At 34.5% G+C, this 72089-nt stretch overlaps 3 protein-coding genes across 9 annotated transcripts; 2 read left to right on the top strand and 1 right to left on the bottom strand.

The window, feature by feature from the left end:
- Positions 1 to 13587: 13587 nt before the first annotated feature.
- On the bottom strand, positions 13588 to 32458 carry LOC141659377 (uncharacterized). Of its 7 annotated transcripts, XR_012549754.1 has the most exons (5): positions 32273 to 32458; positions 31861 to 31950; positions 14929 to 14997; positions 14640 to 14692; positions 13588 to 14542 (listed from the first exon to the last, which is right to left on the bottom strand). XR_012549754.1 is itself a non-coding variant. In XM_074466221.1 (3 exons), exons 1-2 carry the CDS (start codon positions 32372 to 32374, stop codon positions 31867 to 31869), a joined length of 186 nt encoding a protein of 61 aa, XP_074322322.1. In that variant the 5' UTR covers positions 32375 to 32458; the 3' UTR covers positions 15004 to 17795; positions 31861 to 31866. The 7 variants fall into 7 exon arrangements, 5 of the variants coding, with proteins under 5 accessions (XP_074322322.1, XP_074322319.1, XP_074322321.1 ...); XR_012549753.1 differs by having other exon boundaries at positions 14640 to 14997; XM_074466221.1 differs by lacking the exons at positions 13588 to 14542; positions 14640 to 14692; positions 14929 to 14997 and adding an exon at positions 15004 to 17795.
- On the top strand, positions 13670 to 15001 carry LOC141661226 (F-box protein At3g56470-like). The gene has a single exon (XM_074468211.1). The coding sequence runs from the start codon at positions 13670 to 13672 to the stop codon at positions 14999 to 15001; it is 1332 nt and encodes a 443-aa protein (XP_074324312.1).
- Positions 32459 to 65588: 33130 nt separating the features above from the next.
- On the top strand, positions 65589 to 66920 carry LOC141661224 (F-box protein At3g56470-like). The gene has a single exon (XM_074468210.1). The coding sequence runs from the start codon at positions 65589 to 65591 to the stop codon at positions 66918 to 66920; it is 1332 nt and encodes a 443-aa protein (XP_074324311.1).
- Positions 66921 to 72089: the final 5169 nt, after the last annotated feature.

The raw sequence follows: 72089 nt of genomic DNA, 5'->3' as shown, positions 1-72089 counted from the left end.
TTTTGAAAGCGTACGGTAACGATTCAATTCCCATTCAAGTCTTTGGGATTGTCAAGAATTTGATGTCAATAGACAATGTTTTTAACGAAAAAGACTTGTTTGTACAGGTTCTTACAATGGATTTTCGCCCAAACCATTATCTTATATTTTGTCAAAAAGGTTGATGTCATGACTCAATGGTTTCCTAAAAAAAGTCTTGTTTGTACACTTTCGTACAATGGTTTAATTTTAAAATTGTTGTCTTATATTTTAGGAAATCATTCTTCCAAATTTTAAACACTTATATCGAATTAAATTAAGAAAAAATGAAATATTCAAATGGATCGACATTAAATGACTCGTTTCACTTTTCTTTACTCATACGGTGTCTCTATGTAATATTGTAAACTTAACAAGTCCTAAATCATTCATATGTATAGTCATCGACTATATTTCGAAAGTAATGACGGGATTTACGTACGTATATGATTACGATACAATATATTATAACGAAAAAATATAAGTTACTTATTTCATATAACCTTAGTAATATTTAAACATGTGTTTGATAATGTGAGTTTTTACATGACAATCACTTCTCTTGTAGCACATTTTGAAAGCGTACAGTAAAGATTCAAGTCCCATTCAAGTCTTTGGGATTGTCAAGAAATTTGATATCAATAGACAATGGTTTGAACTAAAAAGACTTGTTTGTACAGGTTCTTACGATGGATTTTCACCCAAACCGTTGTGTTATATTTTGTCAAAAAGGTTGATGTCATGACACAATAATTTCCTAAAAAAAGTCTTGTTTCTACACTTTCGTATAATGGCTTAATTTTAAAATTGTTGTCTTATATTTTAGGAAATCATTCTTCCAAATTTTAAACCCCAATATCGAATTAAATTAAAAAAAATGAAATATTCAAATGGATCGACATTTAATGGCTCGTTTCACTTTTCTTTACTCATACGGTATCTTTATGTAATATTGTAAACTTAAGAAGTCCCGAATCTTTCATATGTATAGTTATCGACTATATTTCGAAAGTAATGACGGGATCTACGTACGTATATGATTATGATACAACATATTATAACGAAAAAATATAAGTTATTTATTTCGTATAACCTTAGTGATATTTAAATATGTGTTTGATAATGTGAGTTTTTACATGCAAATTACTTCTCTTGTAGCACATTTTGAAAGTGTACGGTAACGATTCAAGTCCCATTCAAGTCTTTGGGATCGTCAAGAATTTGATGTCAATAGACAATGGTTTTAACGAAAAAGACTTGTTTGTACAGGTTCTTATAATGGATTTTCGCCCAAACCGTTATCTTATATTTTGTCAAAAAGGTTGATGTCATGACACAATGATTTCCTAAAAAAAGTTTTGTTTCTACACTTTCGTATAATGGCTTAATTTTAAAATTGTTGTCTTATATTTTAGGAAATCATTCTTCCAAATTTTAAACCCCTATATCGAATTAAATTAAGAAAAAAATTAAATATTCAAATGGATCGACATTGAATGGCTCGTTTCACTTTTCTTTACTCATACGGTGTCTCTATGTAATATTGTAAACTTAACAAGTCCTGAATCTTTTATATGTATAGTTATCGACTATATTTCGAAAGTAATGACGGGATCTACGTACGTATATGATTACGATACAACATATTATAACGAAAAAATATAAGTTATTTATTTCGTATAAACTTAGTGATATTTAAACATGTGTTTGATAATGTGAGTTTTTACATGCTAATCACTTATCTTGTAGCACATTTTGAAAGCGTACGGTAACGATTCAAGTCCCATTCAAGTCTTTGGGATTGTCAAGAAATTTGATATCAATAGACAATGGTTTGAACTAAAAAGACTTGTTTGTACAGGTTCTTACAATGGATTTTTGCCCAAACCGTTGTCTTGTATTTTGTCAAAAAGGTTGATGTCATGACACAATGGTTTCCTAAAAATAGTCTTGTTTGTACACTTTCGTACAATGGTTTAATTTTAAAACTGTTATCTTATATTTTAGAAAATCATTCTTCCAAACCTAAATCACCTTCAAAAAATTTTCAATTTTTTTTAAAAATTCAGGCGGGAATCCAAATAAAATAAAGAGGGAAACGAAAATTTTAATTTTTTATAAATCAACGGCTCATAATAGTCTATTCATAATCTGACGATAAAGAAATTGTGACTTTTTCTAGTTTTATATAAATAAAATTTACAGTAAAAATAATTTAAAAAGAAACGTAATTAATTTAAATTGAGACATAAATTCAGACAACGGTTTTGGTGAGCTATGTTGTGTGATAAAATGCATACACCGTTTATTAGCGGAAACCATTGTCAGATGTGTCATGAATTAGTTTTCTTAGAATTAATAATTCAGAATCTTTGTCTGAAGTATCTATGTGAAGGATTTTTTTAAAAAAAACTCTCAGGTAATCACACAATGGTTTTACAAGAAAACTGTTGTCACCTATATTCTAATGGAGGTGATTCAGACAACAGGTAATACACTATTGTGTGACACTCATTTACTCAACAGAGGTGATAAACAATTGTCTACATGTTTTGCTTCTAACAATGGTTTTTCAGCACCATTGTCTAAAATACATGAACATATGTGTTCTGAGCCACCATTGTCTAACTTGCACAACAGTCATGACAATTAGTTGTCTAAATTCAAAGTGAGCACAATGGTTTATTATGACCTAAAAACAACTTGTGTAAGAGAAGTCACACAATAAGCTGAACTATAACCATTGTCTCATTGGAGCACACTGGTACCATGTAGACAACACTTTGGAAAAAGTTGAATCACCATTGTGTAAAGGGAAGTCGCACAATGCTTTTCAGTCAACGAATCGTTCACCGTTGTCTGATGATTTGGGACAACAGTTTTTTGATCAACCATTGTGTAAGTAGTGTTGTCTGATTCAGTTTCTGGCGTAGTGCAAGGTGATTCAGGGTTTGATTGGAGGTTTAAGACAAGGAATAGACAAAGCTGGAAAATTTATTTCCAAAATATCATTCTTTTTAAAAGAACTTCCCATTTTTATCGTTTAACTTTGAAAATCCAATTTGCTTCCTTAAAAAAAAGTAGTTCTGTAACACGAGTATGACTTTTCTTTGAAAATTTTAATGTTTTTTGATTGGAGTGTATAACAATACATAATTAAATAATACGGGTGATCAACCCGTACTGACCTCCATTTGGTCATTAAAGGTACCTAAAGCACTATATTGACCTTTATACATATACCGGTCTATCTCCGGATACTATTATTCACCGATCAATCTCCGGCTCCAGACACTTGGCTGGACCATTGTTACATGGCCACTTACGCCTCCAATCTTTAGGATTTCAATGAAAACCTTTATATTGAAAAATAATTTAGAAATTATAAACACTTTTCTTTTTAAAAGATTTACCAGGCTATGAAATCATTCAGACTCTTTCGAGTCGAAAATCATTCTTAGTTTCAAAGGATCGAGAACTAGGATATATTCAACAAGCTAGTAGATGTATTATCAATAAAAGGGTATCCACAAGGCATAGGTATTATTAACGCAAGGGTATCAGCAAAGCATATGCATTATTAACGCAAGGGTATCATCAAAGCATAAGTATTATTAACGCAAGGGTATCAACAAAACATATGTATTATTAACGCAAGGGTATCAACAAAGCATATGTATTAATAATAGAATAAGTTATAGACAGGTTTAATACTATCTGAAAGGAACTGAAAGGAAAATTAGGTTAAACAGAGGTGTATCATTATCATTCAAACCATCTTTCTTTATCAAAATCACATTCTTTTTCATTCATAAGACAGGACAGAGTTGCTTGCCTCACAAGCTTTCCTTTTTAACAGAAGTCGGGATTCTGTCACCTAGAATTGTCTTTCCCTTCCTAATTCGTGCGTCTTCGCTTTCCAAATCTATAATAAATAAAAACCCTAATCAGGATTGTAACACATGGTTGACGATCCCCTGACCATCTAGATAATCTACCCTTTCATTGACTCATACACATAAATGAATATAAATCTATCCATATCGATCATATAACACATAATCACATCAATTCATATTTATCTTATACTTCTAATCCTCTTATAATAACTCATGACATATATCAAGTATTCACTTTTACGTATATGCTTTTACCACACAAACATATATACTCATTTTCGAATATTTAAATAGCATTATATCACCGTATCATTGCTTCGAGAATATCTAAAGTCCTGTCGAAAATTCGGCATGACCTAATCGTAAGTATACTAGCCAAACAATTAACTAATTCAATAACAAATCCAAATACCAATTTAATACTTGGTAAATCTGAAAATTTACAATATAACATATGTAATCCATTTTCGATAATATAAATGTAACATGAATCATATTATTGATAATAAACTAAAATTTGATGCATAAATCTAAGAACTCGACTCATACTTCGAAAAATTAACGAAACAATTCTGAAAATTTTACAATTTCAACATGTAAATTTGAATCCAACACCTAACTTAATATCACAAACTAAAAACCCACAATTAATCACATTATCAAATCAAAATTTGAAATTAAGAAATATAAAATTTTAAAATTTCTTTCAACACTACATGAAAGCATCCAAATAGGTTTATATGTATTACTAAGGCTCAGTATTCACATCATAGCCTACCACCGGTTCATTGGAGTTCATCACCGGTGACAGCGGTTTTCCAGCGGTGCCCCAATCGGGATTTTCAGCCCTAAAAAACCACCAATTCGATTAATTACTGGTGTAAACATGCTTAACATCACTAAGTTAATCACAAAACCACATCATCCGATTAAAATTCCGAAAAACGAACCAAACTCGAATTGGGGTTTCGAAACAAACTCAGAGAAACACACATGTAAACACAGAGAGCTATAGAGGAGGCAAAACTAAACACATACATGGTCTCGAATTAAAATTTGGTGAAGAAATGCGTGAGAAATCGAAGAGAGAGAGCCGAGAGTGCGAGAGAGATGAGAGAGTTTCACAATCAATTTCTGAATTTTCTTTTCTTTTTCCTTTTTCTTTTTTATACGAATTGTTATAAACAAAATAGAATAAGATATTGAGAGTCTAAAATGGGTAAAACTATTCTAAAACATATTTTTAAAATAAAAATCACGAAATTAGCTCTCCTACCATATTTTAAAAATAAGTTTTTTGAGCGTATGGTTTATTTTTTTTAATTTTACAAAATAATGCTAAAAATCGAAAATAACCTTTATAAAATCATTTTAAAATATCCGATCACCAAAATAAATTCAACTATCATTTTTAAATTTTTTTAGGACTATTCCAGAAATAATAAAACAAGATTCACAATTTAATCATATTTCTTTTATTTTACTTGAATATTTTAAAGTCAAATACTCACCACTTTTCACAAAATAAATCCTTTAAATTATTAAAATACACCGACCACACCACAAGCATATACAATTCATATAAAATATATTCACACATATCAATCCCATAAATCTCACACTTTACCAATTTTATTATTTAATATTATTTAAAACTCATCAAACTGGAATAAAACATTTTTAAATATTAACTCACTAGTTCACATAAATAGCACAAAAGCATATAAATATTATTTTATCCATTTATTTTAATTCACGAAAATTCTGGATATTACAATATTAATGTCAAATTCCTTATATTTTTTAAGGGATTGATGGGGATGGGACCCCAAGAGGGTAAAAGAAAATTAGTGTAGCGTATGGGTATTTTGTAAATTTAGGGGGTTATATTTATATTTACAAATTTGCCTTTTAAATTTTATATGAAAAGGGTCTTAACCTCAGATAATTTTCCAGAGGACATCGGCTCAGTTTTTTCTATTTTTAATTTAAGGGTTCATTTAGATAGTCTTTTAGAGATACTTTAAATCATTAGATGACACCACACCTACATTCTCTTCTTCTCTCTGCTTTTTCTTTTCTCCCAAACATTATTTTGAGCTGCTGATTTTTCCGGCGACTGAGGTGCTAGTCGAAGTTGGATTTGTTGTTGCTGTGAACATCAAGTCCGGAGCTGTTTTATCCTGGAGGAGGCATTGCAAGCATCCCAACGCAGCAGGTGGGGGCAATTATCTCTTCAAGAGCAGTCAGGGCATCGAGCAAGGCCTGGCGACTCAGCTGATCATTTTTCTTGTTGCATTGTACCTGTTTGCTACCACTGCTTTTTCAGTTTCTTTTCACTGTGTTAAAGCTATGGTTACTGGTATGCTTTCTGGTCTTTCTGTGTTCTTACAGTTACTGATATGCATGTTGTTTACCTACATGTTTTATTTCGTTAATTGTTATCTTGGCCTTGGCTTGCTAAATATGTTATATAATTGCCTCGATGTTGCTGTAATAGTTAATAATTCCAACATTCTTGAAGAGATAATTAGTTATATATTATTTAGCATAATGGTTAACGAAACTGAGATTCCCGTTCGTGGTGGTAGTTCTGGTACAACTATTGGGGTCATTGATTGAACCACTTATAGTTTTCCGCAAGCCGTTGAATTAACTGGTTTACCGGAGAAATTCAATAGTGGCATCTGCTTTTCTTGCTGGTGGAAAATGATGAAATTGTGGTTGACTATAAAGGGTTTGTGGTCAGTTTTGGAGTATGAGAAACCGGTTGTAGATCAAGAAAAGGCTGACACAGTGAAGGCTTTTGCGAAGTGGGATGAGAAGGATGGGGTGGCTACGGCGGCCATTTTGGCTGCTCAAATAATTTGTTTGATGTTTATTCTTTAGATGCCTACTCTGCAAAACTCTTATGGGATAAGCTGGACCAGACACATAATACTGACTCACAAGGTTTGAAAACGTATTATGTGGCTAGATTCCTTGAATTCAAGCTGGTGGACAATAAGTCCATGGCTGAGCAAGTGCATGAGTTCCAGATGATAGTGCATGCTTTGAAGGAGTCTGGAATGGACCTCCCTGAGAAGTTCAAGATTATGAGCATGATTGAAAAGCTCCCGAAGTCTTGGGAAGAGTTCTCTTTCTCCCTGAAAACACAGAAGGAGAGATCACCTGGACCAACCTTATGCTGGACATCTCGGTCCAAGAACAACACAAGTCCAAACAAGGACATGTGATGCCAACTGAGCACGATACCTCGAAGGTAAACGTAGTAACTATAGGACTGAAAAGGAAGGTTGTTTCTAATAAAGTTAATTGTAATAAACCTAAAAGTGACAAGGAAAATGTTAAGAAACCAAAGGCAAACAAACCGTGTTGGTCTTGTGGGCAGGTTGGGCACTGGAGTAAGGACTTCCCTAAAAAGAAAGCGAAGAAAATCGAGGTGGTAGCACAAGCGGATGTTGTGCTTGGAACCGCAAGTGGGCCCGTAGCGAACATGGTTGTTGGTGAAGCTAAAGCTTCTGAAACCGAAGTTGACCGGTATGTATTCTAAAACCCTGTAATATTTTCTACCTACCTGTCAAATGAATGGTTGATAGATCCTGGAGCTAATGTGCATATTTGTGCTGATATTAGTTTATTTATATCTTACCAACAGAGTCATAGCTTGACTGTGAAGATGGGGAATGCTAGTGCTGCTCAAGTACTTGGAGTAGAAAACGTGGATGTGAAGTTCCCTTGAGGACGTATACTATCTCTGAATAGAGTGTATCATGTTCCCGACATGCGTAGAAATATAATAAGTGGAAGCTGTTTAGTTTCTAGTGGTTTTGAAATTTCTTTCAAGTGTAATAAAGTAGTTCTTATTCATAGTGGTACATGTTTTGGCAAGGGTTACTTGTCAAATGGTTTATTTGTTAATAATGCTGAACCTGCTTTGGAGAATTTGAATAATAATATTATTCCTTCTGTTAACTGTATTGAATCCTCGAATATATATGGCATGCTAGACTAGGTCACTTAAACTTTGGTGCTCTTAAGAATATGATGAACTTAGAGTTGATTCCAAAACATACCTTAGAAAAGAATTCTAAATGTCAAGTATGTGTGGTCTGCTAAACAAATAAGGAAACCTTTTCATAACATTATTAGGGATTCAGACTTGCTAGATTTAGTACACACCGACATTTGTGAATTTGGTGGTGCATTGACCAAGGACCAGTTTAGATACTTCGTTACTTTTATAGATGATAATAGTAGATATTGTTATGTTTATTTACCTAGACATAAGGATGAAGCACTTAGTAAATTCATTATATATAAAACTGAAGTTGAAAAATAAACTAGTAAGGTACTTAAATGATTGAGATCTGACAGAGGTGGTGAGTATACGAGTAACACTTTTAATGAATTTTGTGTAAACAATGTTATAGTTCATGAAGTTACTCCACCATACACACCTGAGTCTAATGAGGTTGCTGAGCGAAAGAATAGAACATTTAAAGATATGATTAATAGTATGCTTATTAACTATGGGCTGCCTAAATACATGTGGGGAGAGGCTCTAAATACGGCGTGCCATATTTTGAATAGAGTCCCCCTGAAACACATGGATAAAACACTCTTGGAGTTATGGAAAGGCAGGATGACTAGTCTTAACTATCTTCGTGTGTGGGGGTGCCTTGCTAAGGTGCTTATACCTGAACACAAGAGAAAGAAACTAGGTCCGAAAACTGTTGACTGTATCTTTCTGGGCTATCTTGAAACCACTACAGCTATGAGATTTTTGGTATTAAAATCTGACATAGATGGTATAGTGGCAAACACGAAAAGTTGAATTCCGAGATGCTACATTCTTTGAGGATGTCTACCCTATGAAGATTGGAATACCTGAAACGACTTCTGAGGAAGATCCTACTCACACATCGAGTTCTATTCCTGATCATGTGGAAAAGATGATAAATGTGGGGGCGGAACCTAATAGTAGCTCTATTCCTAAGGAAGTAGAGGAACCAAGGAGAAGTAAGCGGGCAAAAATAGTTAAGGACTTTGGAGGTGATTTTATCACTTACAATGTCGAGGACGAACCTTTAACTTTCCGACAAGCTATAAATTCTTCGAAGTCTAGGCATTGGAAGGCGCTGTGAAGAGTAAAATTGACTCTATTGTTTCTAATGGAACATGAGAGTTGGTTGATCTCCCTCCTAAGTGTTCTACTAACGGGTACAAATGGGTCTTTAAAAGGAAGTTGAACCGTGGCAGCTCAAAAGATAAGTACAAAGCTAGACTGATAGCTAAAGGTTTTAAGCAGAATGAAGGAATTGATTACTTTGATTCATACTCTCCGGTTGTAAGGATGGTAACAATCTGAATGCTTATAGCATTGGCTTCTTTCATGGTGAACTTGAAGAAGAGATTTATATGGACCAGCCTGAGGGATTTGTTGCATCTAGCAATAATAGGAAAGTATGTAAGTTGATCAAGTCCACCTATGGCTTGAAACTAGCTTCCAGGTATTAGTATAAAAAGTTTGATGAAACTGTATTGTCATTCAGTTATATGATTAATGAAAGTGACAAGTGTGTCTACACCAAAGTTAAAGGTAGTGAGTGTGTTATCTTGTGCATATATGTGGATGACATCTTATTATTTGGAACCAATATTGAGATTATTAACGAAACAAAAGAATTCTTAAAAAGGCATTTTAAACTGAAGGATATGGGTGAGGCTAGTGTGATTCTTGGAATCAAACTGATTCAGTCGGGTGAGGGAATAACCTTGACTCAATCTCATTATATAGAGAAATCTATACGTGAGAAATATGGTTATTCACAGTGTAGAATCGCTAGTACACCCAATGATCCTAAAGTTGCCCTTGTCAAGAATACTTCAAGAGTGCATGTGTCTCCGTTAAGGTATTCTCAGATTATTGGGAGCTTGCAATATCTTGTTAACTGTACTAGACCATATATATCATATTATGTGTCTAAGTTGGCTAGATATACAAGCTGTCCAAACAGAACTCATTCAGATGCTCTTGATAGAGTACTTAGATATCTAAAAGGCACAATGTATCTTAGTTTACATTATAGGAGATTTCCTGGTGTGCTTGAAGGGTACAGTGATGCAAGGTGGATAGCTAAGAAGTCTGGTTCCAATGGAGTGATTGGATATGTGTTCACCTTGGCAGGTGGAGCAATATCCTGGAAGTCAAGCAGGCATACTATAGTGACTCGGTCTAAATTTGAGGTTGAGTTGTGTGTACTTGATGCCACGGGGACGGAGGCTGAATGGTTACACGGACTTATGTCTGCGATACCTGTAGTAAGCAGACCGCTTTCTGTTATTGTTATTCATTGTGATAGTCGAACAACTATTGACATGATTAGCAGTAAAAAGTCTAATGCTAAAATAAAGAGACACATCCAAGTTAGAATCAAGTCTATAAGGGGTTTAGTGTCTGATAGGATTATAGCTATAGAATTCATAGGAACTCGGAATAATATAGCTGATCATTTGACTAAGGGGCTGGAACCTGCAGTGGTCCTCAAGTCAAGGTTGGGGATGGGACTATCAACCTATCATAATTCATTAACAGTGGGAACCCAATACACATGAGAGGAGATCTCTCGAAGTGTATTCAATGTGGTAATAACAAGTTGTAAGGATGAATTGATAGTACCTTTGCTGCATAGATGATACTATTGTATCTGAGTCTATCCCCTGTAAACCTAGAAGGTACCGGCACTGCTAGAAAAGCAAGAGTGTTAAAACTCTGAATGGGATCAAGTCATTTGACGAGATAAAAGCAGTATATCTCTGGAGATGCCCAGCTAAGCGCATGTAATTGTGTGGTCGCAATTAGAGGAAAAGGTTATTCCTTGAAGCATTCGACGAACAGGATCGAGACAAGACCATTAATGTCTCAAAGCCGTAGATTGGCACCATAGTCGTTGACTTGTCGTCGTCTATAGAATATGGTTATACTAAACAGATTAATATTCCAAGTAAAACATTTCATCTGAATCCGGTAGCCAATGAAGTAGAGGACTTAGGAAGGTTAAAACCTGAAAGGGTACCGACTCTAAAAAATAAGTCATGATGAAAAACCTGATCACATTTCTGTATGGATTTGTGGGGGATTGTTAGAAAAAATGGATTTTAGATCATAATTTTTAATATGTTCTTGATGATAATCCTAAAATTTAATGATTGTAAGTTGTTCCATGATATGTGAACTTAAACTTTCATGTATGGTTTTAAGAATTTTTTTTAATGAAATCTATAGAGAATTAGAGTTGAAGTTAGCTTGAAAGAGCTTGAAAAAAATGAGAATGTATTTTGTCCCACATTGAAAATAAATAAAGGGGGTGTTGGCTTTATATAGTATCACACACATGGGTAGTGTACAACTGCTAAGGTGTGTGATGGTGCATTGTGTTCTTGTGTACTTCACGCACGCACACACGCACGCCGCTGCCCCTCCCCGGCCCGCTACGCACCGCACCGGACTGGGTCGAAGGGCGAATGTTTATTTATTTGTGATTTAATATTTTAGTTAGAATTTATTTATCAGTTTGGGCTGGGTTATTACTGTTGGGCTAGGTTCGGTTTAAGAATTGGGTTCGGTTTCTGAATTGGGCTGAGTCACTTTGTAAGTGGGCTTAGTCAGATTCATTGAACCTGGACATTTGATATATAACTTGTAACTGATAATATATTCAAATTAAAAATTAAAGCTGATATAATGTGTGAGATAAATGCAAAGCTGTTACATTTTATTTACATTCAAAATTCATCAGTTTTGATTTATTTAATAAATGTGCAGTTTAATTCTGAAATTAATTCAGGGTGACCAGTTACACTTAGCCTCTAGTATAAATAGAGAACTAAGTTGCTGAGTTTTTTACACCACACCTACATTCTCTTCTCTCCCAAACACTATTCTGAGTTGTTTATTTTTCTGGCGACTGAGGTGCTAGTCGAAGTTGGATTTGTTGTTGTTGTGAACATCAAGTATAGAACTGTTTTATCCTGGAGGAGGCATTACAAGCATCTCAACACAGCAGGTGGGGGCAATTATCTCTTCAAGAGCAGTCAGGGATTCGAGCAAGGCGTGGAGACTCAGCTGATCATTTTTCTTGTTGCATTGTATATGTTTGCTACCACTACTTTTTCTGTTTCTTTTCACTGTGTTAAATATATGTTTAATGGTACGCTTTCTAGTCTTTCTTTGTTTTTACAATTACTGATATATATGTTGTTTAACTACATATTTTATTTCGTAATTGTTATCTTGGCATTGGCTTGCTAAATATGTTATATAATTGCCTCTATCTTGTTGTATAGTTAATAATTCCTAACATGAAAAATGAAAAAAAAATGTATAAATATAGACATATTTACAATATACTCTATATAATTTTATTATTGAATAAAAGAACAAAATAATAAAAAAATGAAATATTACCTAATTGACTAGGCTAATTTTTACTATAAAATAATAATAAAAAATTGCATAAATATGTTTCGTAAAAGTAGCATATGTTTTCTAAATTATAAATTTTTGGAACATAAATATCTTTAATTTGTACTAGATAAGTAAACACACGTAAATGAATAAATGAAACTTTTTTTAAAAATTTAATATTTTAATTTGGATACTTTATTATTTTACAAAAATTATAGATGAGGTTTTAGGGTTGTAAATCACAAAAATGTATAATTTCATTAGTACATATAATATAAACTAAATTAATAAAAATTAACACTAATGAGTTTAGTTAATATTATAAAGTTGAGATTTCTTATCATAGCGGCTGCGGCTTACCTACGATAAAAAAAAATTGATGTTAAAGTAAATAAAATTATTTATAAATCATTTAATGCATCGCACAAATATAAAGTTGGTTCATAAAAATGAAATAAAGGATGAATTACGATTTCATAAAAATAAAGGAGAAGATGAGCATGTAAATTTTTTAAGTAATGGATAGCTTATCTTTTCGAGTGATATTAATGTCAAATTTCTTATCTATATTATTATATTAAAGACGAAATATTAAAAATTTGGTTGTTGGTCCTATGATCACTCAATCCAGAGCCATTAGATATTTCAGATCAAATTGTTGGGAACCGTTAGATCAAATCATAAAAATTATTAAATAAGAAGATGAAAGGTTCAAATTTCACAAATAACATATTAAAATTATAATTCATAATATATAATATAAAACCAATCATGCATTGCACGGGTTATATACTAGTATTTTTAATTTAAGGATCTGTTTGGATAATCTCTTGGACATGCACTAAATCATTAAAATCCATTTTTTTAGTAATATTTCTAATGATTATGTTAAGACTATCTTGGAGTTGCTTTTGGGACATTGTTGAAACTTGAAACTATTTTTTTTTACCAATTATCCTAAATTTTAATTCATAACATCCTATAACATATTTCTCTATAATATTTCTTGAACTTGCTCAAAGCCACCTAAGTAGAAACAACCCTTCCTACAATTTTATTTAGGCTAAATTGTACTAACATAATAGAAAAATTACATAAATATGTTTCGTAAAAGTAGCGTATGTTTTCTAAATTATAAATATTTGCAACATAGGTAGAAACAAACCCTTCCAACAATTAGGGTTAGGGTTTACAAAAGAGTTCTTAGCTGACAAAATTGCCTGGTTTTTATTCATCCTCTCGGTTCCTATCTTTCTGCAATCATTATAACCAGTGAATACCAATGTTTACTAGTTACCTAAACATTATCATGCAGAAACTGAGAGGAGCTACAAAGAGAGTTATTAAATTGTTATCCCATCATAAGAGGGAACGTGAACAAGCAGCAGAAGAAGAAAAACAACAAACTGATGATATCAACTTGTGGTCAGAACTTGACGGAAATCTTTTGGGTGAAATTCTTAGCAGACTCTGTTTTGCTGATCAGTTTCGTTTCCGTGTTGTTTGCAAGAACTGGCTGGCCGCTCGTCCCATCAATACTAAAACACTATTACCATGGTATTTATGTATTAATCGTTCGGCTGTATATGAGTTCAGGCGGTTTGATTTCCAACTTTATGACCCATCATCTCCGAACCCAGTTTCGGTTCTCAATATATCACTGACTAAATTAGGTATTCCATTTTCTTCTTATATGACTTATGCAGCTACTGTCAAGCACAACTGGTTATTTATCTGCATCGAAAGAGGAAAATGGTTTACCTGCCTGAGTCATGTATACTTCAGACTGTTCTCTCCTTTCGCTAGAAAAATCAGCACTCTCCCAAAATTAACCCATCCACGAGCCCATCCACTTCATTTTACAATGACGTGGTCCACCCAACCTGATTCACCAGACTGTGTCTTCTATCTTTTAGACACTTGCAATATTCCCAAGATTGCTCTTTTCACATATCGCAATGGTGATAAAAACTGGACTGCTACACAATTTGATGAAGTTCAAAATTTTTGGCCTCATCTTTGCAGTCTTGTGTACCTTCATGGAGTGTTGTACATTGTCTCTCCTACCGGAAAAATAGTTTCCTATGATATTGTTGGCAGGGAATTCAAGTTTGAATGTTTGCTTATAGATGAGCTTCTTGCTCTGCATTTCAGCCTGTCGAGAAAACAAAGGGTGTTAGAGTTGGATGGAGAGGTGATGATAGTATGTTTGGGCTCATATGTAGATAACAATGTCACTTTAACCCACAAACCGTGTATAAAAAGATATAATCGGTCAAGTAAGGCTTGGATTCCTGTAAGCACCCTGGGCAACAGAGCATTATTCGTGAGCGACAAAACCTATGAAGTGGCAAAAATCGATACAATAGATATGAGAAATAGTGGAGTATTATCAAACAAGATCTTTCATTTTTTTGATGGCAGGTGCCTTGTTTACTCCATAGAGGATGGTGAATTAGTTGAATTCAAGCCTGCTGATTCAAATTTGTTGGAAGATAATGGCAGCGATTTATCTGAATACAAAAATAGGTTTTTTGGTACATTTTCAGATGCCAACAGCAACAAGTCAGTATTTTGGTTGGAACCTCCCTGTGTCCATGTTTGCTCCACCTGAAATACACAAGGAAAGATTACAGAGTTCTTATGCATCAAGTTAATTATGATAATATTTCATTATCTAAAGTTATAGTATTCATGTTATGTCGCAAAAACCGGAGGGCTGTTCTAGCTCCTTTTATGTTACAAAATATGCTATTATTTTGACAGCAGTTCTAGTACCAGTCCAGATAATCAAAACTTTGGAGCCTACATATATAGGATCCGAGCAAGGCATTGCCGAACCTCCGCAGATCATAAAACATCAAACTCCCTCAAATTTGAGGTTTACAACACCTAAATGCACCATTATGTTAATATTCTGAGATCATAAACCATCAACCTCCCTCAATTTCGAGGATTATAACACCGAAATGCGCCTTACTAATTTGGATGAAAAGCCAGGATGTAAGAGCATGAACTTATGCTAGCAACCTTCAAGTATGCTTAAATGTAAAAAAAATATAGTAATATCTTCAATTTTTATCATACAATTTCTCAATTGCTAAAGCAACTCTACAGGTTCCGAAAGTATTCTATTATATTATCATGTAATATGTGTGTTTGGCAACAATAAAAAGTAAATATAGTTGCATTAATAAGCACTTGTTGGCAACAAACATCAAGCAACTGCAGGAGAGCTCCAATGCTTGGGAAATCATTAACATTTCAGTTATCAATCAAGAAAACAACTCCCACCAGAGTTACTTAATACTCCATGTCCCAATTATATGTGTAATGTTTTTCATACCATGCCAACCTTGGCAACAAACCACAAAAACTTGCTGGAGAGTACCGGTTCTTGGGATATTATCGGCATTTAGGCAACAGCCATGTCAGCTAGCAATCAAGAAAACAAATTCCACTGGAGCTGCTCTCCCAAGTTTAGGTGTCATATTTTACACTACAAAACTAATGTGAAAATGGATAGCGACAGATCACAAGGACTTCTAACACAAATTAAGCAAATCAATCCAAATATTCTCGCCCTCATACGGTCATACCTGAGAATTGTTAAAGGCACGATTAATTCTGTGATAAATGGCGCTTTGCGCTTAGGCACAAGGTGTGCGATTTAGAGCGATTTTGAAATTGTCCAAAAGGCTCTCGTGAAGCGCTAAAAGGCGCTGAAAAGCTCAAAGAAGGCACTAAAGAGCGCTAAATACAGTAATACTCTAAAAAAGAAGGGTAAACGGAAAAAAAAACTAAAGTGTTTCACTAAAATGTTAAAAATTGTTAAAAGATGTTATACTCTTAAATTTTTAACTTTTTTGCCTTCTTATTACAAACAAAGATTTAAGAATATCTTCAGAATTTTTTCATATCTAAAAAATATTAAAAAGTCTCAAAAAGTCTAAAAATATCATTTCTTTTCTCCTCCTTTTTGAAGGCAGAACAAACTCTGGCCTTTTTGCATAAATATTCAAGGTGCAAATGCCCTACCCGTAAATAAATTGAACAAGACACAATCAGGATTCTGAAAAGAGTTCTCGGCTAACAAAAATGTATGGTTTCTTCATCCTCTCCTCTCAATATCGTTTTTTCTCCGGTCACTACACAGATTAGTGGATAGTAATTTTTACTTGGCAAACAAGATCATGGAACGGGAATTGTAGCAGAAAAAAGAAAAACAAATTGATTTCAACTTATGGTCGAAACTTGATGGCAGCCTATTGGGTGAAATTTTAAGTAAACTCTGTCTTCCTGACCAGGCTCGTTTTCGTGTTGTTTGCAAGAACAGGCTGGCTGCTCATCCCATTATTACTAAAACACCATTACCATGGTATGTAAGTTTTGATCATTCACTTTCACCTATGACCAGGCAGTTTGAATTACAACTGTATGACACTTCATCTCCGAATCACGCTCCGGTTTACACTATAGCGTTGAGTAAATTAGGTTTTCGATCTTCTTCTCATATGAATATAGCATTCCAGCATAATTGGTTATTTATTTGCACCCATAAAAGAAGGTTGCTTCTTCGGGATCGTAGATACTTCATATTGTTCTCTCCTTTCACTAGAAATATCATCACCCTCCCTAAATTTAACTATCCGCTTCATTCTAAATTTATCATCGATTTCCACCCAACCTGATTTGCCCGATTGTATCTTCTTTCTTTTAGACACTTGGAATGCTAAAAAGATTGTTCTATTAACATATAGCATTGGTGATAGGGAATGGACTGTTAAAAAAATTAAGACATTTGTTAATTTTGTGCCTTGTTTTTGCCGTCTTATCTACCTTTGTGGAATGTTGTACATTGTATCTCCATATGGACCGCTAATTTCACATAATATTGTTGGCGGGAAATTCAAGTTTGAACGTTATCGTGTAGATGAGCTTCTTGCTCTAAATTTTCGTCCGCTGAGAGCAGAGAGAGTGTTCGAGTTGAATGGAGAACGGATGGTACTATATTTGGGATCACATGGAAAAGAAAATGTCACTTTACCCGGCAAACAGTGTATAAGAAAATATGATTGGTCAAACAAGGCTTGGATTCCGGTAAGCACCTTGGGCAGTAAAGCTTTATTTGTTAGCGACAAAACTTATGACATGGCAGCAACTGATAAAATGGATACCAGGAATGATAGAGTATTATCAAACAAGATATATCATTTTTTTGATGGAGGGTCCCGGCTTTACACCGGAGAGGATGGTGAATTAGTTGAATTCGAGTCTACTAATTCAAACTTGTTGGAGGATGGTGGTAACGGTTTATCTGAATACAAGAATAATTATAGTATTACATTTTCAGATACCAAGAAGTCAATTTATTAGTTGGAACCTCCCTGTGTTCGTGTTTGCTCCTCCTGAAACAGTCGAGGTAGACTATTAAGCCTTTGATTTTAAGTGACTATTAAGTATTCTTATGCATTATTATTCTTGTTGTTTTTCAAATATATGTTGGTAAGCTATATTATATTAGATCGCAAACACCAGGGGTTCGTCTAGCTCCTTCCTCTGTCGCGAAATATGTTATTATCTTGACAGATCAATTACTACAGATAATCAAATCTCTGGAGCCTACATTTCCAGGATTCTGCTAAGCTAGGAAGCACGAGTGCGGGTGCGTAATACGGGGATACGTAAATTCAGCAAATTTGAAAATATGGGAATTCGGGTGCGGCGGGATACGTCATATAAATAATTATTTTAAATATATATTATAGGTAGATTAAAAAAAATATCAATAAATATTATTTTATTAAATTTAATTTACATTCTACTTAAATTAATAAGTTTAGATTATTTTATAATTCCAAATTCAGATTATTTTCTATATAAAATATTAGGGTGCTGTGTTTAATCATTTTAATTGCATAAAAACTCAACAACTCATCTCCACTCAATATACGAATATAATATTATTATCAATAGGAATGCGTGCAGTTCAATATGTCAAAATAAAAGTATAATCAATAGGAATGCGTGCAGGTGCACACCATGTGACCTCACTTTATTAACAATCTCCTCAACACACATATACATACGCAGCACACCTATACACACATGAATATCCAAAATAGATGATGTTGTGACATCGCCGGAGTTGTGATAGTGAACGACAGTCACGATGAAACTGGTCGCCTTTCCTCTACTCTAAGAATTCTACTCGGGGCTTGTTATGAAACTGGTGAGTTGGTGGTGATTTGTTTAATTGAAAATCAAACAAAAAATTACTGATTATGCCCTTCCCGCACCCCCTTTCCCGCACCCCAGCGAATCCCTTCTGCCAAATACAGGGATACGCCGCGTGGCGCACCCCGTACGAATCCAGCCGCACCCCCGAATGCACCCGCATCCCATACGCACTTCGTGCGCAATACGCCAGGAGGGTGACGCACCTCTGCTTCCTAGCTGCTAAGGCATTGCTAATCTTCTGTACATCACAAAACACCATTCTTTATATAGAGACAAAGTTCATCTACATATAGATGTTTGGACGGCTATACTGAATTTATAATAAGCGTAAAACAGTTAAAATATTATCAAGCTATGAGAATTATGTATTTCTCAAGTTAGTAACTCTTTTTTCGTATACCAGACCAAGTTAAAATACAATTACAGCCTACAGGATGTGAGAGTATCAACAATGGTAGAGACCTTCAAGTTTGCATAAATGCAATAAATATAATTCTATCTTCAATTTTTTATCGTGAAATTCCTCTAATGCCAAAGGAACTTTATAGGTTGTCAAGATTAAGTCTATAGTGTCCAACTGTACCAACTTATCTACCAACTTATCTACCGTATCATAGTATTTTAAGTGAGGTATATCTTCTTTGAATCTTGTAGTTCTTTTAAGCTATTATTTTTTATGATCTCTTATAGATAGACTAAATGTTGCAGGACAACATTTATAACGGTACAAATTGCAATAAATTTTATGATATCCCAAGAATAACTAATCAATATTGTTCCTAAGAAAGTGTATAGTCCAAACTAAGAGTATGTTTGGTATTGCTGTTGCAGACAGCAACAACAGCTTTTTGCAGAAAAGCAGTTAAAAAACTGTTTGGTAAAATTTAAAAGCTGTTTTTCGGAAAAGTGCTTTTGGCCTAAAAGCTGCTGTTAGAGAAAGCAAGTCCCCCCATACTTTTAGAAAAAACTGCTTTTCAGCTGTTGCGGGAAGCAGATGCTGATTTCACCATCAAACCTTACCAAAAGCATCATTATTTTTAATTTTTTGCATCAACACATATACGTATCAAAAAAATTACCAAACAGTCATCTGATTTTTACAACAGCACTTTTTTCAGCAGCACTTTTTTTAACAGCACAGCAATTTTTAACAGCAATCCCAAACAGAGCCTAAGTAATAATGTGAAAATTACAACGATTATATAGGGAATAGAAAACCAAATAAAATAACCTAATAGATTAAGGCCCATAAACAGTTGGGTTTTAATAGAATTAAACTACTTGTATAATAAACTTCTAACCCCACATATAAAACCTATAAGGAAATACATTATTTATCTCTACTCTAAATAAATATAAACCAATTAATAGCATAAATTAATTCTTTATTTCCGTTCCTCGTCACTAAAAAAGAACCGAATTCTTTTTCAGTATTGTCGAGTAATTCGTCTCTCTAAAACCTCCAGGTGTTAAAGGTGTTGGAGAAAGGCCCAACAGTATCATATATTATAGTTTAACACACCCCCTCACTTGAAAGCCCGCTTATGGACGGAAGAGTGGATCAAGGACGCCCATCTCTAGGGCATAAATTTAACTTTTGTGTCCAGAACAAATTGTGAAAATATTGGGGGTGACGGGGAGTCTAACAAACTCGAACCTGAGTCATTCGCGTACTCTTGCTCTTCACGACTTGATTGACCTCTAATATCATGTTGAGTCGTCAATCGCTCTAAAAGCTCAATAGGAAGGCCTAATAGGATCATATATTATATTCTAACACACTCCGTCACTCGAAGGCCCACTTATGGATCGAAGAGTGGATCAAGACGACCATTCGTGGAGCATAAATTTAACTTTTGTGTCCAGAACAATTGGGAGAATGTTGGGGTGACAGGGAGTCTAACGAACTCGAACCTGAGTCATTCGCGTACTCTTACTCTTCCCGGCTTGACTGAGCTCTAATACGATGTTGAGTGGTAAGTCACTCTAAAAACTCAAGATGTTAGAGAAGGTCCAATAGGATCATATATTATATTCGAACAAAAATAACCATATAACAAACATATTTAATTGTAATGGCCAAAAAAAATCAATCTACCAAATTACTTAGTAAAGAACAGGAAAAAGCAAAAGGAATACAAATAACCTCTGGGTTTTTTCAGAGCACGTAGCGTTTCACTCAACACTTCTTCTAAATCAATTATAGACACTAATACAATTAGATCCGCTTTTCATCCTAGTATTCAATATAGTTGGCTAACACTTCCCGACCGTTCGGGAAATTTTCAAACAAACAATTTCAACGAAATCTTTCAATTTCTTATTTTACTATGTTCAACTCTCGCTCGGATGTAAGACTCCCGCAACCGACAGATGTCCCAATAAAACCTGTTGCTGATACCTTCTTCTCGAGTGAAAGATAGCTTTATGACGAGAGGAGGGGAAGAGTCTATCAAATTGTGACTCTCCAACTCTCTCTCCATTCGGGAGGATTTTATTCGCCCAAGTACTTAATTGTTAACATCTTCCATAACATAACGGGGCGGGGTCCCTCGACCCGCAACAGATAGAGGAGGATTTACTCATAATTCATTAGATACTTTTTATGAATGTCAAAAATTTCATTTGTTCAGGGATATTAAAAGAAAATCATCCCAAGTAATTCAATCTTATGGTTCTTCATTATCTGATACAAATTGTGACCCCGATCTTGGAATCTTTATTTTGGGTAATACCACCTTCATTTATCGTAGAATTGACTTGCCTATTCCGACCGGGGAGAACAAGCCATTCGCCAGGGAGATTCTGAAATTGCGGAGGCTCATTCTTCAACAGGCACGCGGTCAGAGCCCCGGGCTCCTCCTATCATACTCGTTCTGAAGGATGAGAACTGTATATTATATGGTCAAACCTACATACAAGTAGCGCCGAGAGGTTAAATATGATTTGGTCGATACGGTTAAATATTATATGGTCAAACCTATAATTTGCTTTAAAAAATGATTTTTTTGCCAAAAAGTTAACTTCCAAAACTGGCTCTAATCTTATCTTATTTTTGAAACAAATCCAACTCTGAAGTGAGTCGGTTACTCAATTAGCTAGGCCAGTTATATATTAACCCAAACTTATATACATATACATTAAAAATATGCATAACATTTTAAAAAAAGAATTATAACAATTATATTGAGATTTTTATTAATTTGTTGATTTTAAATGCTCCTCAAATATGACCACAGTCGAGGCCTAACCGAAAATAATAAATATTTTTCATAGATTAAATCAAATACAGGTAGGTCAACTCCCGAATGAACATTTCTTGACAAGATTCGACATGTAACGAATGTTTATAAGAAGAATCGAACATTTGATCTATAGGTTGAAGTTGATCCCGTAAACTTTGATGTCCCAAATCTATCACACGGTTTTAGATTTTGGTCAACATTGCTTTTAAATGACGTGCTTTAAGGCCCGGATTCTGTTGGCACTTGAACATTGTTGACTTCAGACATTGATTCATTTGATAAGTGATATGTCTAGCTCATTAGACATTGTAAATGACATTTAGCTTTATGAATTTCAAAATTATCAATCCTGAAAATAAATGACATTTAGCTTAATGAATTTCAAAATTATCAATCCTGAAAATAAATTTGAATGTTTAAATTGTTGGTATAACATACTCTGAAAGAACTTGAAAACATATTTAAACCTTTGGACAAATATTGTCTGATGTATAATTAATATATATTTTGTATTACCATAAATGGAGATTTTACCTCGAGCACTTCAAACAAGAACGACCACATTCATAGTTTTTGGTATTACATTTATTTTTATGTGCATCCAAATCTGGTTTCCAAGCGTATTCATAAGAACATTTATTACATATTAAGGATTTCTGCTTATGCTTTCGATTGTAATGCCTTTTGACAGCCGTTATGTTGCTAAGCGCTCTAGCCGGGTTGTGATGGATGCAACTCGAATCATGATAAATGTAAATTTTTTCTTCTCCACTTCTGCTATGTCTTTTTTAGGTAACTTATAGTCAATTTTATGTTTTCTTAAATAAAATTTAAGATTTTGTATGCGGGAAAAACCTTATCTCAAAAATCACACATGAAAGTTTCAGAGTCTTGTAGTTGAGCTGGAGAAGAGCTACAACTTTAGCACCGAGATCTGCATATAAATATTAGGTATCAAATATTTAAAAAGCATTAGTTTAAATTGTCGATGTCTATAATTTTAACGCTAAATTATAACTAAAAGTAAACATATATAACTTCCAACACGAGACAAATGCGACCACAATGTTGCAAGTAATTGTAACTTAACAATTCAAACACATTCTTTTTTCAAAATATTACTGGGGAAATATAGTTTTTCCGAATTTTCCCTAGTTTTAGTAATTAACATTTTCTTATTAATACAATTATAAATCTAATAGTATATACGCAAACATGCATTGAAAAATATTTTAACTTATTATGCAATCCGAGATATAATTAATTATTAATTGTTTTTACGATCACTCTATTTTAATTTAAAATCTCAATTTACACACATAGAGCAACCAATTACATTTCACAATCACTGTTAAATGATATAATTGTTCTTACAATTTAAAGCCAAATTAATTCACTAAAAAAATGGCTGAGTGGTCAAAGACACTCTAGCGCTATATGGTTTCGAAGTTGATTCAAATTTGGTTAAGATAATTAAAATATGTTGTCATAATTTTTCTCTAAATAGATTATTTTGAATTTTTTTAAAAAATTTAGGCATGCCTGGAAAACCCGTGATCTTTTCCTTCTCGTTGAACTGGATTCTCCCAATTCGTCGGATTCATTGACCAAGCGATAATGAATTCGGGAATTTCTCCATGAGAAATAATTTTCATGGTTTCATCGTTTATACCTAACATAGCTATAAGAAGAAAAAATAATCATAAAATACATTTTAATGTAAAAAATGAATTTAGATCGATACTCTTGTTATTGTTACAGAGGAGACTAGATGAAAATAAACATGAAAGTTCCAGGAAAATTGTTAGAATGATATTGAATATGTTTATATTGAATCATACATGCATTATATTTAATATATCGGCCCAATGACTAATATTTTTTTTAAAAAATCACGGGGTGATATCTAATTAAAAATTGCTATGAGATAGCATATTAAGTTATGGCATCTTAACTTTATATCAAGTTTTTGTTTTTGAAAATATATACTATACAAAATATTATTATTCATATGATACGTAATGATTGCTTAAATATTGGTTGACATAAATGATAAATTTTAGATTCTTCGGTAGATATAAACAAAATAATAAGAATCTTTTAAAATCTAGATATTGTAATTAACAAAAAAGAATTGGGTCGATGCATTAAATATAATGTATGTATGATTCTATATAAGCATACTCAATATCATCGTAACAATTTGTCTGAAACTTTTATGTTCATTTTCATCTAGTCTCCTCCGTATCAATAACAAGAGTATCAATCTACATTCCATTTTTATATTAAAATGTATTTCATGATTATTTTTCTTCTTACAACTATACTAGGTATAAACGATGAAACCATGAAAATTATTTCTCAAGAAGAAATTCCTGGAATTCATCATCGCTTGGCTAATGAATCCGAGGAACTAGGAGACTCCGGTTCAACAAGAAAGAAAAGATCATGGGGATTTCCAGGTATGCTTAAATCTTTTTAGAAAATTCAGAATAATTTATCTAGAAACAATTTTATGATAACATATTATAATTATTTTACCAAATTTGAATCAACTTCAGAACCATATAGCGCTTGAGTGTCTTAGCCGTTTTTAAGTATTAATCTGGCTTTAAATTGTTAGAACAATTTTATCATTTTAAATTAAAATTTACAATGATTGTGAAATGTAATTGGTTGATGTATGTGTGTAAATTGAGGTGATCATAAAAGCAAAAAATATTTTACTATATCTCGGATTGAATAATAATTTAAAATATTTTTCAATGCATATTTGGTTATATACTATTTGATTTATAATTGTTTTAATAAGAAAAAATTAATTACTTCAGTAATATTTCTTAAGTAATATTTTGAAAAAAGGATGTGTTTAAATTGTTAATTATAATCACTGCAAGATTATGGTTGCCTTTGATCTCATCTTGGAAGTTATATATGTTTACTTTTAGTTATTATTTAGCTTTATATTTTTATATCTCGATAATTTAGACCAAAGTTTTTTCAATATTTGATAAATAATATTTATATGCAGATCCTGATGCTAAAGTTGTAGCTCTATCTCCGGCTCAACTACAAGACTCTGAAACTTTCATGTGTGATTTTTGTGATGAAGGTTTTTCCCGCATACAAAATCTTAAATTTCATTTAAGAAAACACGAAATTGACTACAAGCTACCTAAAAAAGACATTGCAGAACTGAAGAAGAAAAAAGTTTACATTTGTCCTGATTCGAGTTGCATCCATCACAACCCGGCTAGAGCGCTTAACAACATAACGGCTGTTAAAAGGCATTACAATCGAAAGCACAATCAGAAATCCTTAATATGTAATAAATGTTCCAATAAATACGCTTGGAAGCCGGATTTGAATGCACATAGAAAGAAATGTGGCACCAAAAACTATGAATGTGGCCGCTGTGGATTGAAGTACTTAAGGTAAAATCTTCATTAATATTAATATATATATATATAAATATTGATTATATTTCAGAAAGTTTTCTTCAAAGGATCTAAAACACACTAGTAACGTTTAATTACGTTTTCAATTTCTTTCGGAGTATGTTATACTGATAATTTAAACATTTAAATTCATTTTCAGGATTGATCATTTTGAAATTCATAAAGCTAAATGTCAATTACAAAGTTCGATGTCTAATAAGCTAGTGCACATATCAGAAGAATCAATGTCTGAAGTCAACAATTTTGAAATTCATAAAGCTAAATGTCAATTACAAAGTTCGATGTCTAATGAGCTAGTGCACATATCAGAAGAATCAATGTCTGAAGTCAACAATGTTCAAGTGCCACCAAAATCTGGGCCTTCAAGCACACCGTTTAAAAACAAGATTGACCAAAATCTAAAACTGTGCGACACATTTGGGACATCAAAATTTATTGAATCAGATCAAGTTCAACCTATAGATCAAATGTTCGATTATTCTCATGAACATTCATTACATGTCTATTCTTGTCTAAAAAAGTCCATTTGGGAGTTGACCTACTGGGATTTGATTTGATGTAATCTATGAAAAAGAATTATTGTTTCGGGTTAGGCCTAGATTATGGTCATATTTGAGGCCCATTTAAAATAAACAAATTAATAAAATCTTTATATAATTGCTATTATTCTTTCTTTTGAATGCTATTCATATATTTAATGTATATGTATATAAGTTTTGGTCAATATATGGTCACATAGCTACTTGAGTAACCGACTCACTTAAGAAATGGATTTGTTTCAAAAATAAGATTAGAGCCGTGCTTGGAAGTTAGTTTTTTTTGGCAAAAAAATTGGGCTTTTGAAGCAAATTAGAGGTTTGACTCTATAAAACCTCTAATATTAGCATTTGGTAGTAAACTTTTTGAAATAGCGATTTGGTCCCAAAAAGCTAATTTCGAAATAGCTACTTGGAGGAACTTTTTCAATTAGATGATTGTTCATACAAAGGACTAAGTGAAACATCCATTTACCAAATAGTTTTACACAAAACAACTACATACAACCTGCTAGTCAAAACTGCGTACTCATTCAGCTAGTCAAAACACCAATCCACTGCAACTAACAGCTAATTACCAAACATGGCCTAGATTTTACTACCCTTTCACACAACATATTTAACTACTTTATGTGTGTACAATATTTTCCTTAAAATTATTTTTTTATTTAACTGATTCACATTAAATTTTTAAATTTTTATTATTAAAATAAATTAATAATAGATAAAATCCATGTTACTCCGACAGTACTTCTGGCTGACATACTGGTGTCCACCACACCCGACATGTGACACGACCCAAAATCCGCACCGGATTCGTTACGTAAAACCCCGACCTTTCTTCCATGTCATCGGAGAAATTTGAAGGTCACCGAAGTATTTATATTCTCTTGAAAAGGGAGATTAAAGATGAAGACGTAAAGGTGGAGACGGGGAACGAAAGAGATGATTGAGGAGAATCATGATACCAAAATTAGAAGAAAAGATGAAGAGTACTATATAAGTTTGTATAAACTGGGATATGTATGGTAAATATATCTAGACTGTGCTCTATCTCAACTCACTTTTAAATTATATGGTCAAAATAGCAGTCGTCTACCAAAACATCATTTAAACATTATAATATAAATATATATATATATATCACACCGATTTAAGTAATTGTCATGCATGTCATATATACATTTAAAGACTGTTTAATTTTATTTACAATATCAGTAAAGTTTCTTTTAAAAAATAATGTAAAGTAATTAAAAGTATATTTATTTATATCTATCATATAAAATTAAAAAAATTTCAAATTATTTATGCCGTGTCTCGGTGCCAATACCCGTGTCCAAAATTCGAACGATGTCCTCGTGCCCCAAACTTTTGAAATACCAAATCTAAAACTCGGATATGTGTCGTATGTGACACTCCGTACCCGATTGTTAGTAACATAGGATAAAATAGATATTATTCCAATAATAATTACTCGTTATGTATTTTTTAGTTTTAACAAGCTAGTAGTATTCAATATATTTTTATTTACATAATTATTTTTCTAAGACCTATGTGTGTATTATTGGGTGACCCTCTATACATCTTTTTGAAGTGTTGTTACCAAAATATCACAAGGCGGAACGCAACGCCCTAAATGCCCAGCGAGAACGCATGTGGAATATGCGTAATCAGAACACTCATTTCAGGTTCGCGTGTTAACTGTTTCTTAAATTGTTTTTCAATTATGCATTTGAAATCTGTGTGGATGACCAATTAAGCATATTAAATACGTGTATCATGCCTATGTACACATGCATTACTCGTGTGTAGATTGTGTTTCCCAAAATTTTATATTCCTATGTTGTATATTTGGCCGATTGCAATGGCATTTCCTTCCTTGTCTCTCGTGCCACAACTCATCTAACTTCGTCTAAAGTTTTTTCCTTCACCAATCTCATAAATTAACACATCCCCTATTATCATCTCAGTATAATCACTAACATCCAATATACAAACACAATGATATACATCCCATCAAACTCTGATCATTTTTTCTAGACATATTCACACCCTCACATATTATGTATATTTATGATTTATGTATGAAAAAGTTGGATGAATGTGCATGTGTATGCTCTTCGTGAGAAAGGTTTGATTTTGGTGAGGGTGAATAGAGATGTCGAGTTAACGATGGAGACAATAGTAAAGAATGAGATTATATAGAAAAAAGTGAATGAAAAAGTAAATATAAGCAATCAAGATGATGCTAGTAAAGTGGGTAATTAGGGCACTGAATCCGAGAATGAATCCGAGGAGGGTGAATAGAGTTGCCAAGTTGAACGATGGAGACAATAGTAAAGGATGAGATTATATAGAAAAAAGTGAATGAAAAAGTAAATATAAGCAATCAAGATGATGCTAGTAAAGTGGGTAATTAAAGAACTGAATCCGAGAAGAGGTAAATACGGCAATCATCGGTGAATATGGGTGTTTCCGGCATTTTTAGTATGTTCTAGAATTTTCTTACAGAATACCTACTTCATTATTGAACATCAAAATATGTTTTCATTTTTTACGGACATGCACAAGAAGAAACATTTTTTTTCTATATGTAGTATTTGATTTATTTACAGAACCAACTTTCTGTTTTGTTATAAATATATTAAGAATAGTAATTTTAAACATTTTTAAAGAACTTTTTTGTATTTTTACATTTACAAAACATATATTTTTGTATCTTATTTTGTGCTTTAAAAATTTGTATTTCTTTTTCAAAATGTATCTCTGCAGAGTTTATTTAGTGATCACTTGGCTTTTGTAAAGAACATAAAAATTTATCTTACTAGGTATTACATTTTACAGGATGCTGAGTGTTTCTAATAGTGGTTTAAAAAAGAAAAATATCCAAGGATAGTTTGGTACAAACGAATCTGCTTGCTATCTGAGGGCAAATAAATTTGATTCAGCATAACTTGAAAAAGGGAAGGTGATGATGGCGTATAAACGTGGCAAACCAAATATTGTGCGTGGAGCGAGACTTCAACGACATGATGAATTATCAGATACTACCAATGCGAAGCAGGTGCACAGACAGAAGCAATGCCAACCTCGAGACGTCACAACTGCATACAATTGTCTGAACTTCAGAATCGAGCCAAATGATTGGATGCATGAAGAACTTCTCCAAAAGGGTTCACAAAATTTTGGTTGCAGGAGAAGTCACAAGCAAGTAGTAAGCCTGCCCCCACCGACGTCGTGACCCAAGTTGTGTCGTAGTAGTATATAACGATGAGGTAGCAGATCAGGGAATAAAGGAAGAAATTAAAGGAAACAGCACCAGGGAGAATGGAAAGCCCCGGAGTCTATTAATAAAACAAGTACTTAGGTTCTAAAAATTGCAAGCAAAAGAGGCAGACCAGACAGATGTTGAAGTTGAAGTTCAGTTCCGAATCACAAGGCAGCAAGCTTAAAATTTTGCAGCACAGAACAAAATGTCCGACAGGCTTGTTAGTTCATGCTCATGCAAGTCAAGGAACTTATTGATACTTTTCTCACACGTGATATTGTGATACGTTTCTCACACGTGATTAGTCTTGCAGCATCAGTGACAGGGAATTGTGAATCGGAATGCCTGAACCTCTCTGCTGGTTTTCAGCTTCTCTTCACTGCATATTTGCAGCACTAGTACAACATGGAGGAAGTGGTATATTGACTAAATTTTAGTTGATAATTCACTACCAGAAAGAAAGTTCTTGCGGATTATTGAAAATCAAAACAGAGCATGATCATTATGCTACATGGGAAGTTCAGTAAATTAAAAAGATGGTACTCAGATGGGTCCTGGAGGAAATGAATACAACGCTCTAATAAAATTCAACGGCTGTAAACAGAAATACAGCACAGTAATTTCAGCTCAAATTACAAGAAAGAAATAATGTGAAAAACAGTTAAGAAGAGAAATAGTTGGTATAATAATCAACAATGAATAAAAATGTGGATGGAGACTAATTAAAAATAAAAGAACATGCGCAAGAAATTCATATTTCTTGGCACGAAATAATAAAGAGATGAAGTAGGATACATGAAAGTGAAGAAATCACGCAGGAGGTTAAAAAAATACAAGGCAGGGTAGAGAAGGCTATGCTGCATAAATTAATTTCAGCAAAGGAAAAATAATTGAATTAACGGTATGCAAGTGCAGTTAATTTTTTGTCACCAACGACAATCATGTTCCAACAAGCGCTTTCTACCTAGAAAGCAGCATCATAGAAGTAGAGGAAAAACTTGGCCAAATTTAGATTTGTGCTGAGGAACAAAACAGTGATCAACTTTGTTGAGCATGAATGTGGCAAACTGAAAAAATAATACGAGAAAATAAGAGTATATAAAAGGGATCATAGTAGAGACTAGAGAGGATAGAAAGAGGAAGGCAGAGAACTGCAAGTGTTTATAATATAGTGTCTCCTGCATATTACATAGGAGGCAAAAGCCTCGACGTATAGGAAATATGAAACTTGGTGGCTATCTTGCTACAGTGACAAGTACAATAATGATGTCATCTTGATGACATAAAATAACTGATGTCATAATTGTTGTTGATATTTAACACGCTCCTACACTTGGAATCCTATCTAGGGATTAAAGAATGGAACAGTAGGAGCCCTTGAGTGTAACCTAAGCGTCCAACCAGACCCATCTTTGGATTGATCCTGCTTGGGATTGACCCATCTTGGAGTAACTATATCCATATTGGTGTAAGAATTGACCTATCTTGGGTTTATTATATGAGAATTTAGGAATATTGGGACTCGACTTCATGACCACACAATACATTTAGGCTATGTCAAACAATCACAAGAGGTTCTGCAATCAGCACTGTGGCGGATGGCCGCCAATCAGACCTTGAACTGATTATTGTCGGAAATACCTGTTCTCAAACTTTTGACCACTTGGTGAAATAACTTTTGACCACTTAGTGAAATAGGCCTATGTCTGATAGGAAGTGCTGCTGTCAGCATTATGGTGGATGAAAACCTCTTTATTGGTTGATGGATTGACAGTTGGCCACCAACCACTTCACCATTTCTGGGAATTTTGTTGGACACCGGACCTGAATATGCAGGAGCATACCATCTTATTTCCAGATCTGGTTTGGGGGTAAGAAGTGTAAACAACTGAATGGGGAGAGAAGTTCCCTTAAGAACTTTGACATGATAATTATTACTTTATTTTGGTTTGAATTTTGTTTTGATGACTAATGTGAACAGAATCTAGACTCAAGTTTCCTTTGAGAAACTTGATTTTAGAGGCTAAATGATTGAAAAATCAAATATAGGTCTGGGACATAAGCTCTTCAACTTAAAAATCTCCTCCACTCTACTCTCTGATAGCATCTCAGATTATATGAGAAACTAAAAATATATATAACAGGGGTCATAGTGGAGAGGCCGGAGAGAGAAAGGCAAAGAATAGAAAGTACATATAATATCCTACCCTACTCCAAGACCTTAACAGCTTAACTTAATCAAGATACTATTTTCTTGAAGACGTTAACTTAATCAGGATTCCAAAGAAATAATCTCACACACAAAAAACAATGCGAACGGAAAATGTGCCCACCATATGCATGTTGTTTGTGTACGGGCTTATAAGTTATTTATAGCTTATAAGCCCGTAAGTACTTATCTCAGACTGTTTGTCAACCCAACTTATAAGTCGAATTTACAACTTATAAGCTCATAAGTTTGCATAGACATTACCTCGAACAGTTAGTACATAGAATATAAATAATAAAATAACTCGAGTATAATAATATAAATAATAAAATAACTCGAGTATAATACACACTACTTAATACTTGCTTCAAGACCCAAAACATATCAGAGTATTAATGACAAAGAATTTAGCATCGAAACAAGCTAAAAAAACCTCATTTAGTTTATATAAATTATGATCTTTAGGCATAGCTGAGTTAACGAGCTGATAAATGAAGGGTACATGATGAGAACAAACCGCAAGTCATTGAGAATGAGAATCTGGTTTCTTGAATTTGGGCAAACGCAGGACAGCTTCTTCAGTCTCTGTTGGGTCCGATCTCAGTATCTACAAAATTTATTAAAAACCCACGTCCAAGTTAGAAAGAAATTGTGTAAACAAATATATAAGAGAGAAGGGGAGAGAGAGAGAACGGGGGAGAGAGACAGACACAAAGAGAGACCAGACAGAGAGAGAGACAGGTATAGGGGAGAGAGAGAGGGAGGGAGGGAGCGAGAGAGAGAGAACGGGGGAGAGAGACAGACACAAAGAGAGAGAGAGGTACAGGGGAGAGAGATAGAGGGGAGGGAGGGAGCGAGAGGGAGAGAGAGATAGGCACAGAGAGAGACGGAGAGAAACAGAGAGAGAGGGGGAGAGAGAGAGAGGGTACCGGGTCTTGGAGAAATGGTTTGGTATCATCCTTAGCAGGTCGGAAAGGGGGCTTCTTGTTGGCCGTCATTTCGTTCTTCATGGGAGCTTCTGAAGCTTTCATCTTCTCAATCGATTTCAGGTTTTTCAACACTAACTTACAGTGGTTTTTCGATTTTGAGATAATCTATACCATACAATATAATTTTACGATTAATCTTTCGATCTAAACATTAAACTGATTTTCTAATTTGTGCCGGGTGCCCGCAATAAGTACTAACTTTCATGAGTTTGGTGCATTTTAATTGGTCCTCTAATTATAAATATTGATGAACCATCTGCATTTAAAACAACTCCACCAATAAAAATGTACCAAACTCATAAAATTTAATATTTATTGTGTGCCCTTGGGCACGCATTAGAAAGACCGAAAATTAAATACTCATATCTCGATTGAGTATCTCAATCGTTAAAATTAGTCTTTCCATCCAAAAATTGTTATTTTTTGTAATTTTCATCAAAAATGAATATTTTTAACATTTTTTCAAATATTTGTGCACCTATATTTATTTACGTAAAGAATTACTCTTATTTTATTGTTATTTTTAATAAAAAACCGTTTGAACTTAAATGATATTATGGGTCTGTTTGGCACGCTACTTATAAGTCATTTATGGCTTATAAGCCCTTAACAGCTTATCGACGAGTGTTTGTCGACCCAACTTATAAGCTGAATTTACAACTTATAAGCTGATAAGTTGAAAGTTGGCAGTGACGTACTTTTTTCCAACTTATTTTCATTTTTTCACTTTTTTCTAAAGTTTTAATTTTAAAATATAAATTTTTAAATATTTTCTAATTTAAGATTCATGAACTAAGATAATTATATTTAATAATTATTTGTTTTAATTCATTTAAGTAAAAAAATTCTGACTTATAAGTAAATTTATCCAAACACTTATAGAACTTATAAGTATTTATCAACTTATCACTTATTTCGCACTTAATCATTTTAAGTCATAAGTTACTTATTTTAAGATTTCCCAAACGGGCACATTGTATATGCTAGGCCCTTAACCAATTGCGGAGGGGTGAATACAGTTAGTATAATCAGCTCTCAATTATCCTTGAGAGCTGCTAGGTTATGCGAAAGATATAGCAATGTCGCAATGCTTATAGCATGAACCTAAACTATGCTTTTATAAAGCACAGCTACCAATGTATAATGAATCATATTCTATTAACATCAAGAAAACCTATACTATTGCTTCCGAGATAAATTCCTCCACCGCCCTGAAGTTCCTGTTTCCTTTTCCTCTTCGAAGTTCAAATGATGTGACAAATACTGATTTCATTATCCATTAACATCATCATCCGTCGAATATCAACATCTGTTGATGTCATCATCATCCGTTGATGCTCTTCATCATCATCCGTTGATGCTTGTAATCATCATCCGTCGATGCTTCTGATAGTTTGTGTTTGATATCATCAATTGCTCCTAACAATCTCCCCCTACTTGTTCATTATGGAATTATGGACAAGTTCCAGTTGATGATGTCAAAACTATCTAAATGCGGGAATCAAGTATGCATATTCAATTTTGTTTTCAGTGAATATCAGACTTTAATTCTTCATCCCGAACTGCTTCTTTAACTTGAACAATGTTATAGGCTAATCCCACTTTCTCAGCTCAGAATGCTTCCAGAAATCTTCCTTCAAAATACCAGCTTGAATGATTTCTGCTTCGAGTAAATTTTCTTCAGCTTTGGCTTTAGTCTTTGAAAATCTTTGACTTTTCTTCTATCTTCTTCTTTCCTTTAAGCTTTATGTCAGCAGTTTCAATAGCTTGTGATCTGAAAGATCTTTCACCTTCTACCTGACTTATTTCCCTTATAACTATACCTCTAGTTGGTCTGTTAGAAGGATCATCTTCATAAAGTACTTGAGAACCAACAACAATATCAACATTTGTTGTCTTCATAGAATTTTTAAAGCCTTCCTCTGTTTGCCTTAGCTGTTCAAGATCAACTCCATGATTTTCTTTTTCATATATTCTTCTACTCACCTCAGAATCAAATAATTAAATCCTTGGATCCTTGTAGAATAGAGTTGTCTTTCTTCCTTTAACTTTCAGAGTTTAAAGATATTGACTTGCTTCAGCACCAACTTCTTTCTCCAGAATACCTTGGTCTTCATTAACAATAGTTGTGACTTGTGAAGATTGTTGTATTTTAGTAGTCACAGTCAATTCTTCAACTCTTCTTTCATTCCTCTTGCTTTTCCTTTCTTGTCTAGACTGAAATCTAGTGATTGCTTTTGATGAACCACTAATTCCAACTAGCTCTTCACCTCTTTTCCTTCTACTCTCCTTCTGTTCCCCCTATTACCTCCATTAGAATTTTCATCATTAGTACCAGTTAATAACAACTGTTTGCATTTAGATTTATCAATTTTCTCCCCCTTTTTGGACTTATCACCAAGCAGTTTAGAAAGAATCAGCTTCATTGAATTCTATACTTCAGTAAGTTGATCAGACATTTGAGCTTGATGAGCTTCCAATCTAGCTTGACTGGCTTCAATTGTAGATTGTCTGGAAACTATTGGTAAAATTTATTTCTGAATTTTCTGATGAGTAGTCAGATTTGAAGCAATCAGTGATTCTTTAATCTGATTAATTTGAGTTGTAGTTGCTTCATGAGCCTTGTGTAAGGATCTCACAACTAAAGTTGATGCTTTCAGATGATTCAGCACATCAAGATTTGTAATCTTCTGTTCTGTTATTTCCAGATGTTCAACAACTCGAGTTCTGGAAATATGATATGTTGCATCTTTCCAATGAGCGTTCCAGAGATTATCAGAATAATCCTGCTTCTTTTCAGCATCTAACTCATTCATTTTCTGTTGTCTTACATGCATAGGCATATCTTCAGGAACGAAAAGATCATTCTCAGGATCTAACAAAGCATTAGATACATGAGTTTTTTTACCATCATTAGATTCTTCAATAGCAGCTGGATCTTGCACTAACTTCTGAATTTTAATTGCAGCTTCAGTATGCAGATTAGAATGAGAAATTGATCACGTGGCTTCAGAAGCTTCAACACCTTCATCAGTTATCTCCACAACTTCAAGTATTGTAGATAAATAAATTGGAGCTTCAATAACTTCCAGAACTTCAGTTCATGTAACATGCTGTGGTGATTCTGAAATGGATGAATCTTTATGAATGGACTGTTGTGCTACTACATCTTCAACAACAACAGGGATTTCCTCAGGTGATGGAAAATAGAATGAATGGACTGTTTTTTAACAAAAATATGGATTATCTCATATGGTGGAATAGTAGAATGTATGGACTGCAAGAAAGTATCAGTACTTAGACTTGCAGGGAGATTAAAAGCCTTGATATATCAGAGTGTTCCCGAGATTCAACAGACTGATGTTCAGCATCTGTTCCTTTAGTACTCTGAGCATCTGCAAACATATAGAAAATAAAAATTAATCTCTCTATTCTTTTGCAGTAGTCTCACTACTCCTCACACCACACATCTCATGACTTTTAATAGTCAGAGCTTCCTCACAAGGAATACTAAATCATATCTCTCATCTACCTCTCCTTTTTCCAGAAAAGATCCTGCCTCTCTTAAATTCTATTTTTCTCTCAATCTTTTCACACATCTCATAATAAAAGGCTCAGAAAGATTGTCCTACAGAAATCAGAGGTGGCTAAAGAAGGGTGATCCGTGATCATACAACTAGAGGTAGTCATTAATTAAGGTCTAGATGTAATCATGTCAACAGGATTCATATCATGAAAAAGTATACTATAAATGCTGAAAGAACTAAATCAGTATTTAAAATAAATGTTGATAAAGTAACACCAGTATTTATACCTTGTGAATTTCACAATTTTACTCACAGTAGATACTGTGGTTATGATAGTTGTTGTTCATTAACAATGAGAACCTCCATTTGAATTGGAGAGGATTTGATCAGATTATTGTCATGTACCATAATCTCAAATATTTTTGTTCTTTTTGTAAAGAACTATCACCTGAATGTGTATATTTAAAGCTATCACAGAGTCTTCAGTAAAAACTGATGAAACCTCTGTGTCTCTGTTAGTATCATCAAGATCTACCTCAGCGAGTAGTCTCTAACCAACTAAATATTGTTTCTGAGTGGTGAACATAATTCAAGAATTATGATACTTGAGTTTTGGCAACATTTGAGAAAAGTATTCAAGTGTTTCAGTTGTAAGAAGAAATTTAAGATTTAAGATATATAAAATTTGAGATTGAGTGTGGACAACTTTCTTGAACAGAAAATAAAGTTCCAAAAGATATTGAATTATAAGCATCACTCAAAGATTATAACCCTTAATGATTAAGAATTAAATCTTTCCTTAAATTTTCTTCTTTGACAACCATTACTTCCTGTAGTGCTCAATCTGTACTGAAGTGGTCACATGTAGCTTAAACAGAGATTAGTTTAGTCATATGAACTTTGAAAAATATCACAAGTTTAGCATACAGTACTGATTTAACATTTATCAATTCAGAACATTTAAGCACACATTCAAGAAGTAAACAAGCAGTCATTTAATGAAGCAAAAGAAGATAATTGATTTTCATTAATTCATGAGAAAGAAAAGTACAAGGCAGAAACAAGAAAATAGTCCTAACAAACTTAGGCTATTCCTATAATCTATCCCAACTTTTTCTTCTTCATCTCTTCTTGCTTCTTCAGAGCTCGGCGGTGATAAATCCCTGAGATAGAGATTGCGAGAGAGATAATTTTCTCTTGCAACTCAAAATTCTCTCGCTCAGCCTCCTTGGCTAAGCTTTCATCCTCAAGAGTTATTTCCAACTGAAATCGTTGAAGATCCATTTGCTGATCTCTTGGCAACTCCTTGTAAACTGAGGACAGAACATCATGAGAACCAAAGATTTGATCATTAATCTTGACTCTACGATCCCAGCGGTCATAGTAAACACGACCTTTTTAGAATTCAAAGACTGGATGGTAAATCCCTGCATTATTATGAGTACTAAACAAACGTTGAGCCATGATTGCTTGAGTAGTTAAGAAGTTGTGTTCAAGAAGTCTTAAAGAATGAGTGTTTGAAGTGAAAGGTCAGTGAGAATATTTGAGAGTGAAGGGTTGTATTTATAGAAAGAAAGTAGAGACTGAAGAGACTCTTTGAATGACCATGCGATAATTAGACATAATAAGCATACACGATTATGTGTATCTAGGCAAACAAAAAGTAATATCTCTCTTCATATTCCTATTCTCAATGTAAATACTCAAATATCAACGGATACTTGCATCAATAACCCATTTAATCAATTAAAAGATATTCCACTCACTCACTGATTAATTAAAAATACTGTTAAAAATTTATTTCAAATAAATTAAAAATAATCAAATGAAGCATAACAATCAACCATGGTTTGACCATTATCAGTATTTTAATTACTCGTATCAGGATTTATTAACTACTGAAATAAACTATTAGTCAAAACAAGTTCAACTAATAATAGAGTTTATAGGCATAATCAGTAGTTCAACAAGCAATTTTTACATAAGAACATTTACCACAGATTGCATGTTATCATGGCATCAAGCATTCAACATAAAAATCAGTATTTAACAAGTACTGACAAATAATAAGACAACATGCTTCAAACATATCAGCAGAAGAATGGAGGATTCAGCTTTACTCTTGAAAGATGTCTTCATTTGCTTGGCTTTCTGGAATGAATCACATAAGCCATCAGGAGTAAACACTACATTGGGTAATCCTCTTACAAGATCTTTCCTCACAAGTTCATTAATATTGTTGAAGTTCAGGTGAGAAAGTCTTTTATGCCAGTTTCAGCTGTCTTCCACAGATGCTCTACTAAGTAGACAAACTTTTGAATTATCAAAATTTGTGAAGACCCTAGATTCATATAAACTACCATATCTCACACCAATCAATGTGATCTTGCCATCAGACTTACTGACAATTTCACAATGCTCCTTGTAAAAGTTGACAGGGTAACCTTTGTCACAGATTTGACTCACACTAATCAGATTACGCTTGAGTCCTGCAACTAGAGCTACATTTTCAATGATGACATTTCCAACTTTGATTTTGCCATATCCCAAGATTTTTCCTAAGTTGCCATCTCCATAAGAAACGCTTGGGCCAGCCTTCTCCTCAAATTCTGATAGCAGGGATTTATAACCAATCAATGTCCTGAGCATCCACTGTCCAAGACTAGAGATTTCCTCCTGTCACCCTTTAATTCAGTATTGTTGGCCTCAACATTAGTGCCATGAGAGCATAATCGATCCCATCATCTGAGTCTGATGAATCATCCCAGTTTCTCTTCTTCGAGATGAAAGCTTGTTTGTTCTCAGTTATGGGCTTCCCGCAATCAGCTGCAAAGTGTCCAAGTCCATCAAAGTTGTAACATCTTTATTTTGACTTGTCCTATTTTCCAGATTTAGCTTCCTTCCAATCAGTATCTCTTCTGTTATTCCACTTATCAGAGTTTGAGGAGCTGGAACCTATTCTGTAAAATCTTCTCCCTTTCTTGAAGTTCTTGTAGACCATCTTCTTGAAACTTTTAACCAGTAGGGCAGCCATTTGATCCATATCTTCATTGTTATTGTGATTGTTGTCAGTATCTGATTTAGTATTAGGATTTGAGTTATCATCAGAGTTTGATGATTCAGTATCTGACTTAGCAATCATGGCTTTCCCTTTAGAGTACCTTCTCTTCATAGTTTTCTCCTTTGGCTTCTCTTCAACTTTGAGTGCAACTGGTCTATCTTTTGATCCTTTCCTCTTGCTTCTTTGCTCTATCTCTAGTTCATGAGTTTTCAGAAATCCACAGATCTCATCTAGAAGTGTTTTATCAAGTTCATAGTTATTCCTTATTGATATGACCTTGTAGTCCCACTTTTCAGGGAGAGCAAGTAGGAACTGCAGGTTTAAGTCTTCCAGATCATATTCTTTGTCGACAAAGAATTAGTCATTCAGCAACTTCTGAAATATGTCATAGATCTCAGTTAAGGACTCATTGTCCCTTGAGTCAAAGTGCTCATATTCTCGAGTAAGTACTTCCTCCTGTTCTTCTTGATAGCAGTTGTACCTTGACACTTTACTTTTAAAGCATCCCATATCTCTTTTACAGTTTTACATCCAGTGACTCTATTGGACATAACACTATCAAGACTGTTGTGCAGGATATGTCGAACCTCAGCATCCTTCATGATAGACGAGATATCTTCAGAAGAGTAGTCCTTCCTGTCTTTGTCTATCATCTTCTCTGGTTCTCCTCCAACGGAAACAACTACCTTCATTGGTTTGTGAGGTCCATCATAGATCCTGTTCAGATATTCAGGATCTGTGGCTTCCAAACACATGTTCATCCTGACTTTCCAGATTGGATATTCATGTACCTTCAAGATGGGCACCTTGATTGCTTCATACCTACTCATGTTGCTGTTTATCTGTGATGTAGCTGAGGGTTGTGGCTTCAGATCCAGATTCTTTGTTTCTTCTTCTCCTTTGTCTAACATGGTTGATTAATCATCAGATCTTAAACTGTTTGTGCATCAACAGCAAGCTTTGATACCGAATTGTTAGGCCCTTAACCAACTGTAGGGGGGTGAATACAGTTAGTATAAATAACTCGACAAAGCTTTAACGGAATCAATAATTTTTATATAATATGATAAAAACTTATTACACAAGTACACTCTCGAAAGGATGAACAATTATCCTTGAGAGCTGCTAGGTTATGCGAAAGATATAACAATGTCGCAATGCTTATAGCATGAACCTAAACTATGCTTTTACAAAGCACAACTACCAATGTATAAGGAATCCTATTCTATTAACAACAAGGAAACTTGTACTATTACTTCTGAGATAAAGTCCTCCACCACCTTGAAGTTCCTGTTTTCTTTTCCTCTTCGAAGTTCAACTGATGTGATAAATACTGATTTCATTATCCATTGACATCATCATCCGTCGAATATCAACATCTGTTGATGTCATCATCATCCGTTGATGCTCTTCATCATCATCCGTCGATGCTTCTGATAGTTTATGTTTGATATCATCAATTGCTCCTAACAGTATACGAGTTTAATAGCTGAAATCTTTTAACTTTAAATTATATTACATTTTTAAAATGATAACATATTCTTTGTATATATACATTAATTTCTAAAATGATCGTTAAAATATAACTTATTAAGTTTAAGTTATATAAATAAAGGGTCGTTTGGTTCGAGTACTAATACGAGTTCGAATCAGAAATCGAGTTAAATTGATACAAGTTAAAGTGAGATGGGGTTAAAATAACATTTTTATAATATGTGGTTGGTCGAGTTCTGGAACGAAAATGTTTCTTTAAAATATTTTAAAAATTATCAATTATAATTAATGTAAGACATTAATTTAATATGTTTTAGGTTCGTTGATTTAATTTTGTGTTGAACATTTATAATAACCAAATCAAACATATCTAATATACCATACTTAGAGTAATCTCTGCGGATGGTAAATAATTTTATGCATAACATTCCCTTAATTTAGTGTAAGACAATAATATATATATATATATATAGAGAGAGAGAGAGAGAGAGAGAGATAGAGAGAGAGTTATTCCACTAGAAATATTTGTATAATGAAAACTAGAAATTAAAATAAAAAATTTCTAAATCACGTCGAAATATAGCACATATAGTATGCAAATCGATCGTTAGGAGATTGAGAAAAATACAGTGAAGTCGGATTTTAAAAAAATTATCATTTGACGGAAAAATCAAATTAAGAACGGAGGGGAAAAGCTGAGATTCTGTGTGGGAGAGTGTAGTTAATTCTGTGCTGCCTATAGTGGGGCCATTAGATTAGATTGATCTAATGGTATAGATTAGTTTCTAATTTTCATTTTAAATTTTATTTTTATTTGAACAAATGCCTATATATATATACCCATTGCTATCAATAATAGAACTCCAATACCTAAAACAATTATCAGTTGGAACTTGGTATTTACTGATACATAATATAACATAAATTTCATTAGTTTCATCACTAATATAAGGTCAAGTTTATGTGTGTGTGTGATGGAAAACAACCTGGATATTCTAAAATCCAAAGAAGTTCAAGATGAAATAGTAAGATCAAATATAAAACCAAAAAGGAAAATCACCCAACTAATATTCAACAAGGATAGTCCAAATAAAGGTGATAGTGCTAAGAAAATTGAAAGCATTGTTCAAGGTAGGGTCATCAATAGAATTCCACTTGTGTTACCACCAGAATGGAGGGCACTTCCCTCTGTCGTCTCAAGCAAAGGTTCCCCCCTTCAGGGATATGTTGCAAAGGACACAAAGGCCATATTATGACTACCAGGAGCATATTGCTGAGGAGGAAGATGATGTATCTGATGATGATGTAGCGCCAGAAGAGATGGAGGAAAAGGAGAATGAGAAAATCATGGAAAAACACCTTAATAATTAATACTTTTGATGGAAAACTAGGTTATATGGGTTTGATGAAACGAGTAAAAAAGATCTGACAATTGAGAGAAGAACTCATGCTAATAGACATTGGATGCAACTTCTTTATTGTAAGATTAACTAACAATGATGATTACAATTTTGTTTTGACACAGGGTCCCTGGCTTATTAATGATAGTTATCTTACAATCAGAAAATGGATTCCTAATTTTATACCTGATGAGGCTCCTATCAAGATTCTCATAGCATAGGTAAGAATTTCAAACTTATATGTTGAATATTTTGATAGAGAATTTCTGGTGAAAGTCAGATAAAAAATTGGAAAAGTCATACGGGTAGACAAGAATACCGCATATACAGAGAGGGGCCAGTTTACAAGAATTGCAATTTAAATCGATTTATCTAAACCTCTTTTATCAAATTTATGGTTGTGTTACGCCCAGATTCCTTCGGGAGCTTGAACAGGCTTCGGCTGCATGGAAGATGGCTTTGGCTTATACCTGAAAATGAAGAGAATGCGAGGGTTCGTACCCCCGATTCACCTCCGGTGTGAGAATCAGAATCTGGTTGTAAGGGTAGGGTAATAATACAAGAATAACAGAATGTTTACGAGAATGTGTGTATATTTTGTCTTACTTCACAAGGGTTTTTATACCCAATTCTGCCTTGAATATCCAGCTGTTACAAATCATTAAGAAGGGAGTAAAATTGGGGTGTTATGTCCCTTGTTCTTTCCAACGGTCTGCGAGTAGTGGGCCTTGGCCTGGGCTTCCGCGGGCCTTCGTCTCGCGGGCCTGAAGGTCCTTCGGCCCAGTAGCTTAACCACATATTGGGCCTTCATTCGGTGGGCCCTGTTGGGCCTATAACCAACATGTCCCTGTCCTTCGGCTGGGCCTTCGGGCCGGCCGACGGACACCGATCTCGGCCCATATTAGGGGGGAAGGAACCCTAGGGCGACCGCTTCAGTTCCGCCTCAATCTTCGATCGTACACGTGGCGCGCTTGTGGGAACTTGCAGTGTATTAACTCGACAGCTGTTGGCACATCTTTCCATGGCTCAATCTTAGCCGTTGAATCTCAACCATTTCGATCTGGGTCATTTATTTTAAAAACCCCCAAACGTCGCCTTTACAAATTCATTTTAGGCGCCTATATAAGCCCATTTGTGCATTTCCTTTTCTTTTCATCATTTTCACTTTCTCCACACACAGCAACAAACTGCGGCGAGTTTCTCAATCACGGGAAACAACAACTCCGTCTTCCCAGATTATCCCATCTCAATCCAAGAACACATTCAAATCAGTAAGTTTCTTTTCTTGCTTTTCAATTTCCTGGTATATTTGTATGTAAGTTTCTATATTTTATGATGTTTGCATGTGGGCTCAAGGGTTTTTGTCTGGGTTCTGAGTTTAGGGGACTTTTCTGGGTTTTATACGTGTGTTGTTGTGCTTTTTGGAGTTTTTAACCTTTTGGGCGTTTCTGGGTAGGAAATAGAAGTTTTTCTGGGTTCCCCTATGGGTTTAAAGATGGCATGCGAGGTGTTTTTTGGCCAAGAACGCTCTTCGGGGGGTTCTTGGCCTAGGAACATCCTTCGGGAGCCGACCCAGGGGCTGATGGGCGGTTCGGAGTTTAAAGATGGCAGGCGAAAAGGTTTTTCGGGGCGAGTACATTCTTCAGGAGACTTGCCCTTTAGAACAGTCTTCGGGAGCCGACTCCGGATCTTTTTCCTATTCGCTCGGTTCTGGGACATGTACTCGGCCTTTTAATGTTTTTTTATTTTCCTTTTGTCGTGTCCCGAGTACATGGACTAACGTCACTCTGTTTCCGAATACAGGGAGATGGACCGAGCGAACCGCCCTTCAGAGACTTGGGATCCGAGGTCGGGCACCTTGGTGGGAACCTCTTTTATCCGCCCTGAGAGAACGAGTCAGGATCTTTACGGTTCGGTAGCGAATTACCCAGCGGCGAATAATCGGTCAGAGTTGACTAAGGAGAGAATAGTCCAGATGTATTCGGACTTCTTCGTCCCTCGAAATTTCTTTTGGCTTTACGCCCCCAAGGAGCACGAGAGGATTTATGACACGCCTGGAGTGCCCGAAGGGTTTGGAGGCTGTGCCGTCGGGATCTCGGAGGTGGCCTTCAAATGTGGCTTCAGAGTACCGATACTGAAGATGGTGAAGTGGCTCTTCAGACAGATGGGGATCGCTCTGGGGCAGATGGATCCCAATGGATTCATTCATGTCAATTGTTTCCATAACAGGTGTCTCCATGCCGGAGTTCGTCCGACTCCGAGGCTATTCTGGTGGCATTACGACTTCTGGAAGAACCCGAAGAGTCCGGCTTTTTATACCATCATTCGTCGTGCTGGCCGAGCGGATTGGACGACCACCAACTCCAGTAACAAACAGACCCACGTTCACTGGTGTTTTGTGATTGGTCAGAAATTGGCTCTGTTGGGCGTCTGGCGGGACGTGAACCCTGCGCTGCTCCTTGCTCCGAGTCTAACGGAGAGGGAGAAGGAGGATTACGCGGCCCTGGTAGACGTCAACGTGAGTAAGTTAACTCCCGAGGAGTTTCGAGATAGAGATTGGCTCCTCAGCTTGTGGGGTGGGGTAACAAAACTTCTTCCTTCATTCTTTCCTTAAGTAGTTTTGTTCGCCCGCATATTTTGTTCCTTTTTTATGCATTATGTTATATACGTTCGTGCTGACTTGTCTCCTGTTTACATTTCAGTGTCTTCAAGAGAGGCTCTGATAGAGAGGAAAAAGGCCAGGGCGGCCGAAAAGAGGGCCGCAGAAGAAGGCTGCTGATGGAGGGTCCACGCCGAATCCCTCCGAGGAGACGGAGGATAGATCGGAGGCGGAGAAGGTCACGCCGCTCCGTTAGGCTCCGGCGGCCTCCGATAGGGACGAGGACGAGCCGGTGGTGGTGAGGGAAGGGAACTCTTCCAAGAGGACCCGCGACCGGGAGGGGGTCGTTCACTCCTATCTTCCTAGATGGGGTGTGTTGACGCCCGACCACACAGTCTACCCGGCGAGGCAGTCTACGAAGGAAGTTGCTTCAGACCTCTGCCATGGCCTCCAGCTCCCAGCCGATCTGCCGGCGTTTGCTTCGGCTTCTCCGACCGAGGCTTGCACTGAGCTTCTATCCTTTTTGTCCCTGATATGTTTTAAGTTTTTATTTTTTCTTTTGTTCGTCCTTTTTTCCTTCAGCTCCTTTCCTAATGCATTTGCCTTGTCTCTTTTGCAGGCTGCTCCTTGGGCTGCAGCTGTGGAGGATAAAGTCAGGGACATGGAGACTCGGATGACCGAGGTGAAAGAGCTGAAGAGAAGGGCCACGGTGGCCGAAGAGGAACTCGTAAGGGTGAAAGCCCAGAGCGAGGGCGAGGCCACTGCGCTGAGGGGGGATAAGTCCCGGCTGGAGAAGGAGTTGGAGAAGGCGAACCGGAGAATCTCCCACCGGAACGTCCAGCTGAAGAGGTCCCGAAAGGAGCTTCGGAAGAAGCAGAAGCAGCTGGACCGGACGGAGGAGCGCTGCTTTCAGTTCGGCGCTGACTATGTCCTGGAGAAGGCCCATGGTCTGAACTGGGATTATAAGCAGTTGCTAGACAGCAGCCTGGAGGATCCGATCGGCTGGCCAGCAGTTGAAGTCCTTCATGTCTCCTCCGGCGAAGACGAAGAGCTCTCGGATGAAGACCCTCAGGCCTAAGCTTTCAACACTAAGGGGCTTGATATGACGGAAGATGATCTTGTTGCGAAGTTTGCCGTTGGTGTTTCCATGGTCATACCCAACTCTTGCAGCGACATTCTTCGTTCATCTTCTTGACTTGTATTTTTATTTTTTTGTAATCGGTACTCCTACCTTTTGTAATTGGTACTCCTGTCTTCGAGCTTTTATAATTTAACTAGCCTTCGGGCTTTTATATTTTAATGCATCTTTCATCTTTCGTCAGCATTGTTTTTTATTTACTGATTCTTAATAGTTGTATCTTCGGCTTCATTCGCCTTAACAATTAAAATGAATCGCCTCTTCGGAATTATTGATGCCTTAACGATTTCAATAAAATAAATTGTATCTTTGGCTTCATTCGCCTTAACAATTTTAACGAATCGCCTCTTCGGCATTATTGATGCCTTAACGATTTTAATAAAATAAATTATATCTTTGGCTTCATTCACCTTAACAATTTTAACGAATCGCCTCTTTGGCATTATTGATGCCTTAACGATTTTAATAAAATAAATTGTATCTTTGGCTTCATTCGCCTTAACAATTTTAACGAAATAAATCGCATCATCGGCATATTTATTCGCCTTAACGATCTTGATAAAGTGAATTGTATCTCCGGCTTTATCTGCCTTAATAATTTTAACAATATTAATAAAATGAATCTCTGCCTTACTACCCCCTATGGCCCCAAGGGTTAAAGGCCGAATGTGACTTCAGGCTGTTAATTCTTTTACTGTACTTAGGCGAAGGAACATGGATGCTGATCTTTCAGCGATTGCCCCTAGATCAGCATGTCACGGTTCGTTCGGCCAATAGGAGGTCTTCTTCGGGATTGCCCCTAGACCTGGTTTTGGGTCCTTTTTAGAACACGTGATTGAGGCCGAAGGACCATGTTCTTCTTTTAGATTGCCCCGGGACAGGGGTTTCTTCGGACTTTTTAATATCAAATGAATAAGGGAAGACGAATGATAGGGCGTTATTCTAGGATTGCCCCTTAAGGCCCTTAATTCGTGTTTACCATGTGCAAATTGAATCATAATAGTGTAGTGAAGGATGTTCGAGTTTTGGGCGATTGCCCCTTATGTTACATGTTTAATTAACAAGTTAGGCAAGGGCGGCAGCCGAATGGTTTATCTTCTTCGGGATCGCCCTAAGATAATACTCGGGCGGCGCGGCATGTGTAAATAAAGAAATGTGACAGAATATACTTCTTTATTTATAATCGAATTATTTACATTCTTCTCATAGAATTTAAATACAAACTTTTAAAGAAATTTCTTACTGATAAAATTTTCGAAGGCGACTAGCGTGCCAAGTGTTTTTGATTGCTTCGCCCGACAACGTTTCAAGCTTGTACATTCCGGGGCGAATGACCCTGATCACCTTATAGGGCCCTTCCCAGTTAGGCTGAAGTTTTCCTTGTTTGGCCGGCATAGATGCGGCTAACTCCCTTAGGACTAGGTCTCCGACTCCGAAAGACCTTTTCTTCATATTGGAGTCATAGTGTTGTGCCGCTTGTAGTAAGTACCTCATGTTCCTTTGGTGGGCGGCTTCCCTTTCCTCCTCCAATAAGTCTACGTTCGCCCTCAGCCCGAAGCTATTAGTTTCCACATTGTAGGTCTCAGTTCGGTATGATTCCAAGCCCACTTCGACAGGAACTAGGGCCTCGGTTCCATAGGCCATTCTGAAAGGAGTTTCTCCCGTTGATGTCCTAGGGGTCGTTCGTATTTCCCAGAGACGGCGCCAAATGTTATGCCCAGATTCCTTCGGGAGCTTGAACAGGCTTCGGCTGCCTGGAAGATGGTTTTGGCTTATACCTGAAAATAAAGAGAATGCGAGGGTTTGTACCCCCGATTCACCTCCGGTGTGAGAATTAGAATCTGATTGTAAGGGTAGGGTAATAATACAAGAATAGCAGAATGTTTACGAGAATGTATGTATATTTTTTCTTACTTCACAAGGGTTTTTATTCCCAATTCTGCCTTGAATGTCCAGCCGTTATAAATCATTAAGGAGGGAGTGAAATGGGGGCGTTATGTCCCTTGTTCTTTCCAACGGTCTGCGAGTAGTGGGCCTTGGCCTGGGCTTCCGTGGGCCTTCGTCTCGCGGGCCTGAAGGCCCTTCGGCCCAGTAGCTTAACCGCATATTGGGCCTTCATTCGGTGGGCCCTGTTGGGCCTATAACCAACAGGTTGAAAGGGAGGACATGGAGAATTCAATATGAAGGGCTACGCATTGTTTATTTTAGTTGTGGAAAACTAGGCCATGCAGAAGAGAAATGTAATTCAGAAAAACTAGAGGAGATAATGGGAGTTGATAAAATAAATGAGGAAAATGCTGACCAGGCTGTTAGTGATGAGAATAAGAATAAACCAGAAGAAATTGAAGACTTTGGTGCCTAGATGATAGTAGAAAAGCTAACTCGGAAGCGGCCTGTGAGACCTAGTTTTCCACAACTGCCATCTTCTTACTTAACTTTTAAGGTTAGATCAATACAAAACAATATGAGCTAGAAGGCTCAGCAAGTAACTATAATAATAATTCTATCTAACAAACTTGATAGTAAAAAAAATATAATTAACCATCTTAATTAAGGTTTAACACTACAAGAAATATTGAATCAGACAATGGTTTTCCACCGTTGTCTAAAAGATATATTTTTCGTTGTCTATCCGGGGGCGGTACGTTTGACACTCATACAATGGTTACGCACCATTGTAACAAATACATCACACAACTGAATATAAAGCCTTTGTCTCATTTTATTCACACAACGTATATGGCCCTTTCTAATATTCTACAAACAACAGTTTTTTAGCCGTTATAACAATTTACAGGCACAATAGTTAAAAATAGTGTTATGAGAATTGACACCTACAACAGTTTATGTATTTATTTCATCTAGTCACACAATGGTCTTTATTAAGAAAACAAATGTATGAGATACTTTAGGCAACGATTTTTTATTTTTTGGGTATTGTGTTTTAGCTATGCTCACAACAGCTTTTGTAATGACCAAGATATTGTTAGAAGCTCATCTAGTAATGGTATGTCATGATCCCAATGTGTTGTTAGAATTTGTACATACAATGGTGTTAATCATTTGATCTAATGTGCAAATCATTAAGGCACAATATTTAAGTTCTATTAAACAGTTGTATAAGTTTGTTTCATACAAGTGTATGCCTTTTAAAACATCATTGTCGAATATCTTTAGCACAATGATTTACTTTTGTGCCAAATATTGTCTAATATAGCTTAGAACAATGGTTTACTTTTGTACCAACTGTTTTCTAGTATAACTTAGCATAATAGGTATTTTTATTTTACTAAACAATGCTTACAACATTAACTTTATCATTTTAAATAAATAATTGTAATGATATTCTCGTACTCATACAATAATTTTACAATTGAACATAAGATACAATAAAACTTAACAAGGAGAATACAATGATACCTAAAATAAATTTCTAAAATGTGCATTGAGTTCATATCAAGAAATGCACGAGGAATGGCGACAACAAATCAAGCATTCAAAGGAAAGTCGTTGATCAGCCCGCCCCTTCATGCGTGAAGATGTTACAAGTCCATTTTTATGCAACCAGATTTCAGTTGTGTCCAGTGCTTCCATAACATAATTATCAGAAACAAAAAAATTATATAGTCTATGATAAATATACAACAAGAAGTAGTGCGATGTTGTATAAATTATAACCTATTAATAAATTACCTTTAACAGTTGCTTCACCATTGACTCCTTGCCCTCCTTTAAAAGATCCTGCATAAAATTAAATGGAGCAACCAAAAATACCTTAACACCTAAAAAGGTAACACAAAGTAAATCAAGTTAGCAACGACCATATTAGAAGGTCTGAGTTGACATTACAAATTAATATTAAGTCAAAACTTTTTTCCAGAATCACAAAAACAACACAGAAAAAGAAAAAGATATATTAAACTTGTGGAATGTGCTAATAAAACTTTTTTTTGCAAAGAATATGCCACTAAAACATGTAGAAGCATGTTGATATTTCAGGAAGGAGAAACACCAAGTGCAATAGTATACCATTGGCCATCCTATGCATAAGCAATCCATAAGCATCAAAGCTAGTGGTCGCAAATGCACATACACGTGAAATAGAAGAAACTCTATATTTGTTAAACCACAAGCTAATTTGATAAATTAATGTTCCTTAAGGAAGGATCATTTAGTTTATCATGAGTTTTCTTTAAAACATTTAGTTAGTTTGACAACATTTAGCATACTGCTCATGTTTTTTACTCTCCTCACTTTCACTCAGGTGGACATCTACATCAGTATCATTGAAAACATTTACATCAGCTTATGACAACAAAAACCTAGAATCTAAGACTTCATAAAAGCATTAGTTCATGATAAAAAAAATTATTAAAATACAGAGCAGAATTAAATTTAATTACCTAAAGACTAGTACATCCATTGTTTTTTATACTTTTATAACTTAAATTAATAAATTATATAAGAAAATCTGAATACACTATCAATGCAAATTTTTCATAATAAATGCAAGACCAGGACCCTCCTCAAACTAGATTGACATGATAAATAAGTTCTCAATAACCTGCAACATTATAAACCCATCCAACTAGAGAGAAAATGGTCAACGATTATGATCAAAACTTAACCACAAATACAAAAAGTGTGCATCTTACTTTTCATGGGTGAGATTAGTGGAAGTTATATTCATTTTTTACTATTAAAATTATTATTATAAGTTTGAGAACTAAGAGCAGCAGTATTAACAACATAGTAGCAGCAACATTTACATTTGGATTGTTATGAGCAAGTAAATGATTTAGTGTTGCACCTTCGATGCCAAACGCATTAGCAGCAGCAGGCAACTGGAGATAACTGGAGATAAAAAGCCAAATCAATGCGACAGCCACAAATGGTGTAATTAAAGCACATTATCAGAAGCCTGAAAGTAACCATAATTTATAAAGATCCTTCATCAAATAAAAAAAAGCATATTCATGAATCAGATCTAACCTTTCTGCTATATTAGAGTCCTCTTAGACGCAATTTCTGCTCTAGAGCTTTGAACTCAATTTAAACAATCAACTTCGGCCTGGGAACACTTAAAAAAGGCAAAAAATAAAACAAACAAACTGATAACCCACCCTTTCAATTTACATATTCAAATATAAAATTTCCTATTAATAATTCTATTAAGAACAAATATCTTGAATGTCTGCAATGAAATAATATGTAGGCTTAGAAATAGATGTATGACACAACAAAACTCAAAATAGTGAATAATCTTTAAGTTGAAGAAAAAAAACAAAAAAAACAAATATAATACCTTTAGATGAACACCAATGGCTTGTATAAAGAACTAACCTATTTCATTAAAACCAACCAAACGCCCAAAAAGCAGATTTCAAGAAGTCAACTTCCTAGATCCCATTAAACACCATTAAATCAGTTATCGATTAATAACCCATGATAGATCGTGAAAGTAAAAGCACTAAAAAGACACAAACCAGGTGTATACCTTTAACTCTAGACAAGAACAAGCCCATATATTTGATATTGAAAAATCAAAACTCTTCCGATAAATAAAACTTGGGGTTCCAGCTTCACAAAGGTTGGAGCTAAATGTTTTAGGAAAATGAAAATAGGTCCCAGGAGATGAAAATGATGGTCGATTGATGATGATAGAGGATTAATGATAGAGTTGAAGGGGTTTAATTTAGGTTTTCTTCTCAGCGGCCATAAGAAGGGGGAATGAAATTTCATTTTAAGAGGGAAATGAAATTTAGGTTAAACCGGGATGTAAAATTTGGGCTAAAAGGTGGAAAAAGAAACATATCTTTGAATTCATGTATATTTTTAAATAATTTATTTAATCTTTAGATATTTAGTTTGTTTGGATCTTTAGATATTGATATATCTTAACATCTGTATAGTTGATATATCTTAACATCCCGCTTTTTTTTAAAAAAAATCACGTGTCTAAGGAAACACCGAATATATGTTGGCTTTGAGTATAATGGTTTAATTTTAAAATTGTTGTCTTATATTTTAGGAAATCATTTTTCCAAATTTTAAACCCCTTTATCGAATTAAATTAAGAAAAAATGAAATATTCAAATGGATCGACATTGAATGGCTCGTTTAACTTTTCTTTACTCATACGGTGTCTCTATGTAATATTGTAAACTTAATAAGTCCTGAATCTTTCATATGTATAGTTATCGACTATATTTCGAAAGTAATGACGGTATCTACGTACGTATATGATTATGATACAACATATTATAACGAAAAAATATAAGTTATTTATTTCATATAACCTTAGTGATATTTAAATATGTATTTGATAATGTGAGTTTTTACATGCCAATCACTTCTCTTGTAGCACATTTTGAAAGCGTACGGTAACGATTCAAGTCCCATTCAAGTCTTTGGGATTGTCAAGAATTTGATGTCAATAGACAATGTTTTTAACGAAAAAGACTTGTTTGTACAGGTTCTTACAATGGATTTTCGCCCAAACCATTGTCTTATATTTTGTCAAAAAGGTTGATGTCATGACTCAATGGTTTCCTAAAAAAAGTCTTGTTTGTACACTTTCGTACAATGGTTTAATTTTAAAATTGTTGTCTTATATTTTAGGAAATCATTCTTCCAAATTTTAAACCCTTATATCGAATTAAATTAAGAAAAAATGAAATATTCAAATGGATCGACATTAAATGACTCGTTTCACTTTTCTTTACTCATACGGTGTCTCTATGTAATATTGTAAACTTAACAAGTCCTGAATCATTCATATGTATAGTCATCGACTATATTTCGAAAGTAATGACGGGATTTACGTACGTATATGATTACGATACAATATATTATAACGAAAAAATATAAGTTATTTATTTCATATAACCTTAGTAATATTTAAACATGTGTTTGATAATGTGAGTTTTTACATGCCAATCACTTCTCTTGTAGCACATTTTGAAAGCGTACAGTAACGATTCAAGTCCCATTCAAGTCTTTGGGATTGTCAAGAAATTTGATATCAATAGATAATGGTTTGAACTAAAAAGACTTGTTTGTACAGGTTCTTACGATGGATTTTCGCCCAAACTGTTGTGTTATATTTTGTCAAAAAGGTTGATGTCATGACACAATAATTTCCTAAAAAAAGTCTTATTTCTACACTTTCGTATAATGGCTTGATTTTAAAATTGTTGTCTTATATTTTAGGAAATCATTCTTCCAAATTTTAAACCCCAATATCGAATTAAATTAAGAAAAAATGAAATATTCAAATGGATCGACATTGAATGGCTCGTTTCACTTTTCTTTACTCATACGGTATCTTTATGTAATATTGTAAACTTAAGAAGTCCCGAATCTTTCATATGTATAGTTATCGACTATATTTCTAAAGTAATGACGGGATCTACGTACGTATATGATTATGATACAACATATTATAACGAAAAAATATAAGTTATTTATTTCGTATAACCTTAGTGATATTTAAATATGTGTTTGATAATGTGAGTTTTTACATGTAAATTACTTCTCTTGTAGCACATTTTGAAAGTGTACGGTAACGATTCAAGTCCCATTCAAGTCTTTGGGATCGTCAAGAATTTGATGTCAATAGACAATGGTTTTAACGAAAAAGACTTGTTTGTACACGTTCTTACAATGGATTTTCGCCCAAACCGTTGTCTTATATTTTGTCAAAAAGGTTGATGTCATGACACAATGATTTCCTAAAAAAAGTTTTGTTTCTACACTTTCGTATAATGGCTTAATTTTAAAATTGTTGTCTTATATTTTAGGAAATCATTCTTCCAAATTTTAAACCCCTATATCGAATTAAATTAAGAAAAAAATTAAATATTCAAATGGATCGACATTGAATGGCTCGTTTCACTTTTCTTTACTCATACGGTATCTCTATGTAATATTGTAAACTTAACAAGTCCTGAATCTTTCATATGTATAGTTATCGACTATATTTCGAAAGTAATGACGGGATCTACGTACGTATATGATTACGATACAACATATTATAACGAAAAAATATAAGTTATTTATTTCGTATAACCTAAGTGATATTTAAACATGTGTTTGATAATGTGAGTTTTTACATGCTAATCACTTCTCTTGTAGCACATTTTGAAAGCGTACGGTAACGATTCAAGTCCCATTCAAGTCTTTGGGATTGTCAAGAAATTTGATATCAATAGACAATGGTTTGAACTAAAAAGACTTGTTTGTACAGGTTCTTACAATGGATTTTCGCCCAAACCGTTGTCTTGTATTTTGTCAAAAAGGTTGATGTCATGACACAATGGTTTCCTAAAAATAGTCTTGTTTGTACACTTTCGTACAATGGTTTAATTTTAAAAATGTTGTCTTATATTTTAGAAAATCATTCTTCCAAACCTAAATCACCTTCAAAAAAATTTCAATTTTTTTTTAAAAAATTCAGGCGGGAATCCAAATAAAATAGAGGGGGAAACGAAAATTTTAATTTTTTATAAATCAACGGCTCATAATAGTCTATTCATAATCTAACGATAAAGAAATTGTGACTTTTTCTAGTTTTATATAAATAAAATTTACAGTAAAAATAATTTAAAAAGAAACGTAATTAATTTAAATTGAGACATAAATTCAGACAACGGTTTTGGTGAGCTATGTTGTGTGATAAAATGCATACACCGTTTATTAGCGGAAACCATTGTCAGATGTGTCATGAATTAATTTTCTTAGAATTAATAATTCAGAATCTTTGTCTGAAGTATCTATGTGAAGAATTTTTTTAAAAAAACTCTCAGGTAATCACACAATGGTTTTACAAGAAAACTGTTGTCACCTATATTCTAATGGAGGTGATTCAGACAACAGGTAATACACTATTGTGTGACACTCATTTACTCAACAGAGGTGATAAATAATTGTCTACATGCTTTGCTTCTAACAATGGTTTTTCAGCACCATTGTCTAAAATACATGAACATATGTGTTCTGAGCCACCGTTGTCTAACTTGCACAACAGTCATGACAATTAGTTGTCTAAATTCAAAGTGAGCACAATGGTTTATTATGACCTAAAAACAACTTGTGTAAGAGAAGTCACACAATAAGCTGAACTATAACCATTGTCTCATTGGAGCACACTGGTACCATGTAGACAACACTTTGGAAAAAGTTGAATCACCATTGTGTGAAGGGAAGTCGCACAATGCTTTTCAGTCAACGAATCGTTCACCGTTGTCTGATGATTTGGGACAACAGTTTTTTGATCAACCATTGTGTAAGTAGTGTTGTCTGATTCAGTTTCTGGCGTAGTGCAAGGTGATTCAGGGTTTGATTGGAGGTTTAAGATAGGGAATAGACAAAGCTGGAAAATTTATTTCCAAAATATCATTCTTTTTAAAAGAACTTCCCATTTTTATCGTTTAACTTTGAAAATCCAATTTGTTTCCTTAAAAAAAAGTAGTTCTGTAACACGAGTATGACTTTTCTTTGAAAATTTTAATGTTTTTTGATTGGAGTGTATAACAATACATAATTAAATAAAACGGGTGATCAACCCGTACTGACCTCCATTTGGTCATTAAAGGTACCTAAAGCACTATATTGACCTTTATACATATACCGGTCTATCTCCGGATACTATTATTCACCGATCAATCTCCGGCTCCAGACACTTGGCTGGACCATTGTTACATGGCCACTTACGCCTCCAATCTTTAGGATTTCAATGAAAACCTTTATATTGAAAAATAATTTAGAAATTATAAACACTTTTCTTTTTAAAAGATTTACCAGGCTATGAAATCATTCAGACTCTTTCGAGTCGAAAATCATTCTTAGTTTCAAAGGATCGAGAACTAGGATATATTCAACAAGCTAGTAGATGTATTATCAATAAAAGGGTATCCACAAGGCATAGGTATTATTAACGCAAGGGTATCAGCAAAGCATAGGCATTATTAATGCAAGGGTATCATCAAAGCATAAGTATTATTAACGCAAGGGTATCAACAAAACATATGTATTATTAACGCAAGGGTATCAACAAAGCATATGTATTAATAATAGAATAAGTTATAGACAGGTTTAATACTATCTGAAAGGAACTGAAAGGAAAATTAGGTTAAATAGAGGTGTATCATTATCATTCAAACCATCTTTCTTTATCAAAATCACATTCTTTTTCATTCATAAGACAGGACAGAGTTGCTTGCCTCACAAGCTTTCCTTTTTAACAGAAGTCGGGATTCTGTCACCTAGAATTGTCTTTCCCTTCCTAATTCATGCGTCTTTGCTTTCCAAATCTATAATAAATAAAAACCCTAATCAGGATTGTAACACATGGTTGACGATCCCCTGACCATCTAGATAATCTACCCTTTCATTGACTCATACACATAAATGAATATAAATCTATCCATATCGATCATATAACACATAATCACATCAATTCATATTTATCTTATACTTCTAATCCTCTTATAATAACTCATGACATATATCAAGTATTCACTTTTACGTATATGCTTTTACCACACAAACATATATACTCGTTTTCAAATATTTAAATAGCATTATATCACCGTATCATTGCTTCGAGAATATCTAAAGTCCTGTCGAAAATTCGGCATGACCTAATCGTAAGTATACTAGCCAAACAATTAACTAATTCAATAACAAATCCAAATATCAATTTAATACTTGGTAAATCTGAAAATTTACAATATAACATATGTAATCCATTTTCGATAATATAAATGTAACAGGAATCATATTATCGATAATAAACTAAAATTTGATGCATAAATCTAAGAACTCGACTCATACTTCGAAAAATTAACGAAACAATTCTGAAAATTTTACAACTTCAACATGTAAATTTGAATCCAACACCTAACTTAATATCACAAACTAAAAACCCACAATTAATCACATTATCAAATCAAAATTTGAAATTAAGAAATTTAAAATTTTAAAATTTCTTTCAACACTACATGAAAGCATCCAAATAGGTTTATATGTATTACTAAGGCTCAGTATTCACATCATAGCCTACCACCGGTTCATTGGAGTTCATCACCGGTGACAGCGGTTTTCCAGCGGTGCCCCAATCGGGATTTTCAGCCCTAAAAAACCACCAATTCGATTAATTACTGGTGTAAACATGCTTAACATCACTAAGTTAATCACAAAACCACATCATCCGATTAAAATTCCGAAAAATGAACCAAACTCGAATTGGGGTTTCGAAACAAACTCAGAGAAACACACATGTAAACACAGAGAGAGCTATAGAGGAGGCAAAACTAAACACATACATGGTCTCGAATTAAAATTTGGTGAAGAAATGCGTGAGAAATCGAAGAGAGAGAGCCGAGAGTGCGAGAGAGACGAGAGAGTTTCACAATCAATTTTTGAATTTTCTTTTCTTTTTCCTTTTTCTTTTTTTATACAAATTGTTATAAACAAAATAGAATAAGATATTGAGGGTCTAAAATGGGTAAAACTATTCTAAAACATATTTTTAAAATAAAAATCACGAAATTAGCTCTCCTACCATATTTTAAAAATAATTTTTTTGAGCGTACGGTTTATTTTTTTTAAATTTTACAAAATAATGCTAAAAATCGAAAATAACCTTTATAAAATCATTTTAAAATATCCGATCACCAAAATAAATTCAACTATCATTTTTAAATTTTTTTTAGGACTATTCCAGAAATAATAAAATAAGATTCACAATTTAATCATATTTCTTTTATTTTACTTGAATATTTTAAAGTCAAATACTCACCACTTTTCACAAAATAAATCCTTTAAATTATTAAAATACACCGACCACACCACAAGCATATACAATTCATATAAAATATATTCACACATATCAATCCCATAAATCTCACACTTTACCAATTTTATTATTTAATACTATTTAAAACTCATCAAACTGGAATAAAACATTTTTAAATATTAACTCACTAGTTCACATAAATAGCACAAAAGCATATAAATATTATTTTATCCATTTATTTTAATTCTCGAAAATTCTGGATATTACAATATTAATGTCAAATTCCTTATATTTTTTAAGGGATTGATGGGGATGGGACCCCAAGAGGGTAAAAGAAAATTAGTGTAGCGTATGGGTATTTTGTAAATTTAGGGGGTTATATTTATATTTACAAATTTGCCTTTTAAATTTTATATGAAAAGGGTCTTAACCTCAGATAATTTTCCAGAGGACATCGGCTCAGTTTTTTCTATTTTTAATTTAAGGGTTCATTTAGATAGTCTTTTAGAGATACTTTAAATCATTAGATGACACCACACCTACATTCTCTTCTTCTCTCTACTTTTTCTTCTCTCTCAAACATTATTTTGAGCTGCTGATTTTTCCGGCGACTGAGGTGCTAGTCGAAGTTGGATTTGTTGTTGCTGTGAACATCAAGTCCGGAGCTGTTTTATCCTGGAGGAGGCATTGCAAGCATCCCAACGCAGCAGGTGGGGGCAATTATCTCTTCAAGAGCAGTCAGGGCATCGAGTAAGGCCTGGCGACTCAGCTGATCATTTTTCTTGTTGCATTGTACCTGTTTGCTACCACTGCTTTTTCAGTTTCTTTTCACTGTGTTAAAGCTATGGTTACTGGTATGCTTTCTGGTCTTTCTGTGTTCTTACAGTTACTGATATGCATGTTGTTTACCTACATGTTTTATTTCGTTAATTGTTATCTTGGCCTTGGCTTGCTAAATATGTTATATAATTGCCTCGATGTTGCTGTAATAGTTAATAATTCCAACATTCTTGAAGAGATAATTAGTTATATATTATTTAGCATAATGGTTAACGAAACTGAGATTCCTGTTCGTGGTGGTAGTTCTGGTGCAACTATTGGGGTCATTGATTGAACCACTTATAGTTTTCCGCAAGCCGTTGAATTAACTGGTTTACCGGAGAAATTCAATAGTGGCATCTGCTTTTCTCGCTGGTGGAAAATGATGAAACTGTGGTTGACTATAAAGGGTTTGTGGTCAGTTTTGGAGTATGAGAAACCGGTTGTAGATCAAGAAAAAGCTGACACAGTTAAGGCTTTTGCGAAGTGGGATGAGAAGGATGGGGTGGCTACGGCGGCCATTTTGGCTGCTCAAATAATTTGTTTGATGTTTATTCTTTAGATGCCTACTCTGCAAAACTCTTATGGGATAAGCTGGACCAGACACATAATACTGACTCACAAGGTTTGAAAACGTATTATGTGGCTAGATTCCTTGAATTCAAGCTGGTGGACAATAAGTCCATGGCTGAGCAAGTGCATGAGTTCCAGATGATAGTGCATGCTTTGAAGGAGTCTGGAATGGACCTCCCTGAGAAGTTCAAGATTATGAGCATGATTGAAAAGCTCCCGAAGTCTTGGGAAGAGTTCTCTCTCTCCCTGAAAACACAGAAGGAGAGATCACCTGGACCAACCTTATGCTGGACATCTCGGTCCAAGAACAACACAAGTCCAAACAAGGACATGTGATGCCAACTGAGCACGATACCTCGAAGGTAAACGTAGTAACTATAGGACTGAAAAGGAAGGTTGTTTCTAATAAAGTTAATTGTAATAAACCTAAGAGTGACAAGGAAAATGTTAAGAAACCAAAGGCAAACAAACCGTGTTGGTCTTGTGGGCAGGTTGGGCACTGGAGTAAGGACTTCCCTAAAAAGAAAGCGAAGAAAACCGAGGTGGTAGCACAAGCGGATGCTGTGCTTGGAACCGCAAGTGGGCCCGTAGCGAACATGGTTGTTGGTGAAGCTAAAGCTTCTGAAACCGACGTTGACCGGTATGTATCCTAAAACCCTGTAATATTTTCTACCTACCTGTCAAATGAATGGTTGATAGATACTGGAGCTAATGTGCATATTTGTGCTGATATTAGTTTATTTATATCTTACCAACAGAGTCATAGCTTGACTGTGAAGACGGGGAATGCTAGTGCTGCTCAAGTACTTGGAGTAGAAAACGTGGATGTGAAGTTCCCTTGAGGACGTATACTATCTCTGAATAGAGTGCATCATGTTCCCGACATGCGTAGAAATATAATAAGTGGAAGCTGTTTAGTTTCTAGTGGTTTTGAAATTTCTTTCAAGTGTAATAAAGTAGTTCTTATTCATAGTGGTACATGTTTTGGCAAGGGTTACTTGTCAAATGGTTTATTTGTTAATAATGCTGAACCTGCTTTGGAGAATTTGAATAATAATATTATTCCTTCTGTTAACTGTATTGAATCCTCGAATATATATGGCATGCTAGACTAGGTCACTTAAACTTTGGTGCTCTTAAGAATATGATGAACTTAGAGTTGATTCCAAAACATACCATAGAAAAGAATTCTAAATGTCAAGTATGTGTGGTCTGCTAAACAAATAAGGAAACCTTTATATAACATTATTAGGGATTCAGACTTGCTAGATTTAGTACACACTGACATTTGTGAATTTGGTGGTGTATTGACCAAGGACCAGTTTAGATACTTCATTACTTTTATAGATGATAATAGTAGATATTGTTATATTTATTTACCTAGACATAAGGATGAAGCACTTAGTAAATTCATTATATATAAAACTGAAGTTGAAAAATAAACTAGTAAGGTACTTAAATGATTGAGATCTGACAGAGGTGGTGAGTATACGAGTAACACTTTTAATGAATTTTATGTAAACAATGTTATAGTTCATGAAGTTACTCCACCATACACACCTGAGTCTAATGAGGTTGCTGAGCGAAAGAATAGAACATTTAAAGATATGATTAATAGTATGCTTATTAACTATGGGCTGCCTAAATACATGTGGGGAGAGGCTCTAAATACGGTGTGCCATATTTTGAATAGAGTCCCTCTGAAACACATGGATAAAACACTCTTGGAGTTATGGAAAGGCAGGATGACTAGTCTTAACTATCTTCGTGTGTGGGGGTGCCTTGCTAAGGTGCTTATACCTGAACACAAGAGAAAGAAACTAGGTCCGAAAACTGTTGACTGTATCTTTCTGGGCTATCTTGAAACCACTACAGCTATGAGATTTTTGGTATTAAAATCTGACATAGATGGTATAGTGGCAAACACGACAAGTTGAATTTCGAGATGCTACATTCTTTGAGGATGTCTACCCTATGAAGATTGGAATACCTGAAACGACTTCTGAGGAAGATCCTACTCACACATCGAGTTCTATTCCTGATCATGTGGAAAAGATGACAAATGTGGGGGCGGAACCTAATAGTAGCTCTATTCCTAAGGAAGTAGAGGAACCAAGGAGAAGTAAGCGTGCAAAAATAGTTAAGGACTTTGGAGGTGATTTTATCACTTACAATGTCGAGGACGAACCTTTAACTTTCCGACAAGCTATGAATTCTTCGAAGTCTAGGCATTGGAAGGCGCTGTGAAGAGTAAAATTGACTCTATTGTTTCTAATGGAACATGAGAGTTGGTTGATCTCCCTCCTAAGTGTTCTACTAACGGGTGCAAATGGTCTTTAAAAGGAAGTTGAACCCTGGCCGCTCAAAAGATAAGTACAAAGCTAGACTGATAGCTAAGGGTTTTAAGCAGAATGAAGGAATTGATTACTTTGATTCATACTCTCCGGTTGCAAGGATGGTAACAATCCGAATGCTTATAGCATTGGCTTCTTTCATGGTGAACTTGAAGAAGAGATTTATATGGACCAGCCTGAGGGATTTGTTGCATCTAGCAATAAAAGGAAAGTATGTAAGTTGATCAAGTCCATCTATGGCTTGAAACTAGCTTCCAGGTATTGGTATAAAAAGTTTGATGAAACTGTATTGTCATTCAGTTATATGATTAATGAAAGTGACAAGTGTGTCTACACCAAAGTTAAAGGTAGTGAGTGTGTTATCTTGTGCATATATGTGGATGACATCTTATTATTTGGAACCAATATTGAGATTATTAACGAGACAAAAGAATTCTTAAAAAGGCATTTTAAAATGAAGGATATGGGTGAGGCTAGTGTGATTCTTGGAATCAAACTGATTCAGTCGGGTGAGGGAATAACCTTGACTCAATCTCATTATATAGAGAAATCTATACGTGAGAAATAGGTTATTCACAATGTAGAATCGCTAGTACACCCAATGATCCTAAAGTTGCCCTTGTCAAGAATACTTCAAGAGTGCATGTGTCTCCGTTAAGGTATTCTCAGATTATTGGGAGCTTGCAATATCTTGTTAACTGTACTAGACCATATATATCATATTATGTGTCTAAGTTGGCTAGATATACAAGCTGTCCAAACAGAACTCATTCAGATGCTCTTGATAGAGTACTTAGATATCTAAAAGGCACAGTGTATCTTAGTTTACACTATAGGAGATTTCCTGGTGTGCTTGAAGGGTACAGTGATGCAAGGTGGATAGCTAAGAAGTCTGGTTCCAATGGAGTGATTGGATATGTGTTCACCTTGGCAGGTGGAGCAATATCCTGGAAGTCAAGCAGGCAGACTATAGTGACTCGGTCTAAATTTGAGGTTGAGTTGTGTGTACTTGATGCCATGGGGACGGAGGCTAAATGGTTACACGGACTTATGTCTGCGATACCTGTAGTAAGCAGACCGCTTTTTGCTATTGTTATTCATTGTGATAGTCGAACAACTATTGACATGATTAGCAGTAAAAAGTCTAATGCTAAAATAAAGAGACACATCAAAGTTAGAATCAAGTCTATAAGGGGTTTAGTGTCTGATAGGATTATAGCTATAGAGTTTATAGGAACTCGGAATAATATAGCTGATCATTTGACTAAGGGGCTGGAACCTGCAGTGGTCCTCAAGTCAAGGTTGGGGATGGGACTATCAACCTATCATAATTCATTAACAGTGGGAACCCAATACACATGAGAGGAGATCCCTCGAAGTGTATTCAATGTGGTAATAACAAGTTGTAAGGATGAATTGATAGTACCTTTGCTGCATAGATGATACTATTGTATCTGAGTCTATCCCCTGTAAACCTAGAAGGTACCGGCACTGCTAGAAAAGCAAGAGTGTTAAAACTCTGAATGGGATCAAGTCATTTGACGAGATAAAAGCAGTATATCTCTGGAGATGCCCAGCTAAGCGCATGTAATTGTGTGGTCGCAATTAGAGGAAAAGGTTATTTCTTGAAGCATTCGACGAACAGGATCGAGACAAGACCATTAATGTCTCAAAGCCGTAGATTGGCACCATAGTCGTTGACTTGTCGTCGTCTATAGAATATGGTTATACTAAACAGATTAATATTCCAGGTAAAACATTTCATCTGAATCCGGTAGCCAATGAAGTAGAGGACTTAGGAGGGTTCAAACCTGGAAGGGTACCGACTCTAAAAAACAAGTCATGATGAAAAACCTGATCACATTTCTGTATGGATTTGTGGGGGATTGTTAGAAAAAATGGATTTTAGATCATAATTTTTAATATGTTCTTGATGATAATCCTAAAATTTAATGATTGTAAGTTGTTCCATGATATGTGAACTTAAACTTTCATGTATGGTTTTAAGAATTTTTTTTAATGAAATCTATAGAGAATTAGAGTTGAAGTTAGCTTGAAAGAGCTTGAAAAAAATGAGAATGTATTTTGTCCCACATTGAAAATAAATAAAGGGGGTGTTGGCTTTATATAGTATCACACACATGGGTAGTGTACAACTGCTAAGGTGTGTGATGGTGCATTGTGTTCTTGTGTGCTTCACGCACGCACACACGCACGCCGCTGCCCCTCCCCGGCCCGCCACGCACCGCACCGGACTGGGTCGAAGGGCGAATGTTTATTTATTTGTGATTTAATATTTTAGTTAGAATTTATTTATCAGTTTGGGCTGGGTTATTACTGTTGGGCTAGGTTCGGTTTAAGAATTGGGTTCGGTTTCTGAATTGGGCTGAGTCACTTTGTAAGTGGGCTTAGTCAGATTCATTGAACCTGGACATTTGATATATAACTTGTAACTGATAATATATTCAAATTAAAAATTAAAGCTGATATAATGTGTGAGATAAATGCAAAGCTGTTACATTTTATTTACATTCAAAATTCATCAGTTTTGATTTATTTAATAAATGTGCAATTTAATTCTGAAATTAATTCAGGGTGACCAGTTACACTTAGCCTCTAGTATAAATAGAGAACTAAGTTGCTGAGTTTTTTACACCACACCTACATTCTCTTCTCTCCCAAACACTATTCTGAGTTGTTTATTTTTCTGGCGACTGAGGTGCTAGTCGAAGTTGGATTTGTTGTTGTTGTGAACATCAAGTATAGAACTGTTTTATCCTGGAGGAGGCATTACAAGCATCTCAACACAGCAGGTGGGGGCAATTATCTCTTCAAGAGCAGTCAGGGATTCGAGCAAGGCGTGGAGACTCAGCTGATCATTTTTCTTGTTGCATTGTATATGTTTGCTACCACTACTTTTTCTGTTTCTTTTCACTGTGTTAAATATATGTTTAATGGTACGCTTTCTAGTCTTTCTTTGTTTTTACAGTTACTGATATATATGCTGTTTAATTACATATTTTATTTCGTAATTGTTATCTTGGCATTGGCTTGCTAAATATGTTATATAATTGTCTTTATCTTGTTGTATAGTTAATAATTCCAACATGAAAAATGAAAAAAAAATGTATAAATATAGACATATTTACAATATACTCTATATAATTTTATTATTGAATAAAAGAACAAAATAATAAAAAAAATATTACCTAATTGACTAGGCTAATTTTTACTATAAAATAATAATAAAAAATTGCATAAATATGTTTCGTAAAAGTAGCATATGTTTTCTAAATTATAAATTTTTGGAACATAAACATCTTTAATTTGTACTAGATAAGTAAACACACGTAATGAATAAATGAAACTTTTTTTTAAAAATTTAATATTTTAATTTTGATACTTTATTATTTTACAAAAATTATAGATGAGGTTTTAGGGTTGTAAATCACAAAAATGTATAATTTCATTAGTACATATAATATAAACTAAATTAATAAAAATTAACACTAATGAGTTTAGTTAATACTATAAAGTTCAGATTTCTCATCATAGCGGCTGCGGCTTACCTACGATAAAAAAAAATTGATGTTAAAGTAAATAAAATTATTTATAAATCATTTAATGCATCGCACAAATATAAAGTTGGTTCATAAAAATGAAATAAAGGATGAATTACGATTTCATAAAAATAAAGGAGAAGATGAGCATGTAAATTTTTTAAGTAATGGATAGCTTATCTTTTCGAGTGATATTAATGTCAAATTTCTTATCTATATTATTATATTAAAGACGAAATATTAAAAATTTGGTTGTTGGTCCTATGATCACTCAATCCAGAGCCATTAGATATTTCAGATCAAATTGTTGGGAACCGTTAGATCAAATCATAAAAATTATTAAATAAGAAGATGAAAGGTTCAAATTTCACAAATAACATATTAAAATTATAATTCATAATATATAATATAAAACCAATCATGCATTGCACGGGTTATATACTAGTATTTTTAATTTAAGGATCTGTTTGGATAATCTCTTGGACATGCACTAAATCATTAAAATCCATTTTTTTAGTAATATTTCTAATGATTATGTTAAGACTATCTTGGAGTTGCTTTTGGGACATTGTTGAAACTTGAAACTATTTTTTTTTACCAATTATCCTAAATTTTAATTCATAACATCCTATAACATATTTCTCTATAATATTTCTTGAACTTGCTCAAAGCCACCTAAGTAGAAACAACCCTTCCTACAATTTTATTTAGGCTAAATTGTACTAACATAATAGAAAAATTACATAAATATGTTTCGTAAAAGTAGCGTATGTTTTCTAAATTATAAATATTTGCAACATAGGTAGAAACAAACCCTTCCAACAATTAGGGTTAGGGTTTACAAAAGAGTTCTTAGCTGACAAAATTGCCTGGTTTTTATTCATCCTCTCGGTTCCTATCTTTCTGCAATCATTATAACCAGTGAATACCAATGTTTACTAGTTACCTAAACATTATCATGCAGAAACTGAGAGGAGCTACAAAGAGAGTTATTAAATTGTTATCCCATCATAAGAGGGAACGTGAACAAGCAGCAGAAGAAGAAAAACAACAAACTGATGATATCAACTTGTGGTCAGAACTTGACGGAAATCTTTTGGGTGAAATTCTTAGCAGACTCTGTTTTGCTGATCAGTTTCGTTTCCGTGTTGTTTGCAAGAACTGGCTGGCCGCTCGTCCCATCAATACTAAAACACTATTACCATGGTATTTATGTATTAATCGTTCGGCTGTATATGAGTTCAGGCGGTTTGATTTCCAACTTTATGACCCATCATCTCCGAACCCAGTTTCGGTTCTCAATATATCACTGACTAAATTAGGTATTCCATTTTCTTCTTATATGACTTATGCAGCTACTGTCAAGCACAACTGGTTATTTATCTGCATCGAAAGAGGAAAATGGTTTACCTGCCTGAGTCATGTATACTTCAGACTGTTCTCTCCTTTCGCTAGAAAAATCAGCACTCTCCCAAAATTAACCCATCCACGAGCCCATCCACTTCATTTTACAATGACGTGGTCCACCCAACCTGATTCACCAGACTGTGTCTTCTATCTTTTAGACACTTGCAATATTCCCAAGATTGCTCTTTTCACATATCGCAATGGTGATAAAAACTGGACTGCTACACAATTTGATGAAGTTCAAAATTTTTGGCCTCATCTTTGCAGTCTTGTGTACCTTCATGGAGTGTTGTACATTGTCTCTCCTACCGGAAAAATAGTTTCCTATGATATTGTTGGCAGGGAATTCAAGTTTGAATGTTTGCTTATAGATGAGCTTCTTGCTCTGCATTTCAGCCTGTCGAGAAAACAAAGGGTGTTAGAGTTGGATGGAGAGGTGATGATAGTATGTTTGGGCTCATATGTAGATAACAATGTCACTTTAACCCACAAACCGTGTATAAAAAGATATAATCGGTCAAGTAAGGCTTGGATTCCTGTAAGCACCCTGGGCAACAGAGCATTATTCGTGAGCGACAAAACCTATGAAGTGGCAAAAATCGATACAATAGATATGAGAAATAGTGGAGTATTATCAAACAAGATCTTTCATTTTTTTGATGGCAGGTGCCTTGTTTACTCCATAGAGGATGGTGAATTAGTTGAATTCAAGCCTGCTGATTCAAATTTGTTGGAAGATAATGGCAGCGATTTATCTGAATACAAAAATAGGTTTTTTGGTACATTTTCAGATGCCAACAGCAACAAGTCAGTATTTTGGTTGGAACCTCCCTGTGTCCATGTTTGCTCCACCTGAAATACACAAGGAAAGATTACTGAGTTCTTATGCATCAAGTTAATTATGATAATATTTCATTATCTAAAGTTATAGTATTCATGTTATGTCGCAAAAACCGGAGGGCTGTTCTAGCTCCTTTTATGTTACAAAATATGCTATTATTTTGACAGCAGTTCTAGTACCAGTCCAGATAATCAAAACTTTGGAGCCTACATATATAGGATTCGAGCAAGGCATTGCCGAACCTTCGCAGATCATAAAACATCAAACTCCCTCAAATTTGAGGTTTACAACACCTAAATGCACCATTATGTTAATATTCTGAGATCATAAACCATCAACCTCCCTCAATTTCGAGGATTATAACACCGAAATGCGCCTTTTTAATTTGGATGAAAAGCCAGGATGTAAGAGCATGAACTTATGCTAGCAACCTTCAAGTATGCTTAAATGTAAAAAAATTAAAGTAATATCTTCAATTTTTATCATACAATTTCTCAATTGCTAAAGCAACTCTACAGGTTCCGAAAGTATTCTATTATATTATCATGTAACATGTGTGTTTGGCAACAATAAAAAGTAACTATAGTTGCATTAATAAGCACTTGTTGGCAACAAACATCAAGCAACTGCAGGAGAGCTCCAATGCTTGGGAAATCATTAACATTTCAGTTATCAATCAAGAAAACAACTCCCACCAGAGTTACTTAGTACTCCATGTCCCAATTATATGTGTAATGTTTTTCATACCACGCCAACCTTGTCAACAAACCACAAAAACTTGCTGGAGAGTACCGATTCTTGGGATATTATCGGCATTTAGGCAACAGCCATGTCAGCTAGCAATCAAGAAAACAAATTCCACTGGAGCTGCTCTCCCAAGTTTAGGTGTCATATTTTACACTACAAAACTAATGTGAAAATGGATAGCGACAGATCACAAGGACTTCTAACACAAATTAAGCAAATCAATCCAAATATTCTCGCCCTCATACGGTCATACCTGAGAATTGTTAAAGGCACGATTAATTCTGTGATAAATGGCGCTTTGCGCTTAGGCACAAGGTGTGCGATTTAGAGCGATTTTGAAATTGTCCAAAAGGCTCTCGTGAAGCGCTAAAAGGCGCTAAAAAGCTCAAAGAAGGCACTAAAGAGCGCTAAATACAGTAATACTCTAAAAAAGAAGGGTAAACGGAAAAAAAAACTAAAGTGTTTCACTAAAATGTTAAAAATTGTTAAAAGATGGTATACTCTTAAATTTTTAACTTTTTTGCCTTCTTATTACAAACAAAGATTTAAGAATATCTTTAGAATTTTTTCATATCTAAAAAATATTAAAAAGTCTCAAAAAGTCTAAAAATATCATTTCTTTTCTCCTCCTTTTTGAAGGCAGGACAAACTCTGGCCTTTTTGCATAAATATTCAAGGTGCAAATGCCCTACCCATAAATAAATTGAACAAGACACAATCAGGATTCTGAAAAGAGTTCTCGGCTAACAAAAATGTATGGTTTCTTCATCCTCTCCTCTCAATATCGTTTTTTCTCCGGTCACTACACAGATTAGTGGATAGTAATTTTTACTTGGCAAACAAGATCATGGAACGGGAATTGTAGCAGAAAAAAGAAAAACAAATTGATTTCAACTTATGGTCGAAACTTGATGGCAGCCTATTGGGTGAAATTTTAAGTAAACTCTGTCTTACTGACCAGGCTCGTTTTCGTGTTGTTTGCAAGAACAGGCTGGCTGCTCATCCCATTATTACTAAAACACCATTACCATGGTATGTAAGTTTTGATCATTCACTTTCACCTATGACCAGGCAGTTTGAATTACAACTGTATGACCCTTCATCTACGAATCACGCTCCGGTTTACACTATAGCGTTGAGTAAATTAGGTTTTCGATCTTCTTCTCATATGAATATAGCATTCCAGCACAATTGGTTATATATTTGCACCCATAAAAGAAGGTTGTTTCTTCGGGATCGTAGATACTTCATATTGTTCTCTCCTTTCACTAGAAATACCATCACCCTCCCTAAATTTAACTATCCGCGTCATTCTAAATTTTATTATCGATTTCCACCCAACCTGATTTGCCCGATTGTATCTTCTTTCTTTTAGACACTTGGAATGCTAAAAAGATTGTTCTATTAACATATAGCATTGGTGATAGAGAATGGACTGTTAAAAAAATTAAGACATTTGTTAATTTTGTGCCTTGTTTTTGCCGTCTTATCTACCTTTGTGGAATGTTGTACATTGTCTCTCCTTATGGACCGCTAATTTCATATAATATTGTTGGCGGGAAATTCAAGTTTGAACGTTATCTTGTAGATGAGCTTCTCGCTCTAAATTTTCGTTCGCTGAGAGTACAGAGAGTGTTCGAGTTGAATGGAGAACTGATGGTACTATAATTGGGATCACATGGAAAAGAAAATGTCACTTTACCTGGCAAACAGTGTATAAGCAGATATGACTGGTCAAACAAGGCTTGGATCCGGTAAGCACCTTGGGCGGTAAAGCTTTATTTGTTAGCGACAAAACCTATGACGTGGCAGCAATTGATAAAATGGATACCAGGAATGATAGAGTATTATCAAACAAGATATATCATTTTTTTGATGGAGGGTCCCGGCTTTACACTGTAGAGGATGGTGAATTAGTTGAATTCGAGTCTACTAATTCAAACTTGTTGGAGGATGGTGGTAACGGTTTATAGTATTACAATTTTAGATACCAAGAAGTCAATTTATTAGTTGGAACCTCCCTGTGTTCGTGTTTGCTCCTCCTGAAACAGTCGAGGCAGACTATTAAGTCTTTATTTTACCAAGTGACTATTAAGTATTCTTATGCATTATTATGCTTGTTTTTTTTTCAAATATATGTTGGTAAGTTTATATTAGATCGCAAACACCAGGGGTTCGTCTAGCTCCTTCCTATGTCGCAAAATATGTATTATCTTGACAGATCAATTACTACAGATAATCAAATCTCTGGAGCCTACATTTCCAGGATTCTGCGAAGGCATTGCTAATCTTCTGTACATCACAAAACACCATTCTTTATATAGGGACAAAGTTCATCTACATAGATGTTTGGACGGGTATACTGAATTTATAATAAGCATAAAGCAGTTAAAATATTATCAAGCTATGAGAATTATGTATTTCTCAAGTTAGTAACTCTTTTTTCGTATACCAGACATAGTTAAATTACAATTACAGCCTACATGATGTGAGAGTATCAACAATGGTAGACACCTTCAAAGTTTGCATAAATGCAATAAATATAATTCTATCTACAATTTTTTATCGTGAAATTCCTCTGACGCCAAAGGAACTTTATAGGTTTGTCAAGATTAAGTCTATAGTGTCCCAACTGTACCAACTTATCTCCCTTATCATAGTATTTTAAGTGGAGTATATCTTCTTTGAATCTTGTAGTTTTTTTAAGATATTATTTTTTATGATCTCTTATAGATAGACTAAATGATGCATGATAATATTTAAAACGGTACAAATTGCAATAAATTATATTATATCCCAAGAATAACTAATCAATATTGTTTCTAAGAAAGTGTACAGTAAAAATTAAGTAATAATGTGAAAATTACAATGATTTTATAGGGAATAGAAAACCAAATAAAATAACCTAATACACTAAGGCCCATAAAAAAATGGGTTTTAATAGAAATAAACTACTTATATAATAAACTTCTAACCCCACATATAAAACCTATAAGGAAATACATTATTTATCTCTACTCTAATTAAATATAAACTAATTAATAACATAAATGAATTCTTTATTTCCGTTCCTCGTCACTCAAAAAGAACCGAATTCTTTTTCAGTATTGTCGAGAAATTCGTCTCTCTAAAACCTCAAAGTGTTAAAGGTGTTGGAAGACGGCCCAATAGGATCATATATTATATTTTAACATACCCCCTCACTTGAAAGCCCACTTATAGATCGAAGAGTAGATCAAGGACGCCCATCTTTGGGGCATAAATTTAAATTTTGTGTCCAGAACAAATTGTGAAAATGTTGGGGTGACAGGGAGTCTAACGAACTCGAACATATGTCATCCGCGTACTCTTGCTTTTCACGACTTGATTGAGCTCTAATACCATGTTAAGTGGTCAATTGCTCTAAAAGCTCAATAAGAAGGCCTAATAAGATCATATATGTAACACCCCCAAATCCGGGGTCGGGGATCCGGGTTATCACGAGTTCCATTTCCCTTAATAACACCCAATCTTAATAAATAATCAACTATTCTGTACTGTGACCCCACCATAAACACACACACCACAAGTTATAGTCTCAGAGATGAATATCCAAAAAATAATCACAAGTCATTTTATTCCACAATTATATGCCAATACACCTTAAAAGGGTTTCTGAATAAATTTATATTTCTTTGCCATTATTACAATTCATAAATATACATAAATCTGGTTCATCAATAGTTGAAAACCTAGCCTATTGGTAGCTCCTACCTCAGCTACGGCGGCATCAACGCTTCCAGAAGACTGCGGAACGTTTTCTAACCGCTTTCGAATTGGGAGCTTGGTCCTGTTCATCTTTTCTATATGTTGTTGTGTGATGAAAGAAGAAAGCAAGGGTGAGCAGCAAGCCCACCAAAATAATATATATATAATGATTAACAATATATGAGCCTTCTCATAGTACTCATGAAAGTCTTGGTCAAGAAGAAATGAACCAAGTTGATATCTTAACGCGACCAAGTCGCAAAATATTCAGTATATAAGTATATATACTTTTCATAATCTTTGAAATCCTCTGCCATGCATAATATACACAGAGTTCCAGTTTATAACTGTATAAAAATATCGTTGCAAGGTGATCTCATATATCTAACCTTGTCTCAACGTTTTTCTGAAAATCTTTGTCGTGCATAAGATAATCATTAACCAGATATAAGTTGAAAAGATGAAGTTACACGATACCCCAATATACTTATATCTTTTCCAAATACTACTTGAACTACCACCGTTCAAGTTATAATCAGTTTCAAAAGTTCATCACATAGATGAGACTACAAGAAAAGGTTTGAATAGATTCAATCTTTGAAATATCATTCAAAAGAAATGAACTTATGAGATACTTTATTTAGTCCCGATATATATATCCACATATATATCTCTTATACATTTCCTGGA

Source organism: Apium graveolens, chromosome 5 (assembly GCF_009905375.1).
Source record: "Apium graveolens cultivar Ventura chromosome 5, ASM990537v1, whole genome shotgun sequence".
NCBI classification, from domain to species: Eukaryota; Viridiplantae; Streptophyta; class Magnoliopsida; order Apiales; family Apiaceae; genus Apium; species Apium graveolens.
The sequence above is the reverse complement of the archived record's forward strand: the minus strand, read 5'-3'. Positions and strand labels throughout refer to the sequence as shown.

Coding starts and splice junctions, on each gene's coding strand:
- LOC141661224 (XM_074468210.1), top strand. CDS start 65,589: ATGTTTACTAGTTACCTAAACATTATCATGCAGAAACTGAGAGGAGCT.
- LOC141661226 (XM_074468211.1), top strand. CDS start 13,670: ATGTTTACTAGTTACCTAAACATTATCATGCAGAAACTGAGAGGAGCT.
- LOC141659377 (XM_074466221.1), bottom strand. CDS start 32,374: ATGAAAGCTTCAGAAGCTCCCATGAAGAACGAAATGACGGCCAACAAG. Junction 31,951..32,272: donor AACCATTTCTCCAAGACCCG/GTACCCTCTCTC, acceptor TAAATTTTGTAG/ATACTGAGATCGGACCCAAC.